General features: G+C 48.0%; 2 protein-coding genes and 1 non-coding gene across 3 annotated transcripts; 1 reads left to right on the forward strand and 2 right to left on the reverse strand.

Annotated features, from left to right (window-relative positions):
- Window positions 1-10,427: 10,427 nt before the first annotated feature.
- Window positions 10,428-21,023, reverse strand: Prmt5 (protein arginine methyltransferase 5). The gene is made up of 17 exons (XM_051143071.1): window positions 20,795-21,023; window positions 20,089-20,207; window positions 19,701-19,786; window positions 18,653-18,787; window positions 17,966-18,078; window positions 17,797-17,846; window positions 16,180-16,343; window positions 15,113-15,274; window positions 14,632-14,709; window positions 14,484-14,542; window positions 14,273-14,395; window positions 14,013-14,188; window positions 12,893-13,002; window positions 12,530-12,623; window positions 11,700-11,816; window positions 11,376-11,440; window positions 10,428-10,580 (listed from the first exon to the last, which is right to left on the reverse strand). The coding sequence occupies exons 1-17, from the start codon at window positions 20,902-20,904 to the stop codon at window positions 10,428-10,430; spliced, it is 1,914 nt and encodes a 637-aa protein (XP_050999028.1). The 5' UTR covers window positions 20,905-21,023.
- A 227-nt stretch (window positions 21,024-21,250) lies between these two features.
- On the forward strand, window positions 21,251-21,323 carry Trnar-acg (transfer RNA arginine (anticodon ACG)). The gene has a single exon. It is a non-coding gene; the product is annotated as a tRNA-Arg (tRNA).
- Window positions 21,324-39,235: 17,912 nt separating this feature from the next.
- Haus4 (HAUS augmin like complex subunit 4) lies at window positions 39,236-52,652 on the reverse strand. Its single transcript, XM_051143072.1, has 10 exons — window positions 52,536-52,652; window positions 50,649-50,722; window positions 47,302-47,444; window positions 47,088-47,219; window positions 46,388-46,522; window positions 43,146-43,242; window positions 41,689-41,834; window positions 41,434-41,564; window positions 39,547-39,615; window positions 39,236-39,438 (listed from the first exon to the last, which is right to left on the reverse strand). The coding sequence occupies exons 2-10, from the start codon at window positions 50,701-50,703 to the stop codon at window positions 39,255-39,257; spliced, it is 1,092 nt and encodes a 363-aa protein (XP_050999029.1). The 5' UTR covers window positions 50,704-50,722; window positions 52,536-52,652; the 3' UTR covers window positions 39,236-39,254.
- Window positions 52,653-67,192: the final 14,540 nt, after the last annotated feature.

The following is a 67,192-nucleotide window of genomic DNA, read 5'->3' on the forward strand; positions in this document are numbered from 1 at the left end:
CACAGCACTCGGGAAGCAGAGGCAGGTGGATCCCTGTGAGTTCAAGGCCAGCCTAGTCTATAAAGCAAGTCCAGGACAGCAAAGGCTACACAGAGAAACTCTGTCTCAAAAAAAAAAAAAACAAAAACAAAAACAAAAACAGAAGAATAAAACAACAAAAAAAAGTAAACATATAGGGACATATGGGTCTTGTGCTTGCCTTGAATGCACAAAGCCCTGGCTTCAAATATAAATGGGAGACAAGATGAAAGTCAAGAAGATTCCCAGGCTTTTTTTTCTTTTCCAGACAAGGCTTCTCTGGGTAACCCTGACTGTCCCAAAACTTGCTCAGTAGACCAGACTGGCCTCAAACTCAGAGACCTACCTACCTCTGCCTCCCAGGTGGGCAGGGGTTAAAGGTGTGCACCATCATTGCCTCGCTAGTTCTACCAGTTCTAAAAGAGCATGTTGTGCTGACAATTCTAGTTTTTGTTTGTTTGCTTATTTGTTAAGACAGGGTTTCTCTTTGTAGCCCTGGCTGTCCTGGACTTGCTCTGTAGACCAGGCTAGCCTTGAACTCACAGATATCCACCTGCCTCTGCCTCCCTGAGCATAGGGATTATAGGTGTGTGCCACCATGCCCTCTGGTACTGACAATTCTATGTAGGTGGTATATGTGGCTTGCCTTTACCGGATTCTTCAGAGGTGAGTGAGTCTTAGGATAGCATATAGCCTACCTTGTCTCCCAACCCCTAACCTTGGCTGGCCTCGAACTCACAGAGGCTGGCGGCTGCCCCTGCCTCCCAAGTGCTGGAATTACAGGCATGTGCCACTATGCCCAGCCAACCCTCAACCTTGTAAGCAACTGTAAAAATATATGCTTCCAGATTAAACTCAGAAAACAGATTTTGTGGCTGGTAGCTGGTGCTAAGCCCAGAGTCACATGGGGCTAGAAGAATCAGTTAACAGCAACGGAAAGAACTGTGTTATGGTATGGGGGAAAGATGAAATGCTTCCAGTGCTAGTCTGTCTCCCTAGCACGCTTTTCTTTCTTTCTTTCTTTTTGGTTTTTCGAGACAGGGTTTCTCTGTATAGCCTTGACTGTCCTGGACTCACTTTGTAGTTCAGGTTGGCCTTGAACTCACAGTGATCCACCTGCCTCTGCCTCCCAAGTGCTGGGATTAAAGGCCTGCACCACCCCGCCCAGCTCCTATCACGATTTTCTAATACAAAGGCCCTTCAGGATGAAGGGACTGCTCCCCGTCGGTCTTCATGTTTGCCAGCTGTGTGTGTGGTACCCACAGAGATCAAAAAAGGGCATTGAGTTCCTAGAGCTGGATTTATAGGCATTGGTGAGCCATCTGACACAGGTGCTGGGAACTGAACTCAGGTCCTCTGAGAAAACATCAGGCTAACCACTGAGCCATCTCTCAAGCCCCACAATACACCAATTCTATAATGCTTGTCTGTATCATCCTGCTCCTAGAGAAGGGTGTGGCGGCACACACACTTAGGAGGCAGAGGCAGGGGGAGCTCTGGGAGCTCAAGACCAGCCTAGTCTATATAAAGTGCGGGGCTAGCCAAAGCTACTTAGAGAGCTGGTGTCTCAAAGTGGGGGAAGGGTGCAGAGATGACTCAAAGGTGAAAAGCACCCATCTTGATACTCTTAACTCTTTCGCCAGGGGTCACAGCTGTCTTGCTTTGACATTTTTTTTTCCCACTCACACTCTCTTGTCTGTCTCCTCAGTAGTGGAGCTCTCATTGGCCCCCACAACCCTGTTGCTAGCACCGCTGGTAATATCTGTGGAACGCCCTTCATAAGCTCTGGCCTTTGCTGCTCATCCTAAGGGTGCCAAGGATGATTCACACAGTACAAGGTGCCTAGACCACATATCACTGAGCAGAGAGCAAAGGTGGACCAGGAAGAAGTCCGTGTTTTAACTGTCTAGTCAGTTTTGGAGCAGCTGGGTCTCCCAACTAAGTAACCCACAGAAGCAAGAAAACAACACTGCAAAGGAAGAGATCGGCACAATAGATCTGTTTGTTTGTTTGTGTTTGTTTTCATTTTTGTTTTTGTTTTTCAAGACAGGGTTTCTCTGTGTAGCCTTGGCTGCCCTGGATTCACTTTGTAGACCAGGCTGTTCTCGAACTCACAGTGATCCACCTGCCTCTGCCTCCCGAGTGCTGAGATTACAGGCGTGCGCCACCACGCCCGGCAGCACAACAGATTTTTATATTAGCCATCAGCTACCAATATCTAGTCCACTGACATTCTGTCCCAGGAGAGGGAAAGCTGGCATTAGGTCTGAGGTAAACTGACTATTGTTACCAGGTTACTGGCAAAACACAGATCACTACTACTACTCCCTTCCCGTTCTAAAAGCATGGCCCTTCAGGGTGTAGTAAATTCAGGGTGAATTTACTGAGATGGTGCAGGCATAAGATTATTGTGTAATTCAAATGCTGATTTCTGTTTAAAAAAAAAACAACAACAACAACCCTGCCCCCCACGATATCCAGTTGCAATCCTTGTTCTGAGGCTCTCCTGTCTCATTGTTCTTCTGTAAAAATTGCTCCACAATTGTGCCCTGGTATCCCAATAAATCAGCTTACAGCTGAGCAGGGGAGAGAAGAGGGCTGGACTTCCTGCCAGCCAGGGAAGGAGGAGTTAGAAGAGGAAGTAGGGGATTCAGGCATGAGAGAGGCCCTAGGGAGATGAGGAGAAGGAGATGGAGCAGGGAAAGCTACAAAGTGCAAGTATCTCTGGGATGTGTACGCCGGGAGGACAAACTAGCTCAGGCGGTTAAGAATAGAGTAATAACTGCTCTGTCATTATGTTGTGAAGCTTATTACAAATAAAAAGAGTCAAGCTGGGGGGTGGCGGCACACGCCTTTAATCCCAGCACTTGGGAGGCAGAGGCAGGCAGATGACTGTGGGTTCGAGGCCAGCCTGGTCTACAGAGTGAGTCTAAGACAGCCAAGGCTAAACAGAGAAACCCTGTCTTGAAAAAACAAAAAGATTTGTGTGATAGCCAGGTTAAGAGAGAAACTGAAAAACAAACACAGTTATATAAAAATAACATTAGCAAGACAGGCCTTTTACAAATGGTCACTGGACGGGCTGGAGAGATGACTCAGTGGTTAAAGAGCACCGCCTGCTCTTCTAAAGGACCAGGGTTCAATCCCCAGCAACCACATGGCAGCTCACAACTGTCTGTGACTCCAAGATCTGACACCCTAACACCAACACACATAAATTAAAAAATTAAATAAAATATTTTTTAAAAATGGTCACTGGACACAGTACATAAACAGGGAAAAGAAGATTCACAAACCATCCAAACTGATGACTTGTAACTGCTCAGACTGAACCCCAATTCCAGGAGGGAGCTGGGAAATGTTTCCTTTTTTTGTGTATGTGTATACATTGTTTGTTTAAGATTTTCATTTTGGGGCTGGAGAGATGGCTCAGAGGTTAAGAGTACTGTCTGCTCTTCCAAAGGTTCTGAGTTCAATTCCCAGCAACCACATGATGGCTCATAACCATCTATAATGAGATCTGGTGCCCTCTTCTGGCCTACAGGCGTATATGCTGGCAGAGTGCTGTATACATAATAAATAAAAATACAGAAGAAAAAAATATTTTCATTTCATGTGCATGGGCATGTTTTGCTTCTGTATATGTCTGTGTACCCCTTGCATGCAATGCCAAGGAAATCAGAAGTGGGCAAGGATCCTATAGAACTGAAGTCACAGATGGTTGTGAGAGGCCAGGCAAGTGCTGGAGCTGAACCTGGCGAGAACACCCACCCAGTGCTTCTAGTGGCTGAGCCATCTCTTCATCCAAGGCACAAGTTTTCAATAAAAAGGAAAAAATGCAAAACTGAAGATTAAAAAACATACCAGGGGGGCTGGAGAGTTGGCTCAGAGGTTAAAAGCATTGTCAGTTCTTTCAAAGGTCCTGAGTTCAATTCCCAGCAACCACATGGTGGCTCACAACCATCTACAATGAGATCTGGTGCCCTTGTCTGGTATGTAGGCACACATTCAGGCAGAATACTGTATAAATAAATAAATAAATCTTAAAAAATAAATACCAGGCAAGGTGGCAAACACCTATAATCCCAGAACTCTGGGAGGTAGAGGCAGGAGGATCTCTGTGAGTTCGAAGCCAGCCTAGTCTACGAAGAGAGTACAGGACAGCCAAGCCTACACAGAGAAACCCTGTCTAAAAAGAGAGAGAGAGAGAGAGAGAGAGAGAGAGAGAGAGAGAGAGAGAGAGAAAGAAAGAAAGAAAAGAAAACCCTCTTTTAAAAAATGGCTTCATGGGTGTTTATGTATAAATTAAAATCTATCAAACTGACCTCAAAGAAGATAATGATCATCAAAGAACCTCCTTATGGAGATGGCTTCAAATGTGGTAAACCAGCCACTGGGGAAAATGTCCTCCTTTGGGCCACAGACAAAATTCTGCCTAAAAATGGGCAAGTTTGGATGCAGGCAAAGTCAACGGCCTGGGCTACATAGTAAGGCCTAAGCCCAAAGAGAACAAAACTAGGGCTGGTCCTGATGGTGTAGGCCTGGGGTCTCAGCACTTGAACACTTGAGCAGGAGGCCCAGGCATTCAACGTCACCTACAGTCACATAGAGAATTCCATGCTAGCCTGAGCCACAGTGAGAGCCTGCCTCAAAAAATAAGCAAACAGGGTTGAAATGCTGGTCCAGTCAGTGACTGCGCTTGATGGTCAAGCCTTACAGCCTGAGTTCAGCCTCTGGAATCCACAGAAGAAGTTGTCCTCCTCTGACTGCAGGTGTACTATGGCAGGTGTGCACACCAATCACACACACACACACACACACACACACACACACACACACACACACACACACACACACAAAAGGGAGCTGGGAGTGACCTGTCTGAAGGTTAACACAGAGACTCTGGAGTCAGCTGACCCTGGTCTGCAGTCGCTCAGCCTTCTGGGCACCATTCCCCTCTCTCCTGGGAGGAACACCTGCTTCCTGTGTCACAGAGTTCTTGTGACTATGTAGTGATTTTCATAGACCTTAACACACAAAATGTGACTTAGAGCTGGCATGGCACCTCACACCTGAGATTCCAGCATGCTGGAGGATGAGGCAGGAGCATCTCCAGGAGTTGGAGCCGCTCTGTCTCAGAAACCAAACCAAACCAGCTGGGTGGTGTGGTACATACCTTCCGTCCCAGAACTAAAAGTAGGCAGAAGCAAGTGGATCTTTGAGTTCAACGCCAGCTTGCTCCTCAGAGCCAGTTCTAGGACAGCCAGGGCTACACAGAGAAACCCTGTATCCAAAAAACAAAACAAACAACTTTTTAAAGATACATAGATTGATTGACTGATTGTGTGTGTGTGCGCACACATGGGTATTTTGCCTGCGTGCCTGTGCATCTGTGAGTTGTGCCCTCTGAGTGATATTGGGAATCAAACCCAGTTCCTCTGGAATAGCAGCCAGTCTTTTTTTTTTTTTTTTTTTAAGAGAAAGGGCCTCTCAACTTAGTTCTGACTGTCCTGGTACTATGTAGACCAAGTTGGTTTCAAACTCACTGAGATCTGACAACCTCTGCCTCCTGAGTGCTGAGATTAAAGGGGCATGCCACTAGTTCAACCATTGCTCCAGCCCAAGAAAAATTTAAAAAATATATATTCAAGGTCCTCCCCAATTACACAAAAGATTCAAGGTCCTGATATCCTATCCAAACAAAAACAGGCCAGGCATGTTGGCACACACCTCTAATCCCAGTATTTGGGACGCAGAGGCAGACAGATAGCTGTGAGTTCCAGGCCAGCCTGGTCTACAAAGTGAGTCCAGGACAGCTAAGGCCACACAGAGAAACCCTGCCTCAAAAAAACAAAAAACAAAAATAAAAATAGGGATGACGGTGAGGTAGCTTGTACAAGCATAAGGAACTGAGTTCAAATCTCCAGCACTCACCACAGGCTCCTCTAACTCCATCACCATCGGCAGAATGGAGACAGGCAGACCCTGAGAACCCAATAGCCAGCCCTCCAGCCAGGCTGACACAGCGAGCGTCCGGTCTAACAAGAGACCCAGTCTTAAAGCAATAGGGTAGGGAACAGTAAAAACAAGCTAGGACATTTTGCTTGGTGCATACACCACACACAACTCATACAAAACCAATGTACCTTTCTCTCTGAATAAAATACTTGTGACCTCAAGAATTGTTCATCTTAGCTGGGCATAGTGGCACATATCTGTAATCCCAGTACGCTAGGAGGCAGAGGCCAGGCTGGTCTATAAAGCGAGTCCAGGACAGCCAAGGCCACACAGAGAAACCCTGTCTCAAAAAACAAACAAACAAACAAACAAACAAACAAACAAACAAAAAGGTATAGTGACTCCAACCTAGCAGCACTCTGGAGGCTGAGGAGGAACTGCCTAGAGTTCAAGGTCAGCCTGGTGTTCAGCATGAACCTTAACATATGCCAAAGCTTTCCCTTAAAGCTGGGGCTGGAGATGTAACTCAGCAGTGTTTCCCAAGAGGCAGACACCTGGTGTCCCATTCCCAACATCAAGGAAAACCTGATACATGTTCCATGAAATCAACCACTCAACAAGCAGAGGCAGAACAGTTACAAGTTCAAGTCATGGGCAGCTATACAGCCAGTAGAGAGCTAGCCTGGGTTACATGACTCTTGTCTGAAAATAAAGGGGCTAGGGGTCTAACACAGTGTGTTTATAGTATACACGAGGCTCTAGGAATTAAACCCCCCCCTCAAAAAAAAATCTTTCACTGAAGTTAACAATCCTCTCCAAACCGCATATATGAAGTTTTCATTCAGAGTAATTTAAACTCAGGCATAATATGCACCACATGACATATCTGTCAAGCATAGATCATACACACCTGAGTGATCCCAGATTATGTTGTTTAATTAAATAGCTATCATAAAAAAATATACTATGATGTTCCACTGAGTAGGAACACCTTTGCTGCTAATTTAAATAAATTGGCATGCCAGGCAGGGTGATGAATGGCTTTGGTCCCAACATTTGGAAGGCAGAGGCAGGCAGATCTCGGAGCAAAAGAGGAGTCTGGTTTATAATAGTGAGTTTCAGGACAACCAGAGCTACACAGGGAAACCCTGTTTTGAAAAACAAACAAGGGTCGAGCGTGGTGGCGCACGCCTTTAATCCCAGCACTCAGGGAGGCAGAAGCAGGCGGATCTTTCTGAGCTCGAGGCCAGCCTGGTCTACAAAGCAAGTAGAGAACAGCCAAGGCTACACAGAGAAACCCTGTCTCAAAAAATTAAAAACAAAAAACAAACAAAATTAGGAAACTCATTGTTTTGTTTTGTTTTTTAGGAGACGGTGTCTAACTATGTTGCCCCTGTTGGGTTATAGTGACTATTCACAGGCACAACCCACTACCAAGCAGAAAGTACATTTTGAACTGGTCTTAGTTGCTTTTCTATTGACATGACAAAACTCCACAACCAAGACAACTTACAGAACAAAGAGTTTATTGGGGCTTACAGTTGCAGAGGCTGAATCCATGATCACGGTGGGGAACATGGTGGCAGGAAAGCAGGTATGGGTCTACAGCAGGAGCTGAGAGCTCACTTCCGGATAGAGTTGGAGGCAGAGAGAGCTACCTGCGAATGGCTAGGCTTTTGAAACCTCAAAGCCCACCCACAATGGCACCCCTCCTCCAATGAAGCCACGCCCACTAATCCTCTTCAAGGAATTCCATCAAAAGCATACTAAGTATTCAAATACCTGAGCCTAAGGAGGCCATTCTCATTCAAGCCACCACTGACTCTGTTTCCGGCATGGGCCTGCTTGTCCCTCCTTAGGCGATTCTAGTGGTCCTTCACTCTCAGGAAGTCACCACCAATTCGATGCTGAACTTAGGGTGGTGATCAGTGGAGCATAGCGCAACATAGCCCTGACCTCCGGGACTCAATCAGTCCTCCTTCCTCAGCCTCACCCTGCCCATTGGGTTTAATTGAGTTTTTCTAGAAAACCTAAAAGCAGTCAAGTTCCAAATATTATGCATTTTAAGGTGGTAAGAGTCAAGATCTCTCAATGCCCTAATTTATGGGCCAAGATCCCTTAATTATGGAGCTTGGATGCTTTGCCTGCATGTGTGTGCACCACGTGTGTGCCTACTGTCTATGGAGCTCAGAAAACGGAAATAAATCCCCCAGGAGTTATGGAAGGTTGTGAACACCATGTACATGCTGGAAAACTGAACTTCGGTCCTCTGAAAAAAGTTAGTGCTCTTAACCAATGATCCATCCATCTCTCTGGCCCTTCAAGGGGCATTAAATTCCATCCACAGTCCATCGCAGCCTCTTCTTCCATCGCTGCTTCAAAACCCACATTAGCCACCCACAGTCACAGCAGCATCTAGACTTTGTCAAATGAGACCACATTACTGATGATTTTTTGAAGGTGTGGGTCATTAAGTCCGGCAAGTGTGGACTTTTGTTTTGTTTTTTTGGTTTTTCAAGACAGGGTTTCTCTGTGTAAGCTTGGCCATCCTGGACTCGCCTTGTAGACCAGGCTGGCCTCGAACTCACAGCGACTCACCTGCCTCTGCCTCCCGAGTGCTGGGATTAAAGGCGTGCGCCACCACACCCGGTTGCTCACCTACTCTGGATCCCAAAGGTTGGCTCCGTTCCTTCGGGTTTGTTGGGGGCCGGAAGCTCCACTATTTCCTATTCTCCACAAAGAACCGCCTCAGCTGGACTCCTCTTTCTAGACCATGGCATGCACTTGCGAGATCAGTCAGAACAAAGGCTCAAACTACAACTTCCATTGGCTAAAGCCCTACATAGGAGTCAAACTCCAACATTTCTTAGTAACCCCTAGGTCACTGATTAGCTTAACCTCTCAAGAACTCAAGCAAAGGTACCTTGTAGGTGCTCACCACTCACTTCTTGGTTAAGTGACTCACAGAAGGAAGGGAAAAAAGAAGATTCACTTGTTTCTTCCTGACACAGATGTTAAGAGTACCTGGCTGAGCTCCTTGGGTGGAGCCAACTGAGGATGTCCTTGACCACGCCTACTGACCTAAGGGTAGTCTCTTTCCTTGGAGATGGTTTTGTAGGGTCCCACACCTCCATCCTGAGTGGGCAGCTACCTGCCTCTCTCGACCTCACTACTTGGAACTTGAGTATGGCCCTAGATTCCTCAGCGTCACTGCTGTCCAAATCAACACACCACCCCCTACTGGCAATTAAACCAAGAGCATCTCTCAGGTGACAGACACTGCAGTACTCTGTTCCAGACAGAACTGATGATAGCAGCCCTCAGTTTCTGAGGGTTTCCAAAGCTCCCAGAGACTCCAGCTGCCCAATTCTGCACTACCCCAAAAACTTCCTGGCTGTTAGAGGTATGTTTGGCTATGCAGCAACATTTCACTGATCTGACTTTAAATTTCCCTTCTACAAAACGGGCAACTGGACTAATTACTCTGTGATTTTCCTAGAGATGCCTGGCAAGCCATCTAAGGAAGGGAGAAGCTAGCTAGCTTCACTCATACCGTTTTCCCGAGGTGTGTCTCCTTCCTAGAGAACAGACAAATGGACCAGTCAGAAAAAGCCTACATCCACCAGTCCTAGAGGTGGAGGGGTGGGGGGTGGAGAGGACACGCCGACACGGGCACAGCTCAGAACCACACAGGTTATCACTGAGTACTCTGCGCTCTACCAGTGACACCCCCAGCTCTCGCTCCGCATTGGGTCCCCCTGTGTCACAGGTGAGGCGAGAGCTCAGACTGGAACACGCCTGGCTTGGAGCGAGGGGCAGGAAAGCAGTCAGGAGCGGCAGGGTAAAGCAGCGGAGGCTAGAACTTCACTTTATTTTGTGTTTCCTTCTTACACAAAACCATAAAACAACAAAATAAGGCAAGGAGAAGGCTGGAAATGTGCTCAATCACACCTTCTTGGGCCGTTCCGCAAATCTTTTCTTCTTTTTTCTGCTGACCCTGGGAAGCCCTGGACGCTGAGCACCAGTTGCTACGTCACCCACTGCTAAGTCCTCACGCCTTAGCCAGAGGCCTTTGAAGGGTGGGTGGCTTGTGTCCCATATTTCTTTACTTTTCTTTTCTTTTCTTTTTTTTTTTTTTATCCTTTTTGGAAACAGGGTCTCACTATGTAGCCCTAATTGGCCTAAAACTTGCTAGATAGACCAGGCTGGCCTTGAACTCACAGAGATCCACCTGCCCCTGCCTCTGGAGTACTGGGATAAAAGGTGGGCACCACCATGCTTGGCAGTCCTGGAAGGCGTACCCCTTGGCCATCAGACATAAGGTAGGAAAGCAGACTGAATCGCTCGGCGCTGACAGGTGAGGGGCTTACACATGGACGTGCTCTGCCCCTTCTGTGCTGTAGGAAGAGAAACTCAACGCTGCTTCCAAGCCTCCGACACTGCGCCCGGGGCTAGAGGCCAATGGTGTAGGAGCGCCCGGTGGGGTTGTGAATAGACGAACAGACTGGTGCCGTCACCGCCCACTCGTACCACACCTTTTTAGAGTTGCTGCATCGCCAGAAGCGCACGCAGATGCTCTGGCCTTCACGCACCATGATGGGATGCTGTAACAGCAAAGACATGGAGGTTCAGGGTGGGGCCGAGGGGCTACACCCGGCGACGGTGTTAGGGCTGACACAGATGAGACGATAAACCCCAACTGTGGGTACTAACCTAACTACAACCCCAGCACTCAGCACTCAGGAGGCTGAGGACTTCAAAGCCAGCTTGAGCTATAATTCAAAATATAACTCAAAAATCTCAAAACCAAACAACAAAAGATAAACACAATAAAATAGTCTGACCCTCATAAGACTTACCTACTTGGTCAAAATATGAACACATCCAGACAGTGAACAAAGGCTCAGTGAATGCCTTGAGCTTGTACAGTGCCCGGAAACACCTAAGAGGAAGCCGATCTATTCTAGGAGGACAGGAACACTGCCTGACAGTGGAGATGTTCCAGGAGACCTAGGTCAGGCAGCGGGGTGGGGACATGAGCAAAGAGCCCCACAGGCAAAGCAGAAAGGACTAAAGGTTGGAGGCTGCAGCTGGGATGCAGGAAAACCCACGAACCAGCTCTCAGAACATCCAGATGTCCAGCTAAGGGGAGAGGGACGGCACTGAAGAGCTAAACAGAAAGGCACATTCAGTTTACGTTGTAAAAAATGATGCCTGTTCCAGGTGAAGACTAGACAAGAGTGACGAGAGACATCGGGAGTCCAGGTAGGTCACCCAGGGTCCCAGAGCAAGTGACACGACAGGACATGGTTACAGCCAATGAGCCGGGGCCGGGAGCAGAACACCAGCAGAAGCAGCTATCCCCCAGCCCACGGTGGCAAAGGGGAGGCAACGCCTACCTTAATGGGGAAGAAGATGGGGAACCAGGAGAACATCCCCGGAGAGTGAGTCTCTGGGCGGATACCTGTGGACACAAAGGAACGGACACCTTGAGGTCCTGGCTTTCCTCTTACCTCTTCTGCGGTCATAAAAAAACGAAGATGCAGAGATCCCCACTCCTGGACCTTGGGCTCCCCGCTAAATCAGTGTGCTGGGCCTACAGCAACATGGACTAGTGCGCAGGCGCAGCTGAGAAAGCTTTGTGAAGTGGCCTCCGAGAACACGCAGACTGAGCAAAAGCCAGCAGTGCTGTGACGCCCTCGGACCCTGTCTCAGACACTCACTCAGGGTGATATCGCGATAAAGCACAGTCTCGAAGTAGCCCGCAAAGCCGTGCAGCACGGTGTTCACCTCCACAGGAAACTCCAAGGTACAGTAGCGGTTGTTGTCAATCATAGGGTCTGTCAGGAGAGATGTGGATGGATGACAAGCAAAACGACCCCCCCCAACAACTTGACAAACTTGAATAAGATCTAGCACTAAAGGACTAGATACAGCCGGGCATGATGGCGCACACCTGTAATCCCAGCACTTGGGAGGCAGAGGCAGGTGGATGGCTGTGAGTTCGAGGCCAGCCTGGTCTACAAAGTGAGTCTAGGACAGCCAGGGCCACACAGAGAAACCCTGTCTCAAAAAACCAAAATAGGGGCTGGAGAGATGGCTCAGTGGTTAAGAGCACTGACTGCTCTTTCAGGGGTCCTGAGTTCAATTCCCAGCAACCACATGATGGCTCACAACCATCTGTAATGTGATCTCATGCCCTCTTCTGGTGTGCAGGCATACATGCAGGCAGAACACTGTATATATAATAAATAAATAAATCTTTAAAAATAAAATAAAATAAGCCGGGCGTGGTGGCGCACGCCTTTAATCCCAGCACTCGGGAGGCAGAGGCAGGCGGATCGCTGTGAGTTCGAGGCCAGCCTGGTCTACAAAGTGAGTCCAGGATGGCCAAGGCTACACAGAGAAACCCTGTCTAGAAAAACCAATAAATAAATAAATAAAAACAAAATAAAATAAAGTAGGACTAGAAACGCACAGCCTTGAGATAGCCAGGGAAGAGAGGCAGGACAGCCACACCCTTCTCAGTCAGGACAGCCACACGTGAACCTACCTCGGTTGGGGTGGCTGAAGGTGAAACAGGGCTGCGGAGCAGACAGCTGGTGGAAGTTGTGCAGCCGAACCACATAAGGCATCTCAAACTGTGCCTGTTCAGAGGGAGACAGCAAGAACTAAGGAGACAGACAGGAAACACCAACATCCCCAGAGAAAGCTCAGGCTCCAGGACCAATGAAAACAAACACACACACACACACACACACACACACACACACACACACACACACACACACACACACACACACCCGCTTCGCTTCCTTTCCTTCAGTCCCACCTTCTCTTTCACCTCTCCATCTACTCCAGGGGAAGAAATCGGGACTAAAGAGCAGCCCCTCCTTCTAGAAAAGCAGCGCTTTACCTCAGGGTCTCGGTCCTTCTCCCGGCAGGCTCGGACCTCATTGTATAACTTAGAGGAGGAAATGGGAGCCAGGAAGGAGGTGTATTCTCCAGGGATGCTCACACCATCATCTGCAAAGCAACACGGTCACATCGGTTTCCAAAAAGGAGGGAAATGGCAGCTTTGCACTAACTGAAGGCGCAAACGAGCCAAGGTTGCTATGGGCATGGCAGGAAGACATTGTTGATAGGGATTCCACTCTTAGGATAATTTACAGCCACCAATTAAAAAAAAAAAAAAAGCACAGTCACATGCTACTTAGCAACAGTACAAACTGGGATGAGTGTCAGACAACTACTACGTGAAAACAACAGTCCTTACACAAACTACGACGACTACAGTGTCCCTGATGACAATCCTATGGGGCCACATCACGTACACAGCCCACTGCAAGGCATTCCTGCACTCTACTCTGGTGGGGATCCCAACACCTCATAAAAGTTCCCAATGAGGCCAGGCGTGGTGGCCCACGCCTTTAATCCCATCCAGCACTCGGGAGACAGAGGCAGGTGGATCTCTGTGAGTTCAAGGCCAGCCTGGTCTACAAAGTAAGTCCAGGACAGCCAGAGGCTACACAGAGAGACCCCACCTTGAGGGAGGTGGGGAGGGGAGTTCCCAATGAACATTAAGCCCGAGATACTCCCCCGCCCCCATGATAGAGATCACACCCAGAGCTTCATCGCAGATGAACACTCTAAAGCTACACTCTACTCCTGGCCCTCAAAGTGTATAATTATGCCATCTCAGGGAGCCCACAGACCTCAGGTAAAGAATTTCTAGTGGTGGCGCACACCTGTAGTCCCAGCACTCAGGAGGCAGACAGATCTCTGTGAATTTGAGACCAGCCTGGTCTACAAAGTGAGTCCAGGACAGGCAAGGCTACTCAGAGAAACCCTGTCTCAAAAACAAAAAAAAACTAACTCTAGTCCACCCACTCATAGCTCTCTCTCTCGGAAGCTTTGTCATCACTTTTTACTCTAGCAAGCAGCTGTTCACAGCCACAGGATCTGACCCAAGTCCAATTCCCCAGGCTGCTTCCCTGACCAACCACCAACCACCTCACACCCCAACCTGGACAAACCTTTCAGGAAGTGCTGGGCTCCATCCAGACACTCTGGCGATAGCTCGTTGTCTGCGAAGGAGCCCAGGAGCTCGCTGACGATGACGTCTGCTTTCTCTGGAGCCACCCATTCCCGCATGTCCGATGAGACAACTGTCACCTGGCTCCCCCATTCTTCAAACTGCCAGTTCTCCAGCCTGAAATGGAGGCGACGGAACGGGGTAACCGCGGCTGGAAACGGGGACCCAGGACCGCTGCCCAGCAGGCAGGCTGCTACTCACGTCACCACAGCATTGGGGTTCTTCTCTACGGCATAGAGCTTTACCCGCCGGTCGGCCTGCTTGGCTGCCCGGAGAGACGCGTTCACTAGAGGCCCCCGGCCTGCGCCCAGCACCATTAGTACCCTAAGGAAAGGAGAGAGTCAAACTGACCGAGCAAGCAGATGGAGACGCAGGCATGCAACTGCCCAGGAACACAAGGAAAAGTACTCACTGGACATTGGTCTCCTTTTCTTCTTCGGGTACTCGGTCCAGCAAACATTTATAAATAGCCTGGGGAAAGACAGAAGCCTCAGAGCTGGGGTCCCTTCACTGACCGTACCCTGGCCCTGCGCCTTTCCACCCCGAAGCCAACACTATACCTGCTGATATTGAGAGTATTTGATAGGGTCCTTTTCAAACACTTCATATGTCTGAGATTCCAGATTGTCCATCAGTGGCTAATGAGTGAGAGGAGAGAGCAAGTTGGACATTTTTTGGCCAACAGCCAAGATGTAAAGAATTTCCCATTGCTTCCTGAATTTTGATAGGATCACCTGGACCACCTACTCTTAAAATAGTTTTGCCCCCCCATCTCTCACTATTATTACTAATACTAATAATATAGCTTTAAAGATTTTTTTTCAACTAAAAAAGTATGTGTATGGGTATTTTGCCTGCAAGTGCATCTGTACACCACATGCAGGCAATGCTTGAAGAAAAGGCACTGAGGGCGCCAGCACTCCTGAAGTGGCCTCACAGTGGTGAGCTACCATGTGAGTGCTGAGAGTCAACCCACTGCCCTGGACTGCTGAATACTATCCCTGCCGCCCTCCCTTCACCCTCGGTGGGCTCCAAACCTACCTGGAGCGGAGACTGCAGATAGTCCTCATAGCCTTTGGCAAAGAGTTCATAAGCATTGGGTGGAGGACGGTTCTGGCTTAAGTACTCCAAGTACTGGAGGTAGGAGCAGAACTCCTTCTCTGAGTGGTGGTTGGTGCCGGTGATGATAAACTGCACTTCCAACTGTGAGAAAACTCAGACCATGAGACCCAGCTCACAAGCCATGATTCTTACGGACAGTGTGCTTGATGCTCAAAGGTCCTAATGTAAAGTAAAACCCTACAACAGTTCTCCAGCACCAAAAAAAGGTAGGCCTCTGATAAACTTATAAAGTCCTCAGGAGACAGGTAAGCATCACCCTGCCTCAAAGGGGCTCCCTGCAGGTGTCAAGACAGCAGGAAACCAATCTGCAAGGAGGTGAGAATGAAACGTCACCCTGACTTAGGCTGGATCAAACTTCACGAGCCCGATGCCAAGCGGTTTAGTGCCAGCGTATATACAAACACAGTAGAATTTGGGGTAAAGTTTCCTGGTGTGCCACAATCTCTACTATACAAAGAAGCATAATTACATCGAAACTCAGCGCACGCATTATTCATTCCAAGAAGATGGGCTGTAGAGACAGCCCATGTTTAGCTTAAGAGCCCACAGAAGGATCCGGCATGGTCCCGTCACACAGATAGCATAAGGTCATTTGGGCTGATAGTCACCTCTAGTCCTCCAATTCCCAGCTTTCCCGATGGAAGGACAGGTCGTCCGCCCTTCCCTTAAGAGGACAACCCCGAATGCTTGACATTCCTGCTTTCCTGGTGATCTGTGGGCACAGGGACCTTCACACTCCCAGTACACAAGAACCTTTACTTTGTTTGTTTTTCTGTTTCCCTCTGCCTCCCAGTGCTGAGACGAAGGTGGGGTGCGTCCCCACACCCAGCCTCTTACTTTAACTACCTATAAAACAAATTCCTAGTGTCCTTTGGTTCCTTCTCCAGAAACCAGAAAGAAAACAATAACCTGTCCCTCTCCCCGAGAGGGAGGAAGTCATATGTAAAAGTGAGTCAGGAGACACCCTGGGCCACACTGAAACCCACCTTGAGGAGCCGGAAGATGAGCCTCTGCTGCATCTTAGAAAGGACAGGAAATCCCTTCTTGTTGGTTAGAAAAATGCTGGTGGGGAGGATGGCTGCTTTGATGGGCTCTCCAAGCCAACGATCAATGACGTGATTAGAAGGGAGGTCAGCGCCAATTTCAAGAGCTGTGCAAAGGAAGAGAAGATTACCTGTCATTGTACAGGGAGCTCTGCTTCTGTGTACAAGTCTCTTCCTTCTGTACAACACTGGTGGTTGAGCACAGGGAAAGCAGCCAAAACGCCTGGGTGGGGCACGTGCGCGCACGTGTACACACACAAACACACAGAACTCATCTCTTCTTCTTTCAGTCATGTTCTCACTGTATAGTCTTGGCTGGCCTCGAACTCACAAAGACTCACCTTCCTATGCCTCCCATGTTTGGGGATTAAGGATGTATAAGCTAGAATGGCCAGTGCTGGTTCTATTTTCAGAGTGGGTCTCAAGTAGCCCAATGCAGCACTGAACTTCCTGTGACCTCCTGATCTTCCTGCCTCCACCTCCTATGTGCTAGGATTGCAGGCATGTGGCTTTACATCTGGTTTTATGTGTGCTGTGTGTCTTACTTAAGGCTTCATGCATTGAGGCAACCAAGTGCTCTACCAACTGGGTGGTACCCCCAGCTTCATGAAATTGTTCATCTTTGTTTTTTTAGATTTACTTTTGTTGTTGTTGTTTTTGTTTTGTTTTGAGACAGGGTTTCCCTATGTAGCCTTGGTGTCCTGGACTTGCTTTGTAGACCAGGCTGGCCTCGAACTCACAGGGATCCACCACCTACCTCTGCCTCCCGAGTACTGGGATTAAAGGCGTGTGCCACCATGCCTGGCTTTAGATTTGGTTTTATTTTTACTCCTGTGAGGTGTGTGGTGTGTGTGTACCATGTGTGCCATGGGTGTACAGGGGCTCATAGAGGCCAGAAGAGGGAAGGTATCAGGTCCCTGGAGCTAGAGTTAATGTGCAGTTGTGAGCTACCCAATGTGCATGCTGGTATCTGAACTCTGGTCCTCAAAAACAGAGCAGCAAGCACCCTTAACCACAGAGCTGTCTCTCCAGTCCTAAAACTGTTGACTTCCATTTTTAAAGGGATGGTCTTTTTATGCAGTCCTGACTGTCCTGGAACTCACAGAGACTCACCTGCCTATGCCTCCTAAGTGCTGGGACTAAAGGCATACGCCACCACTACTTGTCTTTTTTTTTTTTTTTTTTTTGGTTTTGGTTTTGGATTTTTCCAGACAGGGTCTCTCTGTGTAGCCTTGGTTGTCCTAGACTCACTTTGAAGACCAGGCTGGCCTCGAACTCATAGCAATCTGCCTGCCTCTGCCTCCCAAGTGCTGAGATTAAAGGCGTGCGTCACCACGCCCAGCTACTTGTCTATTTTTTGTTTTGTCTTGAGACAGATCTGTCTACATTGTCCTAGCTATCTTGGAACTCACTATGTAGACCAGGCTAGCCTTGAGCTCAGAGAAATACGCCTGCCTCTGCCTCCCAAGTCCTGGAATGAAAAGTGGGTGCTACCACGCCCAGCCGGCTGATTCTTATTCTGGAGAAGGCACTCCTGTCCCAGAACCCTTTTGGACTCACCTACTGCAATTCTCTTGCTATAGTCACACAGAGTCCGGAAGTTATGCCACCTGCCCAGAATCAGAAACAAAAATACTGTCAAATGTCATATGTCAAAAAGCTCTCCCCACCAGCGTCCCCGCACTCCTCAGCCTACCCCATGCCGGTAAAGCAGCCAAAGCAGACATACCACAGCCATGTCTTCTCCTCCCCACTGTACTCCTCTGCGTGTGTAGTTGGTGCGTTCTCAATTACATCATCTCTCAGGTCCTCCGGTGCAACCAAGGGCACCCTCATCCAGAACTGCGCATCAACAGGCACCCTGTTAGAACACTATTTTGCACTAAATGGGTCCAGAAAGCTAGCTTCCCTCCAAAGATCTTGACCCAGCTGTCAGGTTAATCTCTTTGCCTGCTTTTCTAAATTTGACTACATGAGTTTAATATCTTTTTTTTTTTTTTTTTTTTTTTTTTTGGTTTTTCGAGACAAGGTTTCTCTGTGATAGCTTTGGCTGTCCTAGACTCACTTTGTAGACCAGGCTGGCCTCGAACTCACAGCAATCCGCCTGCCTCTGCCTCCCGAGTGCTGGGATTAAAGGCGTGCGCCACCACGCCCGGCCAATTAAGTATTTTCTATGATTCGTTTTACAGCACTAAGACTCCAACCCAGAGCCTCATGTATGTCAGGCAGTGTGGTATGATCTACCATTGAACTATACGGTTCTGGAACTCCCTGCATACCACTTTTAGATGGGGTGGAGGGTAGTGGGCAGTGTTGACATTTCAATGTTGCCAAATGCACCGGGGCATAACTAGGCAAAAGGTACCTCACACGACTGTCTATCACGATACTCGACAAGAAAGAGCCCTCAGCATACCATGGAAGAGTGGTGGCCAGTGTGGAGGTGGTGGGTGAGAACTCTGGCCAGGTTTGTGTTGTCTTCCTGATTAAGAGGCAGCAGGAAAGCTGGAAGACCCAGATACGCCCCGAAATTCAGCTCCTGTAACATAGCCTGAAACACAAGAGAAAACCATTCAGAGCTGGGAACCAGCCCGGCGTGGTGGCGCATGCGCCTGTCATCCCAGCACTCGGGAGGCAGAGGCAGGTGGAGCTCTGTGAGCTCGAGGCCAGCCTGGTCTACAAAGTGAGTCCAGGACAGCTATGGCTACACAGAGAAAGCCTGTCTTGGAAAACAAAAACAAAAACAAAAAAGAGCTAGGAACCAAACACTTCTGGTGAAACCGTATCTGACATCGTGACCCAGGCTGTTCTGGAATTCACTACATAACTCGGCTTGGCTTTGAATTTGAGGCGGCCCTCCTCACTTTGCCTCCTGGGTGCTCTGGGATCACTGCTGTAAGCTGCCATACTCAGCCAGAACCAACCTTTTTTCTTTTGAAACAGGGTCTTAGCATGTAACCCTAACTGGCCTGGAACTCTAGTAGACCAGCTGGCCTCCGACTCAGAGAGCGACCTGCTTCTGCTGAGGTTATCGATGTGGCCTGCCACACTCAACTCCAGACACCTTTAACTGTCCTCTGATTAACCAGGTTCAGGGGTGGTATCAGAACTGATTTCTTTCCCTTTTTTGTTTTTTTGTTGGTTGGTTGGTTGGTTGGCTGGTTGGTTTTCTTTCCCTGGCCTGGTAGAACTCAATATCCTCTCATTATCTTCCCAATGTGGGAACACCCTCTCAAATGCCATGAGAGCCAAGTCAGGCCTAATCTTAGGAGCCAGGCATTAGTTGCCCACGCCTTTAATCCCAGTGCTCAGGAGGCAGAGGCAGGTGGTTGTGAGTTCGGGGCCAGCTTGGTCTACCAAGAGAGTTCCAGGACCACCACGAAGACCACACAGAGAAACCCTGTCTCAAAAAACCAATAAATAAATAAGTACAAAGATGCCACCATGAAATCGAACAGCCTTACCGCTTCAGAGTTCCTCCGGATCTTCTCCACTTTTGAGTCTGGATGAATCCATGGAGAAAGCTTTCCCACAATGAGTGTGTTCCAGTCTGCACGCCCCCACCCAAGAAAAGACAAAGACTCAGTGAGGCTTGGCATTTTCTTGCTCAGATTCTAGTTCTCAGCAGGGAATAAAAGGGTAGAAATGAAAACCAAGGCTTTTTCTCTCCGATACAGAATGGGGGGACCGCAACTTTTAGTAAGGAAAAAAGAAAAAAAAAAAAAAAAACAAGAGTTACCCACATCACAGGGGCTAAACAGGACAACCAAGTCAGAAGAGGGGAATGAAGTCCTATAAAGCAGTAGTTATTACTGCCTCTACTAATTAAGGAGCACGTGGGACGGTCCCTACCCCTTCCTGACAGCAGTAGGTCTGATCTTGTCTGGGGGCCAGGCCGATTCTTAGCAGGTTCCTGAATGAACTCCCTCTTGAAACGCGGGTGGAAGACGGGCATGCAGAGGAAATCAAACCTACAAGCGCGACAGACGCAGAATCGTCACGTGAAGTGAAGTCCCAGAGAGCCAACCAACCGGGTTTAAACTGTCTTGATTTTGCACAGTTCTATAAAGCCATCAGTCACCCCAGGCTATTGGGTTCAGCCCGGCTTGGGGCACACCACTTTCACTACTGTGCCTCAATTTCTTCCCCAAACACAAACGGACATCCAAGCCAAGTAGCTCTCTTTCTTTCCCGATTTCATTGGCTCTGCAGGATGGTCAAATCTAGATTTGTCCCACTACTGCCCATGCCTCCCGCAGCCAGGTTAACCTCTTTTCTCGCTTGTCCCTTACACTTCCTTCTAACTCTCAAATAATCTCAACCTCCAAGGCCCTACATGGACTAGCTGTTCGTCCCTTTTGTATTTTACCCAATGACTCCCCTGACTTTTGGACTCGGTGACCACACGCCTCCCAGAGTTTCATCCTCTCGTTCGTGGGGCCGAACTCTTTCCCCACTGGAGGACTAATGGTGTCTCAAGCCCTCATCCGGACCAGTCTGCCCTCCTTGGTCCCCAAATTTGGATCCCGCATCCGTCTGGCGGAGGTCCGGCCCTCACCCCTGCTTGGCCACAGCACCCAGTGTGTCAGCTATTTCGGGGACGCAATTCAGATCCCTCCCGCTGGACACGCGGCTGCCACCAGCACCTCCGACTGCCATCGCCGCCATCTTTTCCCTCGCGCGGCCCACGCCGGGATTCCTTGGTACTAGGGGCCTATCACAAAGCGGAGAACGGTCCCCGGGAGGTGGGACGAGTCGCCTTAACAACCAGAGCGTCTTTACAGCTCCAGAGCGGAGGCGGAGGGACCAAGCCGCTGCTCCCGCCAATCCGCGGGCCGCACAGTGACATGGGCGTGGCTCTCCTGCTCTGCCAATGACAGGCTCTGGCTGGTGATGCTCTGCAATCCCCCAGAATGCCCTGTCCTTCTGTAGCGCTCTGCCGAGACTACAGGTCCCATGCAGCCCTGCAGGATAAGCCTAAAGTATCACCATTGGGCCACAGAAAGACGTCTGCGGGCCAGTGGCGCAATGGATAACGCGTCTGACTACGGATCAGAAGATTCCAGGTTCGACTCCTGGCTGGCTCGTTGGGACTGGTACTCCTTTATTTGCACCCTAAACTGATGTTCAAAGTCAATTTTTCCCCCCCTTTCCTAGTCCCTCAGCCCGTTTATTTCCGCCACTATCTCCTCCTGCTGTCGTTTTCAGTCTCAACCTGGTTCGATTTTTGCAGCCATCTCATGCTGGCGTTTCTCATTCCTCTGTTTCATGTATAACTAAGCGGATCTGAGCTTGAACAATTTGGTGACTGGACTATTAAAGATGAGCTTTGTCTCGTTACTACGCTACGCTTAAAAACAGACTGTAGTAAGCCAGCCACTAAATCCTAGTGATTGTTTTCTCAGACACAGAGGTAAATAAACATCTTCGCATGCACACACCCCTCAGAGAAAAGGAATCCATACGAAATTACACTGCCCAGGAATTATGAAGCTGCCTGGCAGAGGCCCAAGACAATTTGCGTTCCCCCTTCTTAACAGGGGCTGAACGCGAGGAAAAGAAGGAAATGACAGAGGCCAGGAAAGGTCTAGGGAAGGAAATGGACCGCATACCTGAAGGCAACACGCCCACAGATGTTGAGGGCCCTCCAGCCAAACTGGGGGGCGGCACTCTCAGCTGAAGTTCTCTCTTTCCAAACGACTGCCTTGTGTCAGCTTGATTTAAAAACAACAACAAATAAATAAATAAAAATAAAAACAACAACAACTAACCAGGACTGACGCATTGACAGGATTCAGGGACTAACAAGAAGCCAGGAGGAAAAATAAATAAATAGGGCGACATCCATCGTTTTGTCCTTGCAGTGGGAGCGGTCAGGGAGAGGAGGATTTGGGAGAGGAGGATTTGGGGGGTGAAAATGTTGAACTGGTGGACTAGACAGTGCTGTGCAGTAGGCAGCTACAGGAACCAAATGACCTGAACCAGACAAGTTTTGTCATGATGGGTCCTGGAGGACAGCGCTCTTAGCAATGCATGAAGGATGTGGTTAGGACGTGCTCCAGGGAGTCCTGGGTCATGTAAGCCCCCCAAGAATGACAGTCAGGAAACCAGAGAACTAAGGAAAACACACCAGCCGGCCGCAGTGGCACACATCTGTAGTTCCAGCGCTTGGGAGGCAGAGGCGGGTGCACCTCTGTGAGTTCGAGGACAGCCTGGCCTGCAAAGGGAGTCCAGGACAGCCAAGGCTACACAGAGAGACCCTGTCTTGAAAAACCGAAAAGGGAAAGAAAAGAAAACATCCCACCATTACCACTCCCATCCGTCTTGCTGCTTCAGGATCTTCTGCAGGGTACCATACTGCGCTTGGTTACATGTACCCATTGACCATGACTGTTTCTCAGGTGTTTTTTCTAATGGTTGTTGATTTTTTAAAAAAAGATTTATTTTATATATGAAAGCTCTATCTGTATGTACACCTCCATGCCAGAAGAGGGCATCAGATCACATTATGTATGTGGTTTCAGGAATTGAACTCAGGACCTCTAGAAAAGCAGGCAGTGCTCCTAACCCCTGAGCCATCTCTTCAGCCCCATAACTGCTCATTTTGATGAGCGCTGGTCAGACATATTGTAAAATGCCCCTCTGTTGGAACTTGTCTCCTGTTTTTTTTTTTATTTTTATTTTTTTATTATTAGACTAGGAAAGAAACTGAGTGATGAGCTGCCATTCTCTTTCTTCCCTCCCCCCCCAGTACCTCTCTCCCTCCTTCTCTCTCCCTTTTTTCTCTGCTCTTAGTTTTTTGTTTTTGTTTTTGTTTTTGTTTTAAGAGTTTCTGTCTGTAGCTGAGCTTGGGATTCACTGGCCTCAAACTCTCAGCAACTGTTCTGCTAAAGTTAAGGACACATTCTGGTAGCATGACTTACAAAGTGTTCGTGTTGACTTTTATCATCTGCTGGGAGGAATTTCTCAGGTTTTTCCACAACACACTAATTCTCCTACTGTGTGCACTTGTATCCCTGCTACTTGGGCAGTGGAGTCTGGAAGGACTCTCTCTCTCTCTCTTTTTTAATATTTATTTACTTGTTATTATGTATACAGTGCTCTGCCAGAAGAGCGCATCAGATCACATTATAGATGGTTGTGAGCCACCATGTGGTTGCTGGGAATTGAACTCATGACCTCCAGAAGAACAGTCAGTGCTCTTAACTGCTGAGCCATCTCTCCAGCCCCAAAGTCTGGAAGATCTCTTGAAGCCAGCCCAGACACACACACACACACACACACACACACACACACACACACACACACACACACTGATCTTTTTCCTTCTGTCTCCACCAGTGACAATTTTCAATACTATACTTTTTGGAGGGGAGTCACTCTGTAAGGCCCGTGCCCATACCTCGGGGAATTGAGAACTGCAGTTCCTCTCCTGCAGGGGAGCCTCTTGAAAAAATTTATTTGCAATTCCTCCCTCGACCTTTGACCTTTTCCATAGGTGTTTGTCTGTGTGAGGTGAGTGTCTTGCCCACAGTCTAAGAGATAAAAAATGTGGTAAGGAGAGTTGCTTTTTCTCTGCCTCCGCTGTACCCAGCCAACCTTGTCTACAGAAAGCTTGTTAGGTGTTTTCTCTTGGGAAGCTAGTTGTCTGGGTTGGGGACCATCTATGTTTCTGGGTTCCCACTCCTGATAGCAAGGTAGAGGTTCCTCCATTGCCTGTTAAAAATCCATAAGGTGAGAGGAAAAGAAGAAAAGTCCATGAAATACTGTGTTTCCACCAGTTAAAATAGTTTTCAGGAGTATGTGTGTTAAAAAAGAACTTCCGAGTCGGGCATGGTGGCACACGCCTTTAATCCCAGCACTGGGGAGGCAGAGGCAGGCAGATCTCTGTGAGTTCAAGGCCAGCCTGGTCTACAAAGCTAGTCCAGGACAGCCAAGGCTACACAGAGAAACTCTGTCCTGAAAAACAAAAAACAAAAAAACAAAAAAAAAAAAAAGAGCTTCCAATTTCTGAACGTTTGTAAGGAGACAATTTTCTGGGTTCAGCCATGTCAGGAACAAGTCCCATCTTGCTGGCAGGGTCAAAACTGAGATCATATTCCCAGGCCCCGGAACCCGACTCCTATCTGCTTCTTCAGGCGTTTTCATGTTTCTCTGTTATCCAGTAAAGGATGTTAAGAGGGCAGCGGCCATTGTCTGTTATCTAAGCTAAGGTATACAGGCTGTAGGCGTGCTGCAATGTGCTGCCCGTCTTGATGTAAAGCTAGCCCACTCCTTTGTTCCCATATCATCCAAAATTCCAGGCCAAAGTCCAAGAGAGGGTGTGACCGCAAAAAGCTGAGTCAAGGGTCCTTCCTTGCTGGTGCATGCCTTTAATCCCAGCACTCAGGAGGGCAGGTATGGGGGAGATAGCTCCATGAGTTCGAGGCCAGCCTGCCTGATCTATAGAGTTAGTCCAGGACAGCCAGAGCTGTTACACAGAGAAATCTTGTCTGGAAAAAACAAACAAATGTATATTTATATATATAATTGGTCAAAACAACATCCCACCTCAACCCTGTTCCTATCCTTTAAAAATGTACAATCTCCCTTCAGGGATGCAGTTCACATCCCAAAATGTCTGCCTGTCTGTGCGCACAGGAAATAAAGTTTGCATTTTAAGCTTCTGTCTCTGGGGCTGAATTTCCTCCAACCGTCTTGTTTGTTCTTGTCTGCTGTTCTTGTGTGCCACCTAATGAACGTGCCATTGAGGGATTCCTGGGAATTCCGTCCCACATTACTGCTGCTCTTGCCTACAAACTTTTCCTACGTTACTGGAGAGAAAAAACAAACAAACAAAACATGTAACTACAGGTCTGTGTAGAGCAAGAAGTGAAGGACTGAAAGAAAAAGAAACAGAGAGCCGGAGCGGTGGCACACGCCTGTAATCCCAGCACTCTCAGGAGGCAGAGGCAGGCAGAGCTCTGTGAGTTTGAGACCAGCCTGGTCTACAAAAAAAAGTCCAGGGCATCCAGGGCTACACAAACAAACCCTATCTCTAAAAAAACCAAACAAGAAAAGAAATCAAGAGCTCAGGTAGGTCAGGTGGCTCAGTGGGCAAAGCGTTCACCACACAAGCCCAGTGACCAAAAACCGTTCAAAATGAGGATGAAAACAACTGACTTCAGAGCCTTTGCCGGCATGGACATAGGCACAGAAGATGGCCAAACAACCTAGGTAAGAGAAATAAGGTTACCAGAGGCAGGCGGATCTCTGTGAGTTTGAGGCCAGCTTGATCTACAAAGCGAGTCCAGGACATCCAGGGCTACACAGATAAACCCTGTCTCAAAAAAAAAAAAAAAAAGGAAAAGGAAAGAAAGAAGCTTACTTTTCCAGTGGATGCTAACAACAACAGAGTGGCATATTAGAGACTTTCTGGAAGGGAAGAGGGCCCCATTCCCAGATAACCCTCCTCACCCCCCTCCAACCCAGCTCCCTACCCCCTGCTGCCATTGGTCCGTCTTCAGGCTCCGTTTTATTTGACTGAGTTTACTGTCTTTGTTTAAACACCTCCTGTCAGTTTTAATTGCTCTGTTTTGTTGTGCTGGCCTTGGGGAGAGACCCACCTTCACTCACCTCTGTGCCCGTCTGGCCAGCAGCACTCTCTCAACACCTACATAATGGCCGCTTGACCCTCCCACTGCTCCAAATTGCTTCTTTACAATCAAAGCTTTCCTCTGGCTGTGAAAGTGGCAGAGTTACTGAGGCAAAATAATCTGTGCCGATTTGCGTTTTCTCCCTTGTCATCTCTATTATATGGTGTTAATCTGCCAAGACAAATAGAAAGCAGAGACTGTTCTAAACATAGAAAAAGATGGAAAGCTACTCAATTTATTTCTGAAGCAGAGACTCAGCCAGTGGGAAAATCTGTCAAAAGCTGCACCCAAGAAAGCTCTAGACCAGTTCTACCTTATGGAGATAAAACTCCTGAAATATTTACAATTAGATAATAAACAAACCAGTGTGTTGCCAGAGTAATTACATAACACAACCAAATAGTACTTATCCCAAAAATCAATACAAGATTTGGTATCAGTATATGTGTGTGTGTCATATTTGCATATAGGGCGATACATATGTGTATAAATAATAGGATATGCAGGACACACATAAACATACGTGTATGGGTATGTGTGTATGTTTTGTTGGTTTTGAGACAGGGCAATGGGAAGGTACTCAGGAGGCTAAGGCAGGGGAATTGCCTTGAGTTTAAGGCCATCCCGGGTTACAGTATGAGACCCTGTCCCCCTGTGTGTCACCCTGTCCCCCACACACAGGTACACACATACATGATTGCAAGGGGCCAGAGACATAGGTGGAGAGCTTGCTTAGCACGCGCAGTATGTCAGATTCTGTCCATGGCACTATATAAACAGGGCATGGCCATGTGTGCGTGCAGTCTCGGCACTCAGGAGGCAGAGGCAGGAGGATCAGAAGTTCCAGGGCATTCTGCACTACAAAGCAAATTTGAAATCCATGAGATACTGTCTGGAAAAAAAACCCACTGTGTGGTGTGTTCATACGTGTGTGGGCACACGTGTGTGGGTGTACGGAAGGCAGAGGCTGATATTGGCTAACTTCCTCAGTTACACCCCACTTTCTGTACGGAGGCACAGGCGTTTGCTGAATGGAGTTGTTACAGGGGTTTCCTGTCTCTGCCTAAAGAGTGCTAGGGTCACAGAGGGCCTGCTGTACCCCCAACTTTTGTGTGGGTGCTGAGGATCTGAACTCTGCTCCTTATGCTTGTGGAACAAGACAGACACTGTCACCGCATGTCCCCACCGCCACCCCACTCAGTTTTCTTGGTTTTTTGTTTTGTTTTTTTGAGACAGGGTCTCTCTGTGTAGCCCTGGCTGTCCTGAACTCACTTTGTAGCAGGCTGGCCTGGAACTCACAGCGATCCACCTGCCTCTGCCTCCCGAGTGCTGGGATTAAAGGTGTGCGCCGCCACGCCCGGCTGTTTTCTTTTTTCTTTTTTTTTTTTTTTTTTTTTTTAAGACTTATTTATTTATTATTATGTATACAGGGCGTGTACAGCTGCAGGCCAGAAGAGGGCATCAGATCTCATTACACATGGTTGTGAGCCACCATGTGGTTGCTGGGAATTGAACTCATGACCTCTGGAAGAGCTGCCAGTGCTCTTAAGCACTGAGCCATCTCTTCAGCCCCTTGTTTTTGTTTTCAAGACAGAGTTTCTCTGTGTAGCCTTGGCTGTCCTGGACTGGCTTTGTAGACCAGGCTGGCCTCGAACTCACAGTGATCTGCCTGCCTCTGCCTCCGGAGTACTGAGATTAAAGGCGTGCGCCACCACTGCCCAACTACACAAATGTTTTAAAATATGATAAGAACAACAAACTTTATGTATGAAGTGTTGCATTTTGGTTTGGTTTGGTTTCTGAGATAGAACAGCTTCAACTCCTGGAGATGCTCCTGCCTCATCCTCCAGCATGCTGGAATCTCAGGTGTGAGGTGCCATGCCAGCTCTAAGTCATGTTTGGTGTGTTAAGGTCTATGAAAATCACTACATAGTCACAAGAACTCTGTGACACAGGAAGCAGGTGTTCCTCCCAGGAAAGAGGGGAATGGTGCCCAGAAGGCTGAGCGGCTGCAGACCAGGGTCAGCTGACGCCAGAGCCTCTGTCTTAACCTTCAGACATGTATCTGGCCAAGTGTGGTGGCCCAAGTCTTCAAGCCCAGGGATCTCTGCAAGTTCCATGACAAGCTGGTCTACGTAGTAAATTCCAGGGCAGTCAGGGCCTAAGGGCTTAATAACACACACACAGTGACCATAACTCCGCCTCCTTTTTCCTGGTCCTGGCCCAATTGTTGTCTTTATCTTCTTCCCAGCGATTATCCTCTCAGGAGACTCTTCAAATTTATGAGTCTATGTGGGCCATCCTCCTCCGACCCCCACACATATCCTCTATAATTTACTTCTAGGAAGCTAGCCTCAGTGATCTTCCATTTATTTATTTATTTATTTATTTTTGGTTTTTCATGACAAGGTTTCTCTGTGTAGCTTTGGCTGTCCTAGACTCACTTTGTAGACCAGGCTGGCCACGAACTCACAGCGATCTACCTGCCTCTGCTTCCCAAGTGCTGGGATTAAAGGCATGCGCCACCATGCCTGGCTCTTTCCCTTTATTTTTATTATTTATTTATTTATTTTGGTTTTTCGAAATGAGGTTTCTCTGTGTAGCCTTGACTGTCTTGGGCTCACTTTGTAGACAAGTCTGGCCTCGAACTCATAGAGATCCACCTGCCTTCCACGTACTGAGACGTGCATCACCATGCCTAGTTAGTGAAGACTTTTTTAAAAAAAGATTTATTTATTATCATGTATAGAGTGCTCTGCCTGCATGTACACATGCATGCCAGAAGAGGGCATAAGAGGGCATCAGATCACATTACAGATGGCTGTGAGCCACCGTGTGGTTGCTGGGAATTGAGCCCAGCCCTCTGGAAGAGCAGCCAGTGCTTTTAACCTCTCCAGCCCGCTAGTGAGAGCTATTTTAAGAAAAGATTTACTTACTTATGTATATGGGTGTTTTGTCTGCATGTATATCTGCACACCAGAAACAGTCATTGGACCCCACGGGTCTACAGTCCTAGATGAAGTAAACCACCCTGTGGTTGCTGGGAATTGAACTCAGGACCTCTGGAAGAGCAGCAGTGCCCTTCATCACTGAGCCATCTCTCCAGGCCCTCATTAAAGGCTTTTTTTTTTTTTTAAAAAAACCACAAAGCAAGTTAGATAATGGAGAGTGGCATGGTTAGGTAAATCATCCATGCAGCGAAGTCTTATGCAGCCATTAAAGTCAATGTTGCCAAAGAAAATTGACTAACGTGGGGAAGCGCTCATAATATTGCCATTATGTGACACAGATTACAAACTCTACATGCAGAATGACCTCGATTGTGTAAAGAAAACAATGTCTTCCAATTTTTCAATGACGGTCATGTTTATATTACATTGACAACTGCTCTAAGGAAATATACGTGCACAGGCTTGCTTCCTGGCCGGGCTGCCTCCTTCATCCTATTCTGTAGGCTTCTGAAGCTGATTAACCCCGTCCGCTCCCCATCCCCCCTAACCCCGGACCCCCTGCCAGCTACTTATTGTGTCAGGCTTTTACAAAGTATCATCTCAAGCTGGGTATGGTGACACATGCCTATAGTCCCAGCACTAGGAAGGCAGAGGCAGGCCGATCACTGTAAGTTCGAGGCCAGCCTGGTCTACAAAGTGAGTCCAGGACAGCCAAGGCTACACAGAGAAACCTTGTCTTGAAAAACTAAAAAAACAAAACAAAACAAAGTATCATCTAGGCCCTCTAGATACAATTATGTAAGGTAGGAATTACTAACGTCCACCTCACAGGCAAGAACACAGAGGAGCCTCTCCTGAGTAACGTGATGCTTCACTGTGGAAGACCCTAGAAGGGGTCTAGTTTTCAGATTCCAAGGTCGTTCCTTCCTTTCTTTTACAACAGCTTTTGTTAAAATGTGGTCCAGGAGCCAAGCAATGGTGGTACACGTCTTTAATCCTAGTACTGGGAGGCAGAGGCAAGTGGATTTCTGTGAGTTCGTGACCAGCCTGGTCTACAGAGTGAGTTCCAGGACAGCCAGGGCTACACAGAAAGACTCAGTCTTGGAGTCGAGAAAAAGATTTTCAGCAGCTCAGCAGCACCCATGACATCCCAGAGGCTGTGGGCCAGGAACTTCTGGCGCCTACTGGGCTCTGTGCTTCGTTCTCTGTCTCTCCCTCTAACAGTGTCAGGCGTCAGGGTGTCGGTGACTCTGGTGTTTGTTGGCTGTGGGTCTAACTGGTATATCTGAACTTCTTTCTTTTCTTTCTTTTTTTTTTTAAGATTTATTTATTTATTATTATGTATACAGTACTCTGCTTGCATGTACTTGCAGAAGAGGGCGCCAGATCACATCCAGATGGTTGTGAGCCACCATGTGGTTGCTGGGAATTGAACTCAGGACCTTTGGAAGAGCAGGCGGCGCTCTTAACCACTGAGCCATCTCTCCAGCCCCATCTGAACTTCTTACTGACCATCTTAGGTTTCACAGGAGGTCTCAGGACAACCATCGCACCAAGATGGCTGCCATCTCTCTAGGTGACAACAAGGAAGACAGTGCAATAGACTTTTTCAAAAGGAACTAATACAGGGCTGGAGAGATGGGTCATTGGCTAAGGGCACTTGTTACTTTTAGAGCGGACCCAGGGTCTGCGCCCATGTACTAACTGTAGCTCAGTTTCAGAGGGTGGGTGGGGTGTGTCGGCTGTCTTCCTCTGCCTTCCTCCAGCACTGTATGCAGGCATACCTGCAGACAAAATGCCCATGCAGATAAAATAAATACATATAAAAGAGAAATGAATTCATACATTTTAGTTATTTTGTTTTATAAAGACAGGATCTTGCTATGTAGCCCAGGTTGGCCTTTAACTCATGATGATCCTCCTGCCTCTGCCTCTCAAATGCTGGGGCTATAGGTGTGAGTCTTGTTTGTTTGAGTCAGGATCACAACCAGGTAATCCAGGCTGGCTTCACCCTCCTCAGTGGTTCCTTTTTTTTTTTTAAATAATTTATTTATTTTTATGTGGATTGTATGTCTGTGGGTGTCAGATTTTGGAATTACAGACAGTTGTGAGCTGCCATGTGGGTGCTGGGAATTGAACCTGGGTCTTCTGGAAGAACAGGCAGTGCTCCCAACCGCTGAACCATCTCTCCAGCCCCTCAGAGGTTCATTTTTAACATGCGCAAAGTCTATGACTAAAATGGGCATAGTGGCTGATGCAGGAGGATTACTACAAATTCAGAACTAGCCTGGACTATACAGAAGGATGTTCTCTTTTTGTTTTGTTTTTCCAGACAGTTTCTCTGTGTGAGCTTGGCTGTCCTATACTGGCTTTGTAGACCAGGCTGGCCTCAAATTGGCAGCGATCTGCCTGCCTCTGCCTCCCAGGTGCTAGGATTATAGGCATGTGCCACCGTGCCCAGCTGAAAGAGGCTATCTGAAACAAAAAAAGGAAAGTGATTCTGGGACCTAATTAACTTTGAAAGCTTTGGGCCTTTCATTTGTTTGTTAGGTGTTTCAGTTTTGTTCTGTGTGTATCATGTGTGTGCCTGGTACCCTCAAAAGCCAGAAAAGGGCATCAGATCCTGGGGAACTGGAGTTACAGACAGCTGGGAGCTGCCATGTGGGTGCTGGGAATTGAACCCGGATCTTCTGCAAGAGCAGCCAGTGTCCTTAACTGCTGTGCCACATCTCCAGCCCCTGGAAATCTTGTTTTACGGAAAGAAATTACAACCAAGGCTTGCTCCTGTCCCCAGAGCAGTCACAGGTCCTTTTTCCAGTGATGGTAGCTCCATATTCCTTTCAAACTTAGGGCTGAGGGAATACCAGAGCCCCCTGTGATTTGGTTAACATATACCAAAATTTACAGCTCTAGCTATACAAAGTGCAGCTTGCTTCCTTACTTTCTCTGCTCCTTTACTTTTTTTTTATTTTTTGTTTTTTTCAATGTTTTGTTGTTGTTTTCTTTTTCTTTCTTTCTTTCTTTTTTTTTTGGGGGGGGGGGGGTTAGTTTTTCCAGGCAGGGTTTCTCCGTGTAGCCTTGGCTAACCTGGACTCACTTTGTAGACCAGGCTGGCCTCGAACTCACAGGGATCCACCTGCCTCTGCCTCTCGAGTGCTGGGATTACAGGTGTGTACCACCACGCCAGACTAGATAAATAAATCTTTAAAAACAAAACAAAAAAGCCCATCGAGTCCAATTAGTGCCTCCTCCTTGCACGCTGGTGTGCAATCGTCTACCACAGTATATCAGCATCGCGTCCCCAAAGAAAAGTGACTCCCTTCCCCTAGCTGCCATCAATTGCCAATACCTCCTCAGCTGGGGGGAGTGGAAGGGGGGTCTCTCATCCATGCTGGACCGTCGGCTGGCTGGACCTTGTTGGGGGCATTGGGGTTTTTTTTTTTTTTTTTTTTTTTTTTTTTTTTTTTTTTTTTTTGGTTTTTCGAGACAGGGTTTCTCTGTGTAGCCTTGGCCATCCTGGACTCACTTTGTAGACCAGGCTGGCCTCGAACTCACAGCGATCCGCCTGCCTCTGCCTCCCGAGTGCTGGGATTAAAGGCGTGCGCCACCACGCCCCGCTCCATTGGGGGGGGTGTTATGCAGGTAACACAGTCGCGGTGAGTTCCTGAGCACAACCACCATGTCCTATCCAGAGGACAGCGGTTCACAGCACTCCTCTATCTTTTCTTCCTGACTCTCTCCCTCGTTGTACCTTGAGTCTGGGGTGTGGGGGCAGGGAGCGGCTGAGCTCTCAGTCATTTATTCTCAACACTGACCCTCCGGAGTCTGTACTCGCTGGCTGCTGAAGAAAGGGGCTTCTTTGTCCTAGGCTAGACGCGAGGCGCCAATGGGCTGAACTATACTGTGCTGAGTTGAGTGATGAAGTTCTCCTTCCCTGGGCTCCAGCAGGCTCCTTGGTACTGATGAGGCAGAGCCTGGTCTCTGCAGCCTCTGTTCCCTGGGGTTCTGAGGAACAGGGGGCGGGGGTGGGGGGAGCAGGGTCCTTTCCCGGTAGTTCCCTCAGACCACTGCACTTCACTGACCTTTCCTGGCCCTTCCTTTCCCATTCCTACTGCTCCTCCCACCCAACCACCCCCCCCCCACTTAATTTTGCCACTTGGTGATGATTCTAGAAGGTTTTTCTGCCCCCACTCCCACCCCCCAAGACAGGGTTTCTATGTCTTGGAACTCTATCTGTAGAGCAGGCTGGCCTCAAACTCATAGAGATCCACCTGCCTCTGCCTCCTGAGTGCTGGGATCAAAGCCATGCGCCACCACGCTTTCTAGAAGACTTTCTTTTCGGCTGTGGCCCCTCCCTCAGTCTTTCCCTACTTTTTCCTCAGCCCCACCCTTCTTTCTCACCTCTCCTTTCTCACTTGCTTCTTCTCTCCTTCCCTTCCTTTTTTCCTTCTTTTCATTTGAGTGCCTCTATATATAGCGCGCCTCAAACTCGAACTCACGATCCTCCTGCCTCCGCCTCCCAAATGCTAGGCTTACAGCATGAGGCAGCGGGCCTGGCTGGCATTCGCAGCCCTTTGAATCCTACCTGGCATACTCACCCCCAAGCTAGTCTGAGTGGTCGCCAAGCAAACCCCAAACAGCAAAACCCTTAGAGTGAGCATGTGGAACTGTGCAGTCACACCTGGCCCAGAAATGCGCCTGATTCTTTGATAGTAGCTTAAGATAACCAGGTACAATCTAGCTAGGATGGAATCTCCTTTGTCCTAATCCACCGACAACGCCTCTCCTTTTCAAAATGAAGAGATAGACACAGTTGGTCTTCCTGGTGCCGGAACTACACTTTTGTCACTAAATACCCAAGTAAGCTGCATTTTGTGCAATTCTGTACATCTCCCACGATATATAAGGAAATCTATTTGTTTCCTAAAACCCTACCGAGGTTTCTCAGTATGTTCTTGAGGGGCAAGGCAAGCCCCGGGTTACTGGATCCCAGATTCCACTCTCCGTTGAATATGACAAGGCTGGACTCTAGGGGGCGATGTTTTCCTACCTTTGGTGACTGGGACGCCTATAGCGTTAGGCTTCAAAGTCAACCTTGAAAACACAGAGCTATTTGTCTACGAGGCCCAGAGTTTTCCGGCCAGTGTGATTATACTCCACTTTCTGGAGGTAATTTTCTTCACTTCCTCTCTCTCTCTCTCTCTCTCTCTCTCTCTCTCTCTCTCTCTCTCTCTCTCTCTCTCTCTTACACACACACACACACACACACACACACACACACACACACACAGAAAGCGGGTGTGGGGGTGTACCCCTTTAAACCTAGCACTGTGAGTTCCAGGCTAGCTTGGTTTACAAAGTGAGTCTAGGACAGCCATGACCACACAGAGAAACCCTGTCTCAAAAAACAAACAAGCAAACAAAAAAATAACGGAGACATATCAGGCAGGCAGGAGGCGAGCGAGTGGGGCTAGCACTACTGAAGAGTGGAGAGGAAGCAGTACATGTTTCTGAACGGTGTGAGGAGAGGGCAGCCAGGACCCAAGACACTAAATCTTAGCCATCCACTTGTCTGGCAAGTCCCTGGCCATCTACTGCACTGCAGCACACAGGCGAACTTCTATCTCCAATAGGGCAAAACGTGGAAGAACCAGGAGAAAACACAGCAGGGTTTGCTTGAGGGCTAGGCACACCTTTTGCCCCTGATCCTCTTCTTTTCTTTCTTTCTTTTTTCTTTTTTTTTTTTTTTTTTGTCTTTTTTTTTTTAATTAATTTATCCTTGTTACATCTTAATGTTTATCCCATCCCTTGTATCCTCCCATTCCCCCCCCCCCCCATTTTCCCATTATTCCCCTCCCCTATGACTGTTCCTGAGGGGGATTACCTCCCCCTGTATATTCTCATAGGGTATCAAGTCTCTTCTTGGCTACCTGCTGTCCTTGATCCTCTTCTTTTCTGAAAGTTTTTTTTTTCCCTTTTCCCTGCAAAACCGAACTCATGTCTGACATGGTAGCACACACCCTTAATCCTAGCACTTGGGAGGCAGGCAGATCTCTGTGAGTTTGTCTATGTAGCCAGCTAGAGCTACATAGTGAGACCCCCTGTCAAACACAAAAAGCGATCATATAGCTAGGCATGGTAGCACAGGTCTTTAATCCTAGCACTTTAACCCCAGGCAGAGGGAGGTGGGTTGCTGTGAGTTCAAGGCCAGCCTGGACTACAAAGTGAGTCCAGAACAGCCAAGGCTACACAGAGACACCCTGTCTCGAAAAACAAAACAAAACAAAAAGCGACCATATTTGTACACCCAGTAATTATTTTTCCATAAAATGAAGGAACACATTAATTTGTAATGCCAGCAAAGAGCCAAAGACAGGGCCGGGGAGATGACTCAGCCGGCAAGAACACTTACGGGACAAGCATGTGTGTTCAGAACTGCAGCATCCAAGCCAAAGGGCTGGGTTTGGGGCTAGAGAGATGACCCAGTGATCTTCCCGAGGACCAGAGTTCAGTTCTCAGCACTATGTCAGGCCGTTCACTCACCTGTAACCCCAGTTCCACAGGATAGGCACCCTCTTCTGACCTCTGTGGATAATCAGGCACACCCATGTTATACAGCATACATGTAAGCAAAACACTCATACACACAAAATAAAATAAATCTAGAAGAAAATTTATTTATTTATTTTTGGTTTTTCGAGACAGGATTTCTCTGTGTAGCCTTGGCTGTCCTAGACTCACTTTGTAGACCAGGCTGGCCTCAAACTCACAGAGATCCCCCTGCCTCTGCCTCCCGAGTGCTGGGATTAAAGGTGTGCGCCACCGTGCCTGGCTGAAGATTTACTTTTCTTTTTTATTTATATGTATGTATACTTGTGTGAGTGTCTACATGGCCCCAAGAAAGCATATTGTGCTTTTTTTCTTTTTCTTTTTTTCTTTTCTTTTTTTTTCTTTTTCTTTCTTTCTTCCTTTTTTTTTTTACACAGCATCTCACTATGTAGTTCTAACTGGCCTGGAACTCACAGTGCTACTCCTGCCTTTAGCTCCGAAAAGCTGGAATTAAAGGTGTTCACCACCACGCTAGGCTCCAGAAAATGCTTTTATACATCAGAGAAATCCAGATGGGCATGGTGGTGCACGCCTCCAATGCTACATGTGGGAGGTAATTGTAGGAGGATTTCTATGAGTTCAAGCCCAGCCTGACCCAGCCTGGTCTACATAGTGAGATTCTGTCTCAAAAACAAAAAGAAGCATAGGCCAGATTGCTGTAAATTCAAGGCCAGCCTGACCACACAATTAGACTTATTGCAGCAGCAGCAACATCAACAAAAGAGGCCAGAGTAATGACTCAGCAGTTAATAGCACTTGCTGCTCTTCCAGAGGACCCAGGTTCTGTTCCAGCACCCACATAGCTGCTCATATCCACCTGTAACCCCAGTTCCAGGGCATCTGACGCCCTCTTCTGGCCTCTACAAGTATATATACATGCCAGCAAAATGAAAATAAGCCTCGGCCTCCACCGAAGAAACACTCCCTCTCAATAAAAAGCTTGTAGCTCACTCAGTGGTAGGATGCAGGAGATTCTGGAGCCCTTCCCCAGTGGGGAGGAGGGGGAGAAGAAAGTAAAGGCAAGGAAAAGTTAACCAGGAAGGACACACCTGTAACTCCAGCACAGAGGAGCAGAGGCAAGGGGGTGGAAGGTTGGCCTGGGCTAAAACCTTATTCAATTTAAGAAATATAGGCTGGGTGTGGTGGCACACACCTTTAATCCCAGCACTCGGGAGGCAGAGGCAGGAGGATCTCTGTAAGTTCAAGACCAGCCTGGTCTACAAAGCGAGTCCAGGACAGCCAAGACTTCAGAGAAACCCTGTCTTGAACAAACACACAAACAAACAAAAAACCACCAAGAAATATATGAATTAGCCAGGTATGGTGGTGCATGCCAATAAACCCAGCACTCTGGGAGTCAGAGGCAGGCAGATGTCTGAGTTCAGGGCCAACCTGGTCTACAAAGTGAGTTCAGGACAGCCAGGGCTACACAGAGAAACCCTGGCTTGAAATAAAAAGGAAGACATTAATGAAACGTAACATCCAAGTGTAAAACATTAGATTTTATTGGTTCTGAGATTGGGAGAAGTTATGGAATTATTAACCTTTATGAATAGTTTTATTAGTTATACAGAAAGATGTCCTGATTTTTAATAGTTGCCTCCTAGAATCTGTAACTTACTGTACCTGATTTTTAATAGTTGCCTCCTGGAATCTATAACTTACTTTAAAATGGTCCAGGGGAAAAATATTTATATCTCAACTTTTTTATCATTTACTTTTTTAGAATTTATTTTTATTTTATGTGCGTTGGAGTTTTGCTTGCATGTGTCTGTGTGAGGGTGTCAGATCCCCTGGAACTGGAGTTACAAACAATTGTGAGCTGTCACGTGGATGCTGGAAATTGAACCTGGGTCCTCTGGAAGAGCAGCCAGGGCTCTGGTTGTTTTGTTTGTTTGTTTTTTAGATTTACTTATTTATTATATGAGTGCTTTATCTGCAGATCACATTATAGATGGTTTTGAACCACCATGTGGTTGCTGGGAATTGAACTCAGGACCTCTGGAAGAGCAGTCAATGCTCTTAACCTCTGAGCCGTCTCTCCAGCCCCACAGCCAGGGCTCTTAAGCCAAGCCACCTCTCCAGCCCTATATCTGAAGCTTTAAGAGAAGGGAGGGAAAGGGGGGCAGATAGATGGCTCAGTGGTCAAGAGCACTGGCTGCTTTTCCAGAGGACCTGGGTTCAATTCCCTGCACCTACATGGCAGCTCACAGCTGTATATAAATTCAGTTCCAGGGGATACAACAGTTTCTTCTATCCTCTGCCTGTACCAGGTACACCCATGACACACATACATACACACAGACAAACACCATTCACATAAGATAATTGGAATAATTTTTAAGCAAAAGAGAAAGAGGAAGGAAAGGGGAGATAGGGGGGAAAAAAAGCAAAATGTCAATATTGAATGGAGACCTAAGATATATTGGTATTTATCCTGCTTTTTTTCTCCTCCACTTTCTGTAGATAACTTTCTCTAATAGTTTGGGAGAGAGATGTCTCAGGTGAACCAACATTTGCATACAGATACTGGCTGGCATCACTTACAAAAGGGTTGCATGTAAAGTGCGAGACCTCAGTTCTTCCCAGGCAGTCCTGACCTTCATTTGACCTCAGCAGAGGGCTCCAGCTGGTTTCCTGGACCACTGTTGGGTAGCTTCTGAGAGGCTTCTGCCCTTCCCTGCTCCAGCCGACACCAGCCAGATGCCACCTTGCCTCAGCTGAGTGGACTGTGGAACTGTGCTGTCAGGTTTACGCCAAGCTTTGCTTATGGAGAAGCACCAAGTCCTTCTGCCACAGGCATCTAAGTGGCTGTCCGTAAGCTGAGCTGCGTGTCGGACTGCTTTATTATAACTACCCCACTGCCAGCCCACGGTGACAAAATGGCTTCCCGGCACTTCTGGGGGCGTGACGAGAAAGCCCAGGTTTAATCCACTTTCTCTCTCCTGCGTGAAGACACCACAGACCGCAGCAACTCTTATGAAAGGAAACACTGACCTGGGGGCTGGCTTCCATTTTCAGAGGCTTAGTCCATCATTTTCATGGTGGGGAGCATGGCAGCATGCAGGCAGGTCCTGAAGCTGAGAGCTACAGCCTGCTCTGTAAGGAGAGAGAGCCTGGACCCGGCTAAGGCTTTTAAAACCTCACCGCCAACCCCCCAGTGACACTGTCCTTCTGACACCACACCTCCTAATCTCTCTAATCCTATCAAAGAGTTCCACTCCCTGATGACTAAGTAGTCAAATATATTGGCCTGTGGGGGACTTTCTTTTCTTTCTTTCTTTCTTTTTTTTTTTTAAAGACAGGGTTTCTCTGTGTAGCCCTGGCTGTCTTGGACTCACTTTGCAGACCAGGCTGGCCTCGAACTCACAGTGATACGTCTGCCTCTGCCTCCTGAGTGCTGGGATTAAAGGCGTGTGTGTGTGTGTGTGTGTGTGTGTGTGTGTGTGTGTGTGTGCGTGCGTGCGCGCGCGCCTTTCTTATTCAAACCACCACACCTGAACACACTTCAATATTCTTTTCCATCTTTGCCCAAGGAAAATGGCTCAACTCCTAAGACATAGTATTGCTCAACTTTATTCAGGAAATATTACACAGGGCTGATGCAAACAGATAATGCATTAAATTATATAAATCTGACAGCTACATTTTCCAGAAGAGACCCCGTCATTGTAAACGAGGAAGAGAAACCAGGCCGGTGTCGGTAAGGACTGCAGTGTTCTAAGCAAGTGTTCCCATATTCCCCTTCAGTGGAGGTGGCCCACAGGCAGGAGAAGGTGGCAGGCTCAGAGCCCCGCTGAACTCCTGGCCCCGCCTACCGGGCTCAGCGGCAGGCCCTGCTGAACTCCTGGAGCGCCCAGCGCTTGTTCTTCGTGGCCAGCTTGAGCTGCGTGTACTCCTTCACCAGGCTCTCAAAATCTTCTCCGAGGACCTCGTAGGTCTCCAGGACCAGCCTTGATCTCTCCATGTCCTGCTCCTGGAGGCGAATGGCTCCCTCCAAACGGTCCCTGAGGGCCGAGGCAGAGAAGTTGTGAGACCTCAGTGCCGGCAGGAACAAGCCTGTGGGTCGGGGGACCGGCCCCCCAAACAACAGCGTCCAGGTCTTGGGGGCTTACCTGATCAGCCGATGAACTTCAACCTTCTCAGCACTGTAAGTGTCAGACAAAATCTTCAGCTCCTCCATCCTGACAGAGGGGAGAGAGAACGTCACGCGGAGGATCCCACACCACAGCAGAGTTAGGGGCAGTGGGAAAAGGGCTCGCTGCACTAGCGATGTGATCTGAGTTCATTCCCTGAAACTCATGTAAAAGTGGACGCGAGAACTGAATCCAGAGCTGTCATCTGACCTCTACATGCACTGTGGTGCACACACACATTCACCCCGTTACACACTCACACACATTTACACACACACACACACACACACACACACACACGTTCCTTTAAAGTAAAAAATGACCATGAACAGGTGAGTTCAAGGCCAGCTTGGTTTACAAACTAAGTCTGAGACAGGGCTACGCACAGAAACCCTGTCTTGAAAACAAACAAACAAAAGGCCAAAAAGTTGAGGGCTAGAAAAGTGGCTCAGTGGTTAAGAACATTTATTACAATTACAGAAGATCTAGGTTCAATTCCCAGCACCCGCTAGGCAGCTCATTCTTGCCTATAACTACAGTTCCAGGGGACCCAACACCCTTTTCTGACCTTTGTAGCCACCGGAAGTCATACATGCAATCTTGACACTCATACACATAAAAAATAATAAATCAAAACTTTTTTTTTTGGGTGTTCAATACAGGGTTTCTCCGTGTAGCTCTGGCTGTCCTGGAACTTATTCTGTAGACCAGGCTGGCCTTAAACTTCACACCTCTGCCTCCCAAGTGCTGGGATTAAAGGTGTGGGACACCACCACCAGGCCAAAACAGCATTAAAAAAAAAAAAGATTTACTTATGTATATGAGCACTCTATTTGCATTATGTCTGCATGACAGAAGAGAGCATCAGACAAAAAAAGGAATCAGATTCCATTATAGATGGTTGTGAGCCACCATGTGGTTGTTGGGAATTGAACTCAGGACCCCTGGATAAGCAACCAGTGCTCTTAACCACTGAGCCATCTCTCCAGCCCCCAAAACAGAACTTTATTTATGTATGTATGTATGTATGTATGTATGTATGTATTTACTTATTTGGTTTTCTGAGACAGGGTTTTTCTGGATAGCCTTAGTTGTCCTAGACTCACTTTGTAGACCAGGCTAGCCTCGAACTCATAGAGATCCATCTGCCTCTGCCTCCTCAGTGCTAGGATTAAAGGTGTGCATCACCATGCTTGGCTGAATTTTTTTTTAAAAACAACTAACTTGCCGGGTGGTGGTGGTGCATGCCTTCAATCCTAGGCAGAAGCAGGCAGATCACTGTGAGTTCGAGGCCAGCCTGGGCTACAAAGTAAGCCCAGGACAGCCAAGGCTACACATAGAAAACACTGTCTTGAAAAGAAAGAAAGAAAGAAAGAAAGAAAGAAAGAAAGAAGATAAAAACCAAAAACCAAACACCAAACAAACAAAAATACCTAACTCTGCTGTGGTGGCACATCCTTTTAACCCCAGCACTTTATAGGCAGAGGCAGGTGGATCTCTGAGTTGAAAGTCAGCCTGGCCTACATAGTGAGTTTCAGGCCAACCAGTTAGCCAGGACCAGGACTACAGAGCATGACCCTATCTCAAAACAAGCAAACATGCATCACAGTAGCTAGCCACAGTCAAGGTACAGAGACAGAAGAGCCACTGTGAACCCCCAAGCAGTTTTACTGACCCCACAGTAAAACACCTATTTCAGAAGGCTGTAAAAAAAATACTTAAGAGTGTTGAAAGTTGTTGGGTTACAGCAAGAAAGGGTAATTATACTGCTGTGTGACACTTCCTGAGACCCACTGATCCTAGGTATGGTGAAGAGAGAGGTGGGGAACAGGATGGAGTGGCTGGATCCGCTGGCTCACAGCTCACCTTAGCTTAAGGACCATAGCGCTGCACTTGATCTCCAGGTACTGGGCGTTGATGCGGTCTAGCTCGGACTGAGTCCTCAGCCGGTGCTCCTGAAGGAGCCTCTGCAGCAAGGTGAGGCAGCGGAGAAGCACCTGACCGAACGCCCGCCCGAGAGAAAGGACAAGCAAGCCATAAGAGAAAAAAGCCTGGGCTTACCCGGCTTACCCGTAGGGGTCCTGGGGTCAAATACAGGGGAGCAGCCACCGCCCGACAAACCTGGGAGTAGGCAGTCCTCTTTTTCTCCAGCAACACCAGCTGCTCCTGCTGCTGGCCCTTGGCATCCAGGCACTGCTGCTTCTCTCCCAGCAGGACCTCTGTGAGGGACCACACCTTCGCTGCTTTCAGGGCTTCTCCATCAGTATCTGGGCAGACAGAAGAGGAAACCTCAATAGACGCAGCCCTACAAGGGCCTTTGTCTACAAGGACCGTCCCACAGTCTCCCAGCTTTTCTTATAGTTAGGGTCTCTTACTCTGTAGCCCAGGCTACCCAGGAAATTCTGAAGGCCCTGGAGTATATACTAGGTAGCCCCTCAGTTTTGGTTTGTTGAGAAAGGGTCTCAGTACAGAGCCCTGGCAGGCCTGAACTCGCTATACAAACCAGGCTGGCCTCGAACTCACAGAGCTCCATTTGCTTCTATGTCCCATAGTGCTTGGGTTAAAGGCATATGCCATCACACCCAGCTTATTTGGATGTGTATTTTTTACTTATGTAACTGTGGGGGGAGGATGTGTGCGTGTGAGTGCAGGTGCCAGTAGAGGCCAGAGGCGTCCCACTCCTTCTGAGCTGGAGTTACAGGCAATTGCAGACTGCCCAGTGTGGGATGTCTTCTGCCAGAGTGGCCACGTGCTCTAACTGATGAGTCCTTTCTCCAGCCCATTCAGTTACTTATGCGCTCTTTTTTTTTTTAATTTTAAAATTATGTGTACACGTGTGTATCTGGCAATGTGCACATGGGAGCCGGGCAGAGGGCTGTAGCTCCCTGAGGCTGGAGTTACAAGACCTTGTGAGCATCCTGATGTGGAAGCTGCACTCAAACTTGGGGCCTCTGGAAGAGCTGAAGACTCTTAGCCACTGAGCACCTCTACAGCCAGTAGTCCTCCATTCATAAACCACAAAATAAAGATAAGGGGGACACAGGCACGTCGAACTTTCCCTTTTTTGTTGTTTCTCAAGACAGGGTCTCTCTGTGGAGCCTTGGCTACCCTGGACTCAAACTCACAGAGATATGACTGCCTCTGCCTCCCGAGTGCTGGGACTGCAGTTGTGTGCCACCACACCCAGCTGGAACTTTTCTCTTTGCCATCCTGATCCTCTTGAGAAAGCAATTCACCTTTTCCTGAAGAGAGCGGCCACTGCCCAGCCGCAGCGCCTTGATGACTAGCGGAGTCCTCACAGAAGGACTTGCTGTAATCCCACTAACTTGGAAACCAACATTTCTGATTCTAAAGTCTCCAACTAGTCGAAACTGGGCATGGTGGGTCCTGCCAACAATCCCAACACTTGGGAGGCTGAGGCAGGAGGACAGCCACAGGTGTGAGGCCAGCCTGGGTCCATTGGGAGTTCCTGACTAGAGAGCCTGGAACACAGGACCTGTCTTGAGCCCACATCAGACTGAAAACGCTGGCTGGCTGGGGAGCCCGGAGGCGTGTGAGTGAGCCAGGCCGCCTCGCACCTGAGCTGGGGTCGTGGTAGAAGAGCAGAGTGAAGCATTTCCTCTTGAGCTGCTCCTCCACCTCTGCCTGGAGCCGAGCCCTCATCCACACGAAATCCTACAGAGAGGCACACACACCGTTAACACCAGGAAGGCCTGTCCAGTGCGTGTGAGGACACAGATAGCCTCACACACACACACACAAAAAAAACAGCATCCAGAGAGCCTGGGATGGCGGTACACTAATCCTAGCATTCAGAAGACTGAGGCGTGATGGGGAGTTCAAGGCCAGAGACTACATGAGGGCCCGTCTCAAAACCCACAAATGAATCATAGCACTAAGCAAGCAAACTATGCCACAGGCATACAACGGAATCCTACGCAGAGTTCTGTTTATTCTTGTCACACTGAGAACTGAACTCAGGACCCTGGGTGTGCTAGGCCGAGGCTCCACCACTGAGCTATCTAGCCCTCCCTGGTAGTGGTTGAAACAGATACAATAAAGCTATCAGGCACCCACTGCCTAGACAGTGGTCAGAATGCTACTGGAGACATCATTATATTTATGTTTAGTATTGTTTCTTGGGGGGGAGTTGTTTTTGTCTTTTTTAGACAGGGTCTCTCTACATAGCCCTGGCTGACCTGGGACTCACTTTGTAGGCCCAAACTCACAGTGAGATCTGCCTGCCTCTGCTTCTCAACTGCTAGGATTAAAGGCATGCACCACCACTGCCTGGCTTTTGTTGTTGTTGGGGTGTTTTGGTTTTTTTGTTTTTGTTTTTTCAAGATAGGGTCTCTCGGTGTAGCCTTGGCTGTCCTGGAATCACTTTGTAGAGCAGGCTGGCGTCAAACTCACAGCGATCTGCCTGCCTCTGCCTCCCGAGTGCTGGGATTGTGTGCCACCACACGCAGCTTTCTTTTTTTTAAAGATTTATTTACAGTATTTATGTATTTATTTATTTATTTATTTAGAGACAGGGTCTCTCTGTGTTAGCCTTGGCTGTCCTGGACTCGCTTTGTAGATCAGGCTGGCCTCGAACTGACAGTAATCCGCCTGCCTCTGCCTCCCAAGTGCTGGGATTAAAGGCGTGTGCCACCACGCCTGGCTATTTACAGCATTTATTATGTACACCTGTGCATTGGAAGAGGGCACCAGATCCCATTATAGATGGTTGTGAGCCACCATGTGGTTGCTGGGAATTGAACTCAGGACCTTTGGAAGAACAGCCAGTGCTCTTAACCTCTGAGCCATCTCTCCAACCCAACTGCCTGGCTTTATTGTTTGTTTTCTGGGACAGACTTGTTACACAGACACAGGCTGGCTTTGAACTCACAATCCTCTGCTTCAGCCCCAAGCACTGGGATTGTAGGCATGGACCTCTTCTCGTTTTGTTTGTTTTGTTTCTGAGACAGAGCCTTACTGTGTTGCGTGTCTCTGGGTAGCCTGGAACTAGGTATGTAGACCAGGCTAGACTTGAACTCATAGAGATCCACCCGCATCTGCCGCCAAGTGCTGGGATTTCTTGTTAAAGGTTTACGTATATGTCCATGTCTGTGGGGAGCATGTGCACACGTGAGTCTCGGCGCCCATGGCTCTAGAAGTGGGTGTCAAACCCCTGGAGCTGGAATTACACAAAGTTATGATCTGCTCCGGTCGGCCCTGGGAAGTGGACTCAGGCCCTCTACAAGAGCAGCATGCGTTCATAGCCACGGAGCCTCTACCCTTGAGCGACCTCTGTTGATCTGAGTCCTTCTGTTCTCAAAGGCAGTCTCAGGTAGCCCAAGCCGGCCTTAGCTCACTAAGTAGGCCAGGATCACGAGGTCGAGGCCAGTGACACCCTGTCTAAGAACATCCAAGGGGATTGGCTAGGAGTGGTAGGACAGGCTTGTATTCACAACCCTCACTCAGGAGGCAGAGGCAGGTGGATCTGAGTTCGAGGCCACCCATGGCCAGCCAGTTAGGCCTTGTCTCCCAGAAAAGGTTTTTTAAAGGAGGAAGACCATAGAGATGGCTCAGTGGTTGAGAGCACTGGCTGCTCTTCCAGAGGTCCCAGGTTTGTGTCCCAGTTTACAGCAGCTGTAACACCAGTTCCAGGGGACTTAACACCCTTTTCCAGCCTCCGTAGGCATGTGGTGCACAAACATGCTTGTAGGCAACACTCATATATATTCAAAAAATGAGAGTGAGCAAGGGGAGTATAAAACAACCAACATGAGTTGTTTATGATAACACTGCATTAGCTGGGTGTGGTGGCGCACACCTTTAATCCCAGCACTCGGGAGGCAGAGGCAGGCAGATCACTGTGAGTTCAAGGCCAGCCTGGTCTACAAAGCTAGTCTAGGACAGCCAAGGCTACACAAAAAAACCTTGTCTCAAAAAAGCAAAAAAACAAAGACAACAACAAAAAAATTGCATTTTACTCTTTCAGTCTGGTTGCGTGGCTGAGCAACGTGACGATGGGGACTTGTCTGTTTTGGAAGAGTCTCAATAAGATGCACGCACTGTGTGGCCATGGTGGCTCTGAGGCCTGCCACCTTTAGAAGTTACCCTGGTGCAAACAGGGCTGCCCCACCAAGCAGAAAACTAAGTGGAGGACCACAGCTGACAGAAAAACTACTAGGGGCCAGGCGTGGTGGCGCACGCCTTTAATCCCAGCACTCGGGAGCCAGAGGCAGGTGGATCACTGTGAGTTTGAGGCCAGCCTGGTCTACAAAGTGAGTCCAGGACAGCCAAGGCTACACAGAAAGACCCTGTCTCAAAAAACCAAAAGAAGAAGAAGAAGAAGAGGAGGAGGAGCAAATCTTAGTAAGTCAATCTTAGTAAGAAAATTTTAGGGGCTGGAGAGATGGTTCAGTAGTTAAGAGCACTGGCTGCTCCTCCAGAGGACCCAGGCTCAAATCCCAGCACCTATATGAAACTCCGGTTGTAGGGGATCTGATGTCCTCTTCTGGCCTCCACGTGCACACCACACTGTGGTGCATAGACATATAATTAGGCAAAACACCGATAACCATATAATAACAACAACAACAACAGGAAGAAAGAGAAAACTAGCATACGAGAGAAGCTGGCAAATCATAAATCAGGCATGGTGGTGCACACTCGTAATCCCAGCACTTGGGAGGTGCAGTCAGGAGGATTCAAAGTTCAAGGCCACCCTGAAATAAATATTAGCAATCCCAAGGAAAGAGACAGACAGACAGACAGACAGACAATTGATATACGAGAACTTGAAACATTGGATCTGGTATCCGCTTCCAACCTGTGACGGGGGCATGAGTTCCAGAAGGTCGGCCTTCTCCAGGCCCAGCAGGGAGGGCATCTCCGTCTCCTGGCCTGGACCTGAAAGCTGTGTCAGTTCAGTTACCAGCAGCCGCTGCTCAAGAGTCTCATAAAACTGAAAAGAAAAAGAAAATAATAATAACAACAACAACAACAACAATAACATGACTTTTGACTTAGCTGGGCAGAGGTGGTACATGCCTTTAATTCTAGTCTACATAACCAGTTCCAGGCCAGCCAGGACTATGCAGAAAAGGCTACACCTGCCCAAACAAAACAAAAAGACCTTCACCCCCACCTCTTCCCACACAACTTCAAAGTCCTCGAGCGAGTCACCACTAGAGAGAACTGAATTACTGGGGTTCCCTCCACCTTCCTCTCCCCTCCCTCCCTGTGTCCTGGAACTCACTCTGTAGACCAGGCTGGTCTCCAACTCACAGAGATCCGCCTGTCTGCCAGGACGGAAGGCGTGGCTGCCACCGCCTGGCCTCCCTGTGCCCGGTCTCTTTCCTCTTTCCTCCTGTATGTCCCATTGGGTTGCCCAGGCTGGCCCTAGATCTCCACTCTCCAGCTCTTCCCACAGCCTCACAAGCCGTGGGTACCAGTCATGCGCTGCCCCACCGGCCGCTGGGTTGTTCCTGTCCCTATAACCGACTCCGAACTGGTTTCCTCGGCCTCACCTTTTTGTCTTCCGAGCTTAGGTTTGCGTCTTGTGCCCTCACATAGTAGTCAGTGAGCAGCTCCTGGATGGCCCTCTGTAAGGTCTCACACCTCAGCCATGCCGCCTTGTGCAGCCGAAGTTCATTCCACACCTCAAAAACCAAACAAAAGCTCCATCTCAGAGAGATGCTTTCTCTCTCGATGCCTCTACTCTCCCTCCTCCCAGGGCCTCACCTGAGCCTGCTCTTTCGCCAGCGAGAGGCTTAAGCCACTTTCGTCCACATGCTTTGAGATACTGAGCAACAGCTTGCTGAAATACGGGTTCTGTATCAGATCCTCTTCACTCAGGGAGCAAGGAGGAAACTGCTTGCCACACACTTGAAAGATGACAAACAAAGCAAACACATGGGGCTCCTTGCTTTATATAATTGGGCAAAACATGTTGAGGTGATCCTTCTGTGCACCGTGTAAAAGTTGTCTTTGTATTACTCAAATGCTGATTTCGGTGCCAGGCAGAGAGATATTCCTGTGGCTGCATCATATTTTGTAAACACTCCCTCCATCACCTTCTGATTGGTTTAATAAAGAGCTGAGCAGCCTATAGCAAAGCAAGAATTTATGCGGGACTTCCAGGCAGAGATGGGAGCTCTGAGAAAGAACCAGGTATGGGATCTGCCAGCCAGGTGCTCAGGCAGAAGGGGGGGGGGGTGTAAAGAGGTATGAAGCAGAATGTAGATTAATATAAATGGATTAATTTAAGTTATAAAAGCTAGTTATAAGCCAGGCATGATGTCACACTCCTGTAATCCCAGCACTCAGGAGGCAGAGGCACGCAGATCTCTGAGTTCAAGGCCAGCATGGTCTACAAAACAACTCCAAGACAGCCAAGGTCAAACAGAGAAGCCCTGTCTCAGAAAAGCAAAACAAACAACAAAAAAGCTAATTAGGAGCAAGCCTAAGCTAAGGCCAAGCTTTCATAACTAATAAACGGTCTCCATGTCATTATTGGGAGATGGCAGTCTGAACACAGTCCTGGTATAATTGGCACCCAACATACAACACTCACTCTTAAAAAAAAAACAACAACAAAACAAAAAAAAAAAAAACCCAAGCAAACCTTTAATCTCAGCATTCAGGGAGGCAGAGGCAGGCGGAGGATCGATGTGAGTTCGAGGCCAGCCTGGTCTACAAAGTGAGTCCAGGACAGCCAGGGTGACACAGAGAAAAATCCTGTCTCGAACCGACCCCCCCTCCACCGCCCAAAAAGACAACACTGATTTTAAGTTGGAAAATTCTCTAAATATAACATAGTATAAATAGAAAAATGAGTAAAGCCAGGAGTGATGACACACACCTGTAGTCCTTCAGGACACTGAGGAAGGGGGACCTTTTAGCAGAAGACTTTGATACCAGCTGGTTAGGGGACTTGCTACTAAGACCGATGACCCAAGTCCATTTCCCAGAAACCATGAGATAGAGTAAGAGCACCAACTCCTGACATGTGTTTTCTGATCGATACACATCAGTGCTCACATAAATAAATATTAAAAAAAAGCAATGTGGTCGGGCGTTTAATCCCAGCACTCGGGAGGCAGAGGCAGGTGGATCGCTGTGAGTTCGAGGCCAGCCTGGTCTACAAAGTGAGTCCAGGATGGCCAAGGCTACACAGAGAAACCCTGTCTTGAAAAACCAAAAAAAAAAAAAAAAAGCAATGTGGTGGCACACACTTGGAATCTCAGTGTTAGGGAGACGGAGGCAGGAGAATTAGGGGTTCTGGGCCAGCTTGGGCTACATGACCTCTGGAGGGGCCTGCATAACATTGTTAGGCCTTCAAAACACAAATCACAAATAAACTAGAAAGTAGCAAAAAGTAGTTACTTCTTATACAGGGATGTCAATCAAAGGAAAAAGGGGTCTAACAAAGTACATTGTGTGTTGCCAGGGACTTGTACACAGCAAGCGGGGGCTTTACCACGAGCCATAGCTCCAGGCCCAAAGTTAAGGTCGTGGTAAATGGAAATGCAAGGAGCAGGGGTATAGGTCAGGGTGGAGCACAGGCCTGCTGCGGAAAGGTTCACTCCCCAACTCCAAGAGAGAGGAAGAAAACAAGTAACGAGCCTCACAGTAACCCAACACCTCATTCTTACAAAGTTATTAGAATTCTGTTGTTGTTTTGTTTTTGATTTTCAAGACAGGGTCTCTCTGTGTAGCCTTGGCTTTCCTGGAGTTGTTTTGTAGACCAGGCTGGCCTCCAACTCAAGAGATCCACCTGCCTCTGCCTCCCAAGTGCTGGGATTAAAGGCATGAGCCACGCCTGGCTTGAATCTTTTTTTTTTTTTTTTTTTTTTTTAATTTTTCTATGTAGTCCTAGGCTGGCTTTGAACGTGTACTTTTCCTGCCTTGCCCACATAAGTGCTGGGGTTACAGGCAGGCAACCCCGAGCCTGGCAGGAAGCATTAGAGTTCTTGAGGAAGAGGGGAAACAGACATGGCACGCTCCAGCTGTGGCTGAGACCTCGCTCCTTCACATAAGCCAAGGCTGAGAAACGTAAGGCATGAATTAACTGGCTGCTTAGACATCTCTCCCTGTAAGCAAGCCGAGTAACGCTGTGGGCAAACATCAGCACCAGTATGAGGGGTCAAGCAAGAGGACAGTGTCCTCTGGTTACCCCATCGGCTCAAGGACATCTCTCTCCCAGAGGCTTTCTGCCAAGGCCTTTTACCATTACCTACCAAATACACACGTGTCTATCCTTTGGAGTATTATAACCACAGTCACTTTAGAGAATAAGAAACTTTTTTCATTTTCAGACATAAAATTCGGTGTGGTGAGAGACACTTATAATTTCAGACCTGTGAGGTGGAGGCAGGAGAATCAGAAGTTCAAGGCCAGCCTGGGGTACCAGAGAAACATGAAAACACAAGTAGGAAAGAAGCCTTCAGGGGATGGACCAGCCACCCGCAACAGACCGCTAACGCATCGCGGCATGCAGCATGCATGCACAGCTGGTCCAACCTGCTTCTTATTGAAGTGCCCCAAGAACCTTCCAGATTCTACTCTCCTCAGAAACAGGGGGTGGGGGGTGGGGAAGCTCCGTGAGTGAAACCATTCTGATGGACATTATGAACCTTTTTGTCACAGAAGACAAGCATCTGAACAAGACCCCTGGAAAAGGCATTGGGCCCTTTGCAGCTAACCGCCTGTGGTGGTTTGAATAGGTACTGGGCCCCCATATAGACTCATGCGTTTGAATGCTGGGAGTGGCATTACTAGGAGGTGTGGCCTCATTGGAGGACCTACGTCACTGGGGAGGCGGGGTTTTGAGGTCTTAAATATGCTCAGGCTATGCCCGGTCTGAGCCAGTCTCCTTTTGCTGCCTTGCGGATCAAGATTCAGAAACTTTCAGCTCCTCCAGCACCATGTCTGCCCGCACGCTGCCATGCTCCACGCCGGGGTGATAACAGACTAAATGTCTGAAACTGTAAGCCACGCCCCAAATGAACTGTTTTCCTTTACAAGAGATGCCTCAGTCATGGTGTCTCTTCACAGCAACAGAGCCCTAACAAAGACACTACCCTTACCTTGCTGCAGTATTTCAACCCCTTCTCCAGACGAGCAGATATCTCCAGATGCCATCTGATGTTCTTGGTATTATCTGCATGGAACCACATGGAAGAAAACTGCAAGATGAACAACCCCCCTGGCTGCACCAGGTGAACCTACCTTAGGCAGTCTCACAAGCCCCGGCTGGTCTCAAAACTCTGTGCTGCTGGGACAAGCCTTGAACTCCCGACTCTTCTACCTGCCTCTTCTTCCTTGGTGCTAGGATTAAAAGTGTGCGCCACCACATCTGGCTCGGAGACATTTCTTATAGAGCAGGGCTATCTCAGACACCAGGGTCCCCGAAGTTTAGCATGTTATGGACAAACTTACCAGTAACTGCCAGAATACCTTACAAGAACAAAATGTCTCCCAAGCTGCCCAAAAGAGAAACCCTCCAGAGCTAGAGAGATGGCTCAGCAGTCAAAGGAGAGGCTCACAACCAAAACTGTAAGAGAAACCCTCCACCTCCTCTCTCCACCCACCCCAGGTCCACTAAGGTCTTTCTCCCCCTTCCTTGAGACAGGGTTTCTGTGTAGCCCTGGCCCCCCCAAAGGAAGGCGGCTCCCAAACACTACCATTGTGCTGGACCTACAAACTGCTGCTCTCAGGTCCCCCAGTAAACTGGGGGTCAGTGGTCCAAGAATCCCTGTTGCCCCGTGGCAGCTCAGCTATGGAATATAACACTGACTTTTTTGGTGCTTCTCTGACCGTGTCTTTTCATGGAAGAGCTGTCTTGGGGTAGGAGTGACAGACGCTTGAACAAACAGCCTTTAATGTAACTAGGTTAGTAAAACGCTCCTAGCCGGGCATGGTGGCCCACGCTTTTAATCCCAGCACTCTGGAGGCTGAGGCAGAGGCAGGAGGATCGCTGTAAGTTCGAGGCCAGCCTAGTCTACAAAGTGAATCCAGGACAGCTAAGGCTACACAGTGAAACACTGTCTTGAAAAACCAAAAAATAAACAAATTAATTAAATTAAATTAATAAATAAAATAAAACGCTCCTAGAGAAGACGACAGGACAACAGGGCACTGCAGACTGCACAGTGGTAGGGAAGAGGACATAGCTACGGATGGTTTGCCTAAACCTGGAGCGCCTTTTACAGAATGCCCGTCAATACAGAGCAGCGAGAAACTGAACAGGAACACAAAAACACTGTCCGCCCTCTCTTCCCCGCTCATTGCTCTACCCTCTTCCTGCAAACGACAGCTGAGCCCAAATCAGTGCCGACCCTGAGGCTTATTAGGAGAACACTTCACGTCCACAGGATATTGGTTTATTCGCTCCTTTCGTGAATCACACGAAAGCAACTACCCGTTTGTTTTTGTAACGTGGTCTTGAGGACGCAAGCTGAGAGGCGCCGTGCTAGGCCTACCACAGATTAATGTTTCCGTGTGAGTTTAAGTGAAACCGCTCGCTTTCTCTGGTGCCAACTCTTCTTGCACCTGCAACGCCGCGATAACGATTCCTGCCTCGCACGAAACATCAAGAACGAATAACAATCGGCTGGTCGACAAAAAGCTATTTAGGTAAAGTTTTACCAATAAGTTCAGTTTTACCAGTTCGGTTTATTGTTGAGCTATGCCTGCCAATAAAGTTGTGCGGGCCACTTAGGCACTCAGCCACGGGGGGGGGGCTCAACCGGCCAGGGGTCCTCAGGCGGAGCCGCCCGCCCGCAGCGGCCACAGGACATGTGACCTGAGGCTGCACCCCACCCAGCGCGGAGCTGCGGCGCAGGCGTGTTTCCAGCCGTTCCCGCACGCCGCCCTGGACGCGGATTGACTGTACAGATTGTTTTCACGGGAGGTGACCCTTACAAGGCCCGAGATCATCAAGATGCAGAACGCGCTCTCCGGCGCCGACCTACCGTCTGGGCCGCCAAGGAGTCCTACCGGGGGCGAGCTCACGGCCGTCCAGAGCAAACCCGCACACCTCCCCACCAGGGCGCGGAGGCCGGGGACTGCCGGGGAAAGACGTTCCCGCCAGCGTCGGTGGAACCGGTCTTTAATCAGACGGGCCGCCGGGCAGGGCGGGGCGGGGCTGCGCTGGGCGGGAACGGAGGCCCCGCCCCCAGCGCGCGCGCCCGGCGCAACCGCCGCGGAGAACCCAGAAGTGGGGACCTGACCGGTTTTATGGGGGGAGGACTGAGGCACCGCGGTTAGAGGTGGCGGGCCAAGCCCGGAAGCTTAGGCCTGCCTCTGTGGTCCTGGAAGCTCGAACAAGTCGCACCTTTAACGGCTTCCTCTTGAATGGTTGTTGTTTTGCTTTTATTTATTTTAGTTTTGCAAGACAGAGTTTCTTATGTAGCCCTGGCTGTCCCAGTCCTGGAACTCGCTTTATAGCCCAGGCTGGCCTGGAACTCAGAGATCTGCCTGCCTCTGCCTCCCGAGTGCTGAGATTAGAGTCTCATGCTACTGTAACCCAGTAGGCTTATTTTTTATTTATAGATAAGGGCCTACGCATGCGCCATATGTGTGCAATATCCACTAACGCCAGAAGAGGGAGCCAGAGCCCTTTGAGCCGATGTTATAAACAATCGTGAGATATGGGTTCTGGGACTTGAACTCAGATCCTCTGAAAGAGTAGTCAGTGCTCTCAAACACTGAGCCGTCGCTGCAGCTACACTTTTTTTTTTTTTCCCCTGAGAGAGAGTTTCTCTGTGTAGCCTTGGCTGTCCTGGACTGCTTTGTAGACCAGGCTGGCCTCGAACTCACAGAAATCCTCCTGCCTCTGCCTCCTGTGTGCTGGGATTAAAGGCGTGCTCCGCCACACTCGGCCCCTTTATTTATTTGTTTGTTTGTTTGTTTTTTGTTTTGTTTTTTGTTTTTTCGAGACAGGGTCTCTCAGTGCTAGCTTTGGTATTTTTTTAAATCACATTTTATTTACTGTGCGTGCTTACACGTGCTGTGAGAGTCAGAAGACGTTGTTGTGGGAGTCAGCTCTTCCACACCACAGGCTCTGGGGCCGAAAGTCGAGTCATAGCCTTGGCAGCTCCTTTCCCCACTGACCCATGTTAACTGCCCTGCCCTTTATTTCTCATTTTTCCTTCGCCCTTATTCCTGGCTAGTGGTTTTGCAAAACTCAGGGAACACAACCAGGAGGAGAATTACTTTGGAAAATAAGATGTTCGCCTGGACACGCGGGACACTTCATCCCACCTACGCCGGAGTTGACTCAGGAAAATCTGGAGTTCAAGGCTAGGCCTGGGCACCATGCTCAAGTTGCCTCCCCGTCTCCCCATCTGAAAAATTAAAGTTTTATATGAAATAAACTGCTTCAACATTATTAGATCTCTTTTTAATCTTTGGCTTATTTTTACTGTTGGTTATGCATATGCATGTTTTGCCTGCATGTACGTCTGTGTTCCACTTGTATGCTTGGTGCTGTGGGATCCCCTGGAACTGTTTACGGTTATCACCAAGACTGGGACTCGAACCCAGGTCTTCTGGAAGAGCAGTAGTTGCTGTCTCCCTAGCCCAGTTAATAGATCTCTTGCATGAGAGAACAAACTGATAGGATAGGGCAAAGCGTGCGAGGAGACGGAGCTGTTCAACTTTTCCTTTAGAGAACAGTGGTTCTCAACCTGTGGTCAAGACCCCAAAGGGGGATACCCCCCCCCACCCCGAATGTACAGAGGTCACTTAAGACTATTGGAAACACAGATATTTACGTTTTAACTTTTTTAGTTTATTTTATGTTCATTGGTGTTTCAGGTTTTTCGTTTTGTTTTTTGTTTTTTTTTCGAGACAGGGTCTCTCTGTAGGCTTGACTGTCCTAGACTCCCTTTGTAGACCAGGCTGGCCTCGAACTCACAGTGATCTGCCTGCCTCTGCCTCCCTAGTGCTGGGATTAAAGGCGTGTGCCACCATGCCTGGCGGTGTTTTGACTGCACACATGTATGAGAGTATTAGAAGCCCTGGAACTGAAGTCACAAACAGGTATGAGCTGTGATGTGGGTGCTGGGAATTGAACCCCGGACCCTCTGGAAAAGCATCAGTGCTGCTCTTACCAGTTGAGTCATCTCTCCAGTCCCCACATTATGATTTTTAACAGTAGCAAAATTACAGTTAGGAAGTAGCAATGAAAATAATCTATGGTTGGGGGGGGTCACCCTAACATGAGGAACTATATTAAAGGATCACGGTTTTAAGTTGAGAACCACTGCTTTAGAACAAGCTAAGGCCACTCATAATGGCGCACACCTTTAACCCCAGCACTTGGGAGTCAGAGACACGTGGATCTCTTAATTTAAGGACAGCCTGGTCTGCATAGAGAGTCCCAGCACAGCCAAGGTTACATAGAAAGACTTGTTTTCTAAGCCGGGCAGTGGTGGCGCACGCCTTTAATCCCAGCACTCGGGAGGCAGAGGCAGGCAGATCGCTGTGAGTTCGAGGCCAGCCTGGTCTAGAAAGGGAGTGCAGGACAGCCAGGGCTACACAGAGAACCCTTGGAGAGAGTGAGAGAGATTGAGAGAGAGAGAGAGAGAGAGAGAGAAGAACCAATAGAGACTTCCACTAGTACACACAGAGGAATGACCCTGGGTGGAAAGGTTTTTCTGCCCTTGGTCGGAGCATCAGCTGCCATGTTTCATGCTTAATGCTTAGAGTGCTGTCATTCTCCAAGGCTTTTAAAAATCATTTCTGCTTCCTCAGTTCTGAAATGCAGCCTCATTAAATACTAGGCCTATGCACCAACAGCGCTCAGGACAAAATAGCAAGCATACTTTGGTGATTTTCAGCTGATGAGAGATTTACTGAAATTTCATCTCCCAGGTCTTCAATACTGAACTACAAAGCTTTGGCTAAGTGGCTTGAAAGCACACGAGGCTCGGAAAAATGAAGATCCTGCAGCCGGCCTTCCAGAGAGGGATGGGGAAGACAGTGGTGGGAGCCTTGCCGTGGACAGACCTCTATAAGCCATTATCTCTTCTCTCTTTGTCACTTTCAGGCCAGGAGACCTTGGGCTCCAGGTGCCCTTCCTGTCAAGAGGAGGCCAAGGCACATATTCCTAGTCTCCAATCTCTTAGCATTGGTGTAATGACCAAATGAGATAACGGCTAAGAAAGCACGGTGCAAAGACTATGAAAGTGAGGTGTTTTATTAAGTGCCTTGGGAGACATGAAGATAAATGTGACCTAATTTCTACGCTGAGGAAATTCACAGTCTATTGAGAAGACACACATGAAAAGGAAATAACGCAAGGCAGTAAATAGGTGTCAAAGGGCAGTTCAGATTATAAATACCAGAGAAACTCAGAGGGGGACAGACGTTTCTCTGCCAAAAGAGATAGGAAAGACTATGAAATAAATCATATTTTCACTGCGCCTGAAAGGAGAGGAAAAAATTTTTAAACACTTAGAATGAATGACAGAGTCCAGAAAATTGAAGCAGACACTGGGTATGGCTGCATTGGAGGTGCCAGGACACTGGGCTTTCTGAAAGTGGCGGGGGGTGGGGAGGTTCAGAGCGTGAGGGACTGGGGGATATGGAGGGTGGGAGGGGGGAGTGTTTCATAGGTGAGCTCTCTTTGAAAGTAGAGTCAGCCCTCTATAGAATAGAATACCCTAGCAACCAGCAATGCAGCAAAGACACTTGGGAGGTACAGACAAGCGAACCTCTGTGAGTTCGAGGCCAGCCTGGTCTACAAAAGCGAGTCCAGGACAGCCAAGTCTAAGTAGAGAGACCCCCTTTCAACAAAACAAAACAAAAATCCAATAAAGCATTACAAAAGAACGTTCAAATCAGACCACCAGTGTCCTTGAACAAGAACCCCACCCCCACCCATGCTTCCACCCACCTCTTTATCCCAGATTTATTTATTTATTTTAGTTTTCCATGACAGGATCTCTCTGTGTAGCCTTGGCCATTCTGGACTCGCTTTTGTAGACCAGGCTGGCCTCAAACTCACAGCGATCTACCTGACTCTCTACCTTCCAAGTGCTGGGATTAAAGGCGTGAGCCACCATGCCTGGCCTGGCTTATTTATTTATTTTTTTAAACACAACCTGGGGGGTGGTGGTGGGGGGCTGGTGAGATGGCTCAGAGGTTGAGAGCACTTCCTGTTCTTCCAAAAGTCTGAGTTCAATTCCCAGCACCTACATGGTGGCTCATAACCATCTATAATGTGATCTAATAAGCTCTTCTGTCCTGCAGGCATACATGCAGGCAGAGCATTGTATACATAATAAATAAATCTTTTTTTAAAAATTTAAACGTGCTCTTTTTGGGGACCTGATCTTTTACTCTCCATAATTATTTTGTGTTTTATACAGCTCATTACTAGTCAGATAATTCACTTCTTTGAGCTCATGTCTTTTTATTTTATTTTATTTTTTCCAGAGGTTTCACTGTGTGGCCCTGGTTACCGAGACCAACATGGCCAGCCTGGTCACACCTTTATGTAGCTGAGGGGTAACATGAAATCTCTATACCCTCTTTTGGCTTTCATGGCACTACATGTATGTGGTATACAGAAACATACACAGAGCAGCTATATATGTGAGATAGATCAAAAGATGATTGAAGATAGATAGATAGATAGATAGATAGATTGAGTTTATATGCAAGAATGTGCTTTCTCCTTCCCTCCAAGCGCCTGACCGCCACATGCAGGATGCAGTGGCACTAACCGGCCTGGAGAATGAGTTCTGAACACTCCCTCAGCACTGATCCCGACTTGCTTTAGTGCCTCATGGAGTGTTGGGCCTTCATAGGCTGGTGTCTTCCCGGTGCTGTTCGTCTCACCTTCCTCGCCACACTCCACATGCAAAGCACAGCCATTCAGCTCTTAGCTGCTCTTTAACGACGAAGCCGAGACTATGCCCAGTTCACCTGAGCTAGATTCCTGCCAGGCCGTAGGGGAAATGCAGGACAGAAAAATATGGCAGAGCAACTGTCCTCACCTCATCCTCTCAAGACTTCTTCTGAAAGCCTTCGTGCATTCTAACTGGGTGAATCACATAAACGGGGATCTGAGAAAAGACTGCCTAGCCTTTCAGACTCAGACAGACCTTTGTTGCTGCGTTGTTTGACATTACAGAGCACGGCGGAAATTTACAGGATTCTTGCAGGCCCACGGTCTAAGCAGGAAACAAAATGGTACACTAAAGAGAGTCCTAGCCAGTCTTTTTTGTTGGTGGTGTTGTTTTGTTTTTTCTTTTATTGTTTGTTTTTAAGATTTATTTATTTATTATTATGTATACAGTGCTCTGCCTGTATGTACAGCTTCAAGCCAGAAGAGGGCACCAGATCTCATTACAGATGGTTGTGAGCCACCATGTGGTTGCTGGGAATTGAACTCTGGACTTCTAGAGGAGCAGACAGTGCTCTTAACTGCGGATCCATCTCTCCAGCCCTTGTTTATTTTTCAAGACAGGCTTTCTCTGTGTAGCTTTGGCTGTCCTGGAACTTGCTACATAAACCAGGCAGTCCTCGAACTCAGAGATCTGCCTCCCTCTGCCTCCCGAGTGCTAGGATTAAAGGCATGTGCCACTGCCGTCCCACATTTTTTGTTTTTCTTTTCTTTCTTTCTTTCTTTTTTTTTTTTTTTTTTTTTTTGGTTTTTCAAGACAGGGTTTCTCTGTGTAGCCTTGACTATCCTGGACTCACTTTGTAGACCAGGCTGGCCTCGAACTCACAGAGATCCACCTGCCTCTGCCTCCCCCTCCCGAGTGCTGGGATTAAAGGCATGCGCCACCACTCCTGGCTTTGTTTTGTTTTTCAAGACAGAGTTTCTCTGTGTAGCCTTGGCTGTCCTGGAGTTCACTCTGTAGACCAGGCTGCCTTCAGACTCAGAGATCCACCTGCTTCTGACTCCCGAGTGTTGCGATTAAAGGCCTACGCAGCCTTTATTTGGTATTCTATTAGTGACACTAAAGGGAGCCTTTAAATGCTCTGTGCCCTGACACTAAGAGCATGGACTTTAAATGACTTGTTGCAAAGCTGGTAGATGAAAGTAGCCATTGGACCAGCATAGCGGTTCTCACCTGCCACCCCAGAACTCCAGAGGATGAAGCCAAAGGTTGCCGAGAGTTCAAGGCCAGCCTGGACTGTGACAAAACCCTGCCTCAAAATGACAAAAATCAGGGCTGGAGAGATGGCTCAGAGGTTAAGAGCACTGTCTGCTCTTCCAGAGGTCTTGAGGTCAATTCCTGACAACCACATGGTGGCTCACAGCCATCTATGATGAGATCTGGTGCCCTTTCCTGCGTGGCACGCAAACATGCAGGCAGAGCACTGTACATCATCATCATCATCATCATCATCATCATCATCATCATCATAATAATACATGCATGCATGCATGCATCTTTAAAAAAAAAGACAAAAACCAAACAAACAAATAACCCCCCAAAAACAGATACTCTATAGCACACACCCGGCCAGACTTAGTGGCTCTCAACAGACAAAATCAACAGCAAAATCAGTAACAATAACGCATGATAACAGCAAGGATTTAGCCTTCAGGATCATTCAGCTTATTAAATCAATTGTTAGGAAAAGGCTCGAAACCTGAGCCATACCACTGTGAGAGCATGAGTGCACGGCGAACCCAGGAACGAGACTCGGAATGAGAGCCCCCCTGCAGACGAGAGTTTGGAGTTGTTTTGCAGGCATTCACTGGAGATGAGGGTATTCAAACGACAAAGATTCATGATTAAGCTGGAAATGTCATGGCCATTTCTAAGCGCGTGATTTGAGACGAAAACAAGAAGATAAAAGAAAATATGTAATTAACCTATGACATTGAATGGATATTTTCAAGACAAATGTTTGTAATGTACCGTTTTTTGTTTTTTGGGGTTTTTTTGCAATAGCATAGTATTTCTCGGGGGATTTTAAGCCCTGCTCCCTTATAGCCTCGATGGCCCGCTGGCTGTTCACCTAAACCTGGTACTCAGATTGCTATGAGCCAGGGTTTTACGCTGAGACACTACTGAGAGCTGGAATATAAACTATCCCTCACAGGAATTTTAGATCTCAAAGAAAAGCAAAGGAATTTTGCCCCAAAATAGAATAGATTTAAACAGTTTTTTACCAAAGGACTATGAGGTTGTAAAGTTATTGAGGAGAGGAAAGCTAGGAGCCTTTTGAAAAGCCAGGCACGAAACAGAATGCACACAGTTCCTATTGTAACTGTGTCTGCGATCTTTTGCCTCATCGAAAACATGCTGATGGAAAGTACCTCCCTGGCCAGGCGGTGGTGACACACGGCTTTAATCCCAGCTCTTGGGAGGCAGAGGCAGGCAGATCACTGTGAGTTCGAGGCCAGCCTGGTCTACAAAGTGAGTCCAGGACAGCCAAGGCTACACAGAGAGACCCTGTCTTGAAAAACCAAAAAAAAAGAAAAAAAGAAAGAAAGAAAAGTAAAGGACCTTCCTGAGGGCGGGAGAGATGGCTCAGCAGCTAAGAGCACTCACAAGAGCCACACTCTTCCAGAGGACCCCTGATCTAGTCCCAACACTCACATGGTGACTGCAGGTTCCAGGGCATCCAACACCCTCTTTTAACTTCCATGGTATTGTATGTACGTGGTGTACGGGAACACATGCAGACAGACACCCATATACATTAAATAGATAAAAAGATGATAGACAGATAGAGAGATAGATAGATAGATAGATAGATAGCAAGCTAAGCTGCTGATGAGCAAGGTTGTCTTCCTTAAAATTCATAAACTAACTGGTGGGAGCAGTGAGCCATCTCAAGGGCATTTGCAGTTTCATGGTAGTGAAGAGTTTACTTTGTGATCTCAAAACGCCTCCTGAGGTTAAAGCCTTATGGCAGAGAAAGCAAAAGGAAGGGGAAGCTAGCAATTGACTGTACTTTCCATATTCTATTTACCAGTGAGAAATTTAGTTCCGTTAATTTACAGAATGCACCCATGATAGCTAGGAAGTTCCCCGTGCGTGACTCCCCCTTATTAAAAATATTCAAGCACAGATGGTTCTGGAGTGAAGTTTTGGGGTGTGATCAGCATTGCAAAATGAGTTTATTGGCTCCATTAAATGGTTAATAATGAGCTGCACAGGCCAACCAGGCGTGATGGCACACGTCTTTAATCCCAGCACTCGGGAGGCAGAGTCAGGCAGATCGCTGTGAGTTCGAGGCCAGCCTGGTCTACAAAGTGAGTCCAGGATGGCCAAGACTACACAGAGAAACCCTGTCTCGAAAAACAAAAAAACAAAAAACAAACAAACAAACAAACAAAAAACCAGGGGAAAGAAGTCCACATATTATTTTTATGTGTATATAATTTTTATACATGTTTATTATTAGTAATTTTTACTTTTTGTTTGCTTTGGGGGACTTTATTTTTAAATATGAGGGTCTCATGTGGCTCAGGCTGGCTTTGGACTCACTATGTAGCCAAGGACAATCTTGCATTCCTGGTCCTCCTGCCTTGACTTCTCAAGTGCCAGGATGACAGGTGTACACCACCACACCCAGTCACCTTTTAGTCATGTACACTGCCTTCCTCACATGAACACACACTGTGTGTGTGTGTGTGTGTGTGTGAATTGGCTTTTGGGTTAGGTTCCAGAGCCACTGTCCCCCGACACACATGCAGATAGTCTGGCTGTGTCACCCAGCAGTAGAGTGCATTCTAGCAGGTCCACGGCCTTGGGTTCAGTTCCCAGGATCAGTAATAACAATAACGCTCCCTGTACGAAAACTCTGCTCTTGGCAGCAGAACGGATACTGTGGGCTGCACCCCCTGATTGGCAGTCAGGCCGTGCAGCCTTGCTCATCAGCACTCTACTCGTCTACTCGGGGGTCTTAGGTCTTTTATTCATAACCATCAATTACTTCACACTCTCCTTGGCGAGTTGCTTATACGCCCAAGTCATTTCACGCGTGTATCTGTCCCTGGGTGACTGTGCCTCGTCAAGGGCAGGAGGCCTTTTGCACTGCGTTGCCTCAGGTTTGTTCTAGGGTGCTTCTGAGGGCGTTGGTTAACAACATAGCAAACGACGCGAACCAAGACACAGCTTTACTTTCTGTTGCCTGGGTCCCTTGTTTTCCCACAATTGTCTTAATAAAGTACTTTTCTCACAATGACAAGTAAACCTGTGTCGTTTACCTCTAGTGTCCCTATGGTAAGGGATAATGGGAGCAGGTGAAAGGCCCTTGGCTCATTTGCAGGAGTCAGAAGCACTCAGTAGCTATGTGAGTCTGGAAGAGTCACATGACCAAGAGATGCTATTTTTGCTTCTGGTGTGAAGAGAGAGCGACAGACAGAGAAAGACAGAGAGAGAGAGAGACAGAGACAGAGAGAGACAGAGAGAGAGAGAGACAGAGACAGAGAGAGAGACAGAGAGACAGAGAGAGAGAGAGAGAGAGAGACAGAGAGAGAGAGAGACAGAGAGAGAGAGAGACAGAGAGAGAGAGAGAGACAGAGAGAGAGAGAGACAGAGAGAGAGAGAGAGAGAGAGAGAGACAGAGAGACAGAGAGAGACAGAGAGACAGAGAGAGACAGAGACAGAGAGAGAGAGAGAGAGACAGACAGAGAGAGACAGATAGAGAGAGAGAGAGACAGAGAGAGAGAGAGGGAGAGAGACAGAGAGAGACAGAGAGACACAGAGAGAGAGAGAGAGAGACAGAGAGAGAGACAGAGACAGAGAGAGAGAGAGACAGAGAGAGAGACAGAGAGAGAGACAGAGAGACAGAGAGACAGAGAGAGAGAGACAGAGAGAGTGTGTGTATATATTACCTGCATATGATGTGTGTATGGTGTGTGTGTGTGAGATGTGTGTAAGTGTGCGTGTGGTGTGTATGTGTTCATGTGGGTGGATGGGTGTGGTGCACATACATTAGATTGTTCCGTGCATACACAAGACTAGAGCGGGACACGGGGCGTCTTCTTCTGGCACCCTGTCTTACTGCCTGGAGACAGGGTCGCTCACTGAAGCGGAAGCTGTTTGGCTTAGGCTGACTGGCCAGCTCTCTTCAGAGATGCAACAGTCTGCCTCCACCATGCTTAGGTTACAGCGCACACGGCCAGGCCTGGCATCTGCCTGCATGCCGGGGATTGGAACTTGGATCCTCGTGCTTGCACAGGTCCTCCTTCCTACCCACTGCCCATCAGGCCGGCTCCGCCTTCGTTCAAGAAGGAAAGAGACAGGGTAATCTAACACCATGGACTACTTGGCTTTCACCCACTAAAGCTAACCTTCCTCCCGATTGGCTCCTGTCAGCCAGCCAGCACCATCCTTTCCAAGTCAAACTGGAGGCAAAATAATGTTCAATACACAGCCGGGCCAGCAAAATGGCTCAGTGCATTCAACCCGATGACCCGAATTCAATCCCTGGACCCCACATGGTGGAAAAGAGAACCAACTCCTGAGGGTGGGTCTCTAACCTGACCTCCACAGCAGTCAGTGGCAGGTACATGCCCCTCTCCCATAAATAAATAATTGTAAAAAATAAAATTTTAATAGAGCCAGGCGTGGTGGAGCACATCTTTAACCCTGATAAGCAGAGATGAGCAGGTCTCTATGAATTTGGAGCCAGCCTGGTCTATATTGTGAGTTTCAGGCCAAAACTACATAGTGAGACCTTGTCTCAAACAATCAAACAAACAAACAAATCAAACAAAAACAAAAATCAGGAGGGCCGGGCATGGTGATGCACCCCTATAATCCCAGCACTCTGGGAGGCAGAGGCAGGCAGATCTCTTGTGAGTTCCAGGCCAGCCTGGTCTACAAAGTGAGTCAGGACAGCCAGGGCTACACAGAGAAACCCTGTCTTGAAAACAACTAAAAATCAGGAGGTACTGGAGAGTGGCTGCTCATGCAGAAGACTTGGATTTAGATTCAGTTTCAAGTTCTGTTGTGTAACAGTTTCCTCAAAAAAACAAAAAACAAAAACAAAAAAAACCAATCACTGGGCATGGTGGCACACGCCTTTAATCCCAGCACTTGGGAGGCAGAGGCAGGCAAATCTCTGTGAGCTTGAGGCCAGCTTGGTCTACAAAGATAGTCCAGAACCGCCAAGGCTAACTCAGAGAGAGCCTGTCTCAAAAAACCAAAAAACCAACCAACCAACCAACCAAAAAAGCAAAAAACAAAAACAAACAAAAAACAAAACATGAAAACAACAAACAGCCAAGAGGAGACTTGATACCCTATGAGCATATACAGGGGGAGGTAATCCCCCTCAGGAACAGTCATAGGGGAGGGGAATAATGGGAGGGAGGGAAGAATGGGAGGATACAAGGGATGGGATAAACATTGAGATGTAACAAGGATAAATTAATAAAAAAAATGTTTTAAAAGAAAAAAAAAAAAAAGAAAACAAACAGATTCCTGGCCAGGCGGTGGTGGCACAAGCCTTTAATCCCAACACCCTGAAGGCAGAGGCAGGTGGATCCCTATGAGTTTGAGGCCAGCCTCCACGATTATAACAGTGTATCCTTCAGGAAAACTAAAGCAAGAAAGTAAACAACTCAAAAGAACTCCAGGAAGTCCCTGAAACCGACCAGATTCTCTGGGCCCAGGCCTGACGTCATGAACAATAAAAGCTGAGCGTCCCTCTTAGATGAAACGGAGCTGAACTTCAAGAAGATTCTCAGACAAGTTGAGCTGTGGAGAAGACTCTAAGCCCAGAACAGGTGCTGGAGAAGCAGAGAGCAGCCCAGCTACCTGGGAGAAGATGACATCAGAGTCACCTGGAAAGGCCACGCCTCAATCTGTTGAGCTGCAGGTGTCCCGGCTTTTCTGAGCACTCACCCGTGCTGGGATGGGTCTTGGTGATACAGCTGTCCTTGAGTTATTTTTACTCTTGTAAGTAACCCCTCACTCGTATTCCTATAAAGCACATTAGTTCATCAAATTGGATTTTGGTGGTACCTGTACTTTGGTCAGCTGTTGGTGAGTAGACTTGTACGTTGTGTCTCCTCAGGAAAGATTTTGTTATACAGCGAGTACCCACATGGCACCTCACAACTCTCTTTAACTCCAGCTCCAGGGGATCCAATGCCCTCTCTGGCTTCCATGGACACTGACTGTACATACATGGTGCACAGATGTACATATAGGCAAAACACATGTATATAATTTTTTTCCATTTAAAAACTTTTTTTTTTCCGAGACAGGGTTTCTCTGTAGCTTTAGCTGTCCTAGACTCGCTTTGTAGACCAGGCTGGCTTCGAACTCAGAGAGATCCACCTGCCTCTGCTGGGATTAAAGGCGTGCGCCACCACGCCCAGCTTCAGCCTCAAACTTTTGATCCTCCCACCTCAGCCCTCCCCCTTCCCCGGTGCTGAAACTACAGGCACATGCTACTGTGCCTGATAACAGAAAAAACCTTTAAATATTCTCAGTATGTGGATGCTCTCTCTACATGTGTCTATCTATGTACCACATTTGTGCCCGGTGCCTGAGGTCAGAGAGGGCATCCGATCCCCCGGAACAGGAGTTCCAAAGGTTGGGAGCTCTGATGGCGATGCTGGGAACAGATCCTGGATCCTGTGTAAGAGCAGCAAGTGCTCTTAACCTTGACCCATCTCTCCAGTTCCCTGATTCCTCTGTATCCACTTCCCGAATGCGGGAACTGCAGATGGGAGCCAGTCCTTTCTCACTCTGTTTGCTGACATCCTTATTCCTTGTATGCACGCCATCACAACTCCAATGGAGAACAGAGGTCAATTTATGGAACTTGATTCTCTCGTTCTGCCATGTAGGTTTTGGGGACTGAACTCAGGTCATCAGGCTTGGTGGCAAGTGCATTACCTGCTGGTCTGGTCCCCCAATCTTATCTTTGTTAACCCCTATTTGGGCTCTTGGGGACCACAGCTGTCCAGAGCAAAGCACCCAAGACAGCTGCCAAAGCCTAACCCTTATCTTGCCACTTTCTTTTTTCTTTTCTTTTTTTAAAAAATTTATTGATTGATTTATTTATTTATGTATACAGTGCTCTGCCCGATGTGCTCCTGAAGGCCAGGAGAGGGCGCCATATCACATTACAGATGGTTGTGAGCCACCATGTGGTTGCTGGGAATTGAACTCAGGACCTCTGGGAGAGCAGTCAGTGCCCTTAACTGCTGATCCATCTCTCCAGCCCTCCACTTTCATCTCACAGAGAAATTCTAACTTAACAATTCTCCCCGTTATCCATCTGTCAGTCAAAATGGAGTGTCCAAGTTATAGCAGATAAGGTCTACCTGCTGCCAAACCCTTGGGACCAGTCAACAGTCGCCAACAATTGCAAACAGGGAACAAGGGAATGCGGGAGATCCTGTGCTGGCAGAGGGGGGCTGGGACTGCTCTCCTGTTGCCGCCTGCCCCTCTAAGGAGTTACAAGTCATGGTTTCCCAGGGAGAAGAGACCCATTGGCAAGTGAAGTCTGGAGGGGCCCCAGGCAGTATGGGGCAGACGTAGACAGAGATGTGCCAGCTGTGTGGCAACAGAGAGAATCCGAAAGCACAGTGCATGAGTTTCCTAAATTCAGAACCGAGAAGTTGGTATAGCGCTGCACATGTTTGCCTTTTGCCGAGCCCAGTGGGAAAATGTCCCAGGCACAGGGCCCTTGTGGTTACTCATTCAGTGATAGTTTGAAAGTCTCAGCTGCAGAACAAGCAATCCAAATTTCAGGTTGCTTCTCTGAAAATACATCTCTCCCAGGTGCTACCCAGCTGCGTGGGTCTGCTCTCCTCCTCACACAGGGTGCCTGCCCAGGCAACTCCCAGACTGGCTGGCATAGTAACTTTATGGTAGCCCCCTAAAGGCGGGTCTTTCGTCCTCAGAAGTCAGCCATTTCCAGACTCACTTGTTTATGATACAGTTGCATTTTAACAGTACCAGTGGAAAAGTCAGACCAGGGCATATGCAGGACCAGGTTCTACATTTTCAAGGCATACTTACAAATGACCTCATAACGAACACCAAAGCAAGAAACACAACACATTCACAAAATATCTGTACCAACTGAATTTATTGCTAGAATTTAAACTTTTTTTTTAAGTGTCCGATAAGTAGATGACATAGGAAAAGACATAGGAAATCTTGTCACTTACAAAGTGCCACGAAGTTGATAAATGTAGGTTGCTAGTAACTCAGTACTCCTGATGAACCAGGCAGAAATCACTGAAGGCTCAGTGTAACAAAACAAAACAAAAACAACAACAACAAAAACAAACAAAAAAACCCAAAACACCAGACCATTTAGGCAGCTCTAAGAACATTCAGAAGGGATGGAACTCTTGGCAACCTGGTCATCAAATGAACTGAGCGTTTGTTTAGCCAGCAAGCGAACTGGCTCTAAGACATCCGGCTTTAGGTGAATTCAAGTTTCAGGCAAGCAGGGTAGAACCAAGGCAGAGGTCATGTTCTCTCCAACTTCCGCAAAGCCTGGCCTTGTGGGGCTGCAGCAGATTCCACGCAGGATCCCTTTAAGAAGTAGGTCTCAAATAAGCTACTACTAGGAAACTAAGTGTAAAAGTCACCTGAGAAAAAAAGGAGTAACGGAGGGAGGGAGGTGCACAGGCAACCGTGGATACAAACGCATCCACACGCGCTGGGTTAGA

The sequence above is a fragment of the Acomys russatus genome, chromosome 3 (genome assembly GCF_903995435.1).
Source record: "Acomys russatus chromosome 3, mAcoRus1.1, whole genome shotgun sequence".
NCBI lineage: Eukaryota > Metazoa > Chordata > Mammalia > Rodentia > Muridae > Acomys > Acomys russatus.

What these genes read in the sequence shown, in the direction of transcription:
- Prmt5 (XM_051143071.1), bottom strand. Translation starts at nt 20,904, where the DNA reads ATGGCGGCGATGGCAGTCGGAGGTGCTGGTGGCAGCCGCGTGTCCAGC. An exon ending in GAGGAGAAGACATGGCTGTG is followed by an intron (nt 17,847 to 17,965) that starts GTATGTCTGCTT and finishes GATTCTGGGCAG; the next exon opens with GTGGCATAACTTCCGGACTC. An exon ending in CTTCAGCCACCCCAACCGAG is followed by an intron (nt 11,817 to 12,529) that starts GTAGGTTCACGT and finishes CTCTCCTGACAG; the next exon opens with ACCCTATGATTGACAACAAC.
- Haus4 (XM_051143072.1), bottom strand. Translation starts at nt 50,703, where the DNA reads ATGGCATCTGGAGATATCTGCTCGTCTGGAGAAGGGGTTGAAATACTG. An exon ending in TAAGCTCGGAAGACAAAAAG is followed by an intron (nt 46,523 to 47,087) that starts GTGAGGCCGAGG and finishes TTTTCTTTTCAG; the next exon opens with TTTTATGAGACTCTTGAGCA. An exon ending in CTACCACGACCCCAGCTCAG is followed by an intron (nt 41,835 to 43,145) that starts GTGCGAGGCGGC and finishes CTGTCTGCCCAG; the next exon opens with ATACTGATGGAGAAGCCCTG.